Source organism: Phyllobates terribilis, unplaced genomic scaffold (assembly GCF_046119375.1).
Source record: "Phyllobates terribilis strain yellow unplaced genomic scaffold, ASM4611937v1 Scaffold_12__6_contigs__length_324123572, whole genome shotgun sequence".
In the NCBI taxonomy this organism is placed as follows: Eukaryota; Metazoa; Chordata; class Amphibia; order Anura; family Dendrobatidae; genus Phyllobates; species Phyllobates terribilis.
The window spans coordinates 98,661,397-98,726,231 of record NW_027362772.1 but is presented as its reverse complement, the minus strand read 5'-3'; the positions used below and the strand labels follow the sequence as shown (position 1 = coordinate 98,726,231).

Sequence of the window (64,835 nt, the reverse complement as noted above, 5' to 3'; positions counted from 1 at the left end):
TTTTATATTATTTGCTGTAAAAACTTTAACAAACACAAAATGAAGATGCAAAATACCAACAAGATACTAATTATCAGTGCCACATTTTAAAGCTACCTTCACACTTGGCGAGTTCGCTGTGGGCTGTCTGCTGCAAACAGTCTGCAGAAAAACTGCAGTGTGAACTGTGGCATCTGCATCCAGGCGGATTTAGATAAGGAATTTGCTGCGGAATTCACCGTCCATTGACTGCAATGAATTTCGCATATCGGATATTCGGCACATATTCACATGCTGCTGCTGAAGCCAATTTCACACCTCATGTCAGATTCTGAATTTTTCCACGAAGTGAGAATGTGTTTTGGATAAATACCATTGCCACTGTTGGCTTCTGTAAATGCCATGGAATTTCCACGCTGATGATCTGCAGGGAAACTCCGCTGCAAATCCACAAAGTGTGAAGGCAGCCTAAAATTGTCTTTAGGGCCCATTGGATAGATAAACTAAGTGCCATAGCTTGGATGGACTGATTCAGTTTATTTCCTCTGTTATTATCTGTTTTGGAAAAGACTGTTTTTTTGGTGTCCCATCAAGGACCAATGTCTTTTGCCATCACTAATATAATGTCATTAAAGGGGTTGGATCACATGGGCATTAGTGCCATTAATTGAAGAGAACTTTTTAAAATAGGTATATTCTACATATACTTATTTTAAAAATTCTGCTTCAATCCTGCTGGTATTCCATAAAAACCTATGTAACTGTTTACATGGGTTTCCATGGAAGTTGTCCTGTGCCGGAGCCCTATTCAACAAAAGACACACAGGATGCGACCATGTTGTCGGCCAGCGCTCGCTGACTGACCGCATGGACCATGCAGCACCCGAGCCTGCGATCCAGTGATGCTCAATCCAGCCATGGTATGTTTGCAGAGGAGATCCTTATCTGCCCTGCCCATATGCATCGCTGGATCATTTGTTCTCTTCCATTCAAGTGAATGAGAGAGAACAAGGGACGCACATTTACATCCGCTGTTTCTCCCTCGCTCAGCGAGGATTTACAAGCTGGCGGTAAATAACTATAATCAGGCTAAATCCAGATGTCAGTGTTCCTTTAATAAAGTGCCTGACTGCCTGACTGCTGCTTGCTTGTCACAGATTGGAGGGGGGCGGGGCTGTGAGTCAGTGCTATGTGCGGCAGCAGGAGGAGCAGGCATTCTCAGTCTCCTGGATAAGATCAGAGTGACTACTGCCGGGAGGGGAGGGGCCGGGAGGGGCGTGGCCAGAGGGGAGGGAGGGGCGGGGCCAGAGGGGAGGGAGGGATGGGGCGGGGCCAGAGGGGAGGGCGGGGCGGGGCCAGAGGGGAGGGAGGGGCGGGGCGGGGCCAGAGGGGAGGGGAGGGAGGGGTGGGGCAGGGCCAGAGGGGAGGGTGGGGTGGGGCGGGGCCAGAGGGGAGGGGAGGGTGGGGTGGGGCGGGGCCAGAGGGAAGGGGCGGGGCCAGAGGGGAGGGGAGGGTTGGGCGGGGCCGGAGGGGAGGGGAGGGTTGGGCGGGGCCGGAGGGGAGGGGAGGGTTGGGCGGGGCCGGAGGGGAGGGGAGGGTTGGGCGGGGCCGGAGGGGAGGGGAGGGTTGGGCGGGGCCAGAGGGGACTGACTGTGGAACGTGAACTGGCAAAGAGCCGTTTAAATTTCAATTGGCTCCCTGCCAGGAGCCGACTCATATGATTCACTATAAAGAGCCGGCTCTTAGAGCCGGCTCGTTCAGGAGCTACCCATCACTACTCAGTGGATGCAGGACTCTGCTGTGCTGGTTGTCATGGTGCTGGATGAGCTGAAATTTATGTGTGGGGTCAGGAGGGGTTTACAGTGTTGATGTAGCAGAGCCGCGTGTACGAGGCGTACGGAGCAGAGCCGTGTGTGTACGAGGTGTACGGAGCAGAGCCGCATGTGTACGAGGTGTACGGAGCAGAGCCGTGTGTACGAGGTGTACGGAGCAGAACCGCACGTGTACACGGGGTACGGAGCAGAGCCACGTGTACGAGGTGTACGGAGCGGAGCCGCATGTATGAGGTGTACGGAGCGGAGCCGCGCGTGTACGAGGTGTACGGAGCGGAGCCGCGCGTATACGAGGCGTACGGAGCGGAGCCTCACGTGTACGAGGCGTACGGAGCAGAGCCGCGCGTGTACGAGGCGTAGAGAGCGGAGCCTCACGTGTACGAGGCGTACGGAGCGGATCCGCGCGTGTACGAGGCGTGCGGAGCCGCGCGTGTACGAGGTGTGCGGAGCGGAGCCTCACGTGTACGAGGCGTACGGAGCGGAGCCTCACGTGTACGAGGCGTACGGAGCGGAGCCTCACGTGTACGAGGCGTACGGAGCGGATCCGCGCGTGTACGAGGCGTGCGGAGCCGCGCGTGTACGAGGTGTGCGGAGCCGCGCGTGTACGAGGCGTACGGAGCGGAGCCGCGCGTGTACGAGGCGTGCGGAGCCGCGCGTGTACGAGGCGTGCAGAGCCGCGCGTGTACGAGGCGTGCAGAGCCGCGCGGGTATGAGGCGTGCGGAGCTGCGCATGTACGAGGCGTACGGAGCGGAGCCGTGCGTGTACGAGGCATACGGAGCTGAGCCGCGCGTGTACGAGGCGTACGGAGCGGAGCCGCGCATGTACGAGGCGTACGGAGCGGAGCCGGGTGTGTACGAGGTGTGCGGAGCCGCGCGTGTACGGGGTGTACGTAGCGGAGCCACGCATGTACGAGGTGTACGGAGCGGAGCCGCGAATGTACGAGGTGTACGAAGCAGAGCCGCGTGTGTACAAGGTGTACGGAGCGGAGCCGCGTGTGTACAAGGTGTACTGAGTGTAGCCACACGTATATGAGGCGTATAGAATGGAACCACCCGTGTACGAAGTGTACGGAGCATAGCAGTGCGTGTACGAGGTGTACGGAGCGGACCCGTGTGTGTATGAGGTGTACCGAGCTATCTGTCTATCACCCTACACATGCCCTCCGTTCCTCCATAATCCAAATCTGGCACAGCAGTCTTAAATACTTCTCCCGTGCTGCACCTGTTCTCTGGAATGCACTTCTCCAGACAATCTGATACCTAGCCCCCACGTTTTTAGGCAAGCTTTAACCCCTTTCTGATGTGGGGCGTAATAATATGTACCTGGGCGTTATTTATCAGGTACGTATTACTACGCCCCGGCGATCGCCCGCTGTGTGGGAGCGATTGCCGCCGGGTGTCAGCTGATTGTGACAGCTGACTCCCGTTACTATGTTTCAGGAGCTGTCCCGCATAGCTCCCGCAACATTAACCTGGAAATGCTGCGATTGAAGTAGATTGCAGCATTTCCGGAGTAGGCTGAGGTAAGAGCGCCCCTCTTACCTTGGATCGGAGACCCGGTGCCATGATGACCCGATGTCATCATGACAACATCCGGGTCACGAGGCATCAGGAAGTTAGATAGATCATCTAAATCCTGTATTTTTTTTTTCCTCAGTCAGACTGTCCAAATATGCGTCTTATTAACCTTTTGGTATTTCCTTCCCCCCCCAAAAAAATATAATTGAGTGTGTCTGTGACTGTTCAGACACCAATATATCTGTTTAAAAGAGTCTGGTGTAGGCCAGAAAACTAGAACTGTGGTTTTGCAGTTCCACGGGTCAAATTTCTGTATTATCCTGTTTTTGACATTTTTTTGCCGTAAAAAAAAACAGTAATAGTGTCTCCCTGACTGGTCAGACACCAATGTATCTGTTTAAAAGAGTCTAGTGGAGGCCAGAAAAATATAACTGTGGTTTTGCAGTTCCACGGGTCAAATCTCTGTATTATCCTGTTTTTGGCATTTTTTGCCGTAAAAAAAACTGTAATAGTGTCTCCCTGACTGGTCAGACACCAATATATCTTTTATTTAAAAGAGTCTAGTGTAGGTCAGAAAAATATAACTATGAATTAACACATGTGGAATTATATACTTAACAAAAAAGTGTGAAACAACTGAAAATATGTCTTATATTCTAGGTTCTTCAAAGTAGCCACCTTTTGCTTTGATGACTGCTTTGCACACTCTTGGCATTCTCTTGATGAGCTTCAAGAGGTAGTCACCGGAAATGGCTTTCACTTCACAGGTGTGCCTTGTCAGGTTTAATAAGTGGGATTTCTTGCCTTATAAATGGAGTTGGGACCATCAGTTGTGTTGTGCAGAAGTCAGGTGGATACACAGCTGATAGTCTTACTGAATAGACTGTTAGAATTTGTATTATGGCAAGAAAAAAGCAGCTAAGTAAAGAAAAACGAGTGGTCATCATTACTTTAAGAAATGAAGGTCAGTCAGTCCGAAAAATTGGAAAAACTTTGAAAGTGTCCCCAAGTGCAGTTGCAAAAACCATCAAGCGCTACAAAGAAACTGGCTCACATGAGGACCGCCCCAGGAAAGGAAGACCAAGAGTTACCTCTGCTTCTGAGGATAAGTTTATCTGAGTCACCAGCCTCAGAAATTGCAGGTTAACAGCAGCTCAGATTAGAGACCAGGTCAATGCCACACAGAGTTCTGGCAGCAGACACATCTCTTCAACAACTGTTAAGAGGAGACTTTGTGCAGCAGGCCTTCATGGTAAAATAGCTGCTAGGAAACCACTGCTAAGGACAGGCAACAAGCAGAAGAGACTTGTTTGGGCTAAAGAACACACGGAATGGACATTAGACCAGTGGAAATCTGTGCTTTGGTCTGATGAGTCCAAATTTGAGATCTTTGGTTTCAACCACGGTGTCTTTGTGAGACGCAGAAAAGGTGACCGGATGGACTCTACATGCCTGGTTCCCACAGTGAAGCATGGAGGAGGAGGTGTGATGGTGTGGGGATGCTTTGCTGGTGACACTGTTGGGGATTTATTCAAAACTGAAGGCATACTGAACCAGCATGGCTACCACAGCATCTTGCAGTGGCATACTATTCCATCCGGTTTGCGTTTAGTGGGACCATCATTTATTTTTCAACAGGACAATGACCCCAAACACACCTCCAGGCTGTGTAAGGACTATTTGACCAAGAAGGAGAGTGAAGGGGTGCTACGCCAGATGACCTGGCCTCCACAGTCACCGGACCTGGACCCAATCAAGATTGTTTGGGGTGAGCTGGACCGCAGAGTGAAGGAAAAAGAACCAAGTGCTAAGCATCTCTGGGAACTCCTTCAAGATTGTTGGAAGACCATTTCCAGTGACTACCTCTTGAATGCCAAGAGTGTGCAAGCAGTCATCAAAGCAAAAGGTGGCTACTTTGAAGAACCTCGAATATAAGACATATATGTGCGTGCAAGGCAATCCCCTGTCCATACTGCATGCAAAGATGCCCCCTCCACTCAGTCTTCACTTGTTATGGCAGTTTCTCAAGAAACAGCATCAACGTCCACGTCCCACCGCAGCGTTAAATTGTCCATATCCCAGAGCTTTGAACGAAAGCGCAAATTCGCAGCCGACGCCCCACAGACCACAGTCCTAAATTCGCACATTTCACGACTGCTTGCGTTGGAAATGCTACCTTTTAGGCTGGTGGAGATGGAATCCTTCCGCAACCTTATGGCGGTGGCCGTCCCTCGGTACTCGGTCCCCAGCCGACACTATTTTGCCCGGTGTGCCGTCCCCGCACTACACAAGCACATGTCCCAAAACATCTGCCGTGCCCTCAACAACGCAGTCACTGGGAGAGTCAACCTGACAACGGACACGTGGACAAGTGCTTGTGGCCAGGGATGGTACATCTCCCTGACGGCATACTGGGTAAACATAGTGGAAGCTGGGACCCAGTCGGACCTTGGACGGAACACATCCTCCCCACACCGAGGATTGCGGGCCCTATGTCAGTCAGAGTTGCCCCCACAGTGTGCAACTGCTGCGCATCATCCTCCTCCTCCTCCTCATGTTCAGCCTCCATCTCAGATATCACCACATCAATTACAAGCTGGAAGCACTGCAGTACTGCCTCAGCCAAGCGGCAACAGGCTGTGCTGAAACTCATAAGCTTAGGTGATAAACCTTACACTGCTTGTGAGTTGTGGACAGCTGTGAAAGAGCAGGCAGATCTGTGGCTGAGACCGCTGAACATACATCCAGGCATGGTCGTGTGTGACAATGGCCGTAACCTGGTGGCGGCTCTGAGGCGAAGCGAGATCACACACGTACCATGCCTGGCTCATGTGGTTAACCTCGTGGTTCAGCAGTTTCTTAAATCGTACCCCGAGTTGCCAGATCTGCTCGTCAAAGTACGCCGCCTGTCAGCTCATTTTCGCAAGTCGACTACAGCTTCCGCCGCCCTTGCTGTGTTGCAGCAGCGTTTGCAGCTTCCGTCACACCAACTGGTGTGTGATGTCCCCACATGTTGGAACTCTACCCTCCACATGTTGCAAAGGATTTGTGAGCAGAAGAGAGCAGTTGTGGAGTACCAGCTGCAACAAGGCCGTAGATATTCAGGTCAGACTCCACACATAAGACCTCAGGAGTAGACCTGGATGTCTGACTTGTGTACCATCTTGACAAACATCATTAGCGTCAGCATCCCACTTGTCTGTCTTTTGCAATGCTTTCTGCAGAGAATTAAAGAGGAGGCATTGCAGCCAGAGTATGATGAGATGGATCAAGAAGCCGTAGCGGGCGATTACACACAACCCAGCCTCATCTCATCCCAACGTGCATAGGGGGACAATGAGGGAGAGGAGGAGGAGGAGGAAGAACAGGAGCTGGTATCATGCGCTGTAGACGGTAGTACCTGTACAACTGTCATACAGTCGGTTCAGCGTGGGTGGCCTGAGGACAGGGGGGAAGAGGAGAGCAGGGTCAGTCGTCATCTTGGTGAGGACATGGAAGTCTTGCCCGTTACCAGTCTGGCACGCATGGCTGACTTTATGCTACGCTGCCTTAACCGTGACCCTCGCATTGTCAAAATGTTGAGTGACAGTCATTACTGGTTGGTGACACTTTTAGACCCCCGCTACAAGGAGAACTTTCACTCTCTTATTCCTGAGGTGGATAGGTCTACAAAAATGGGGCAGTACCAGAAGGCCCTTACTGCAGAACTGTTAAAAAAAATTCCCATCTGAACACGCTAGCGGCAGAGGTCACAGTTCGTTGCCCAACCAAGACGTACAGGTGAAAGAGACTCAACTCCAGTCCAGCAGAGGCAGGGGAACACTGTCAACATTCTGGGACAGTTTTCTGAGACCCGCCCAGCATACAGGCCCTGAGGTGCGGGGTACTCTCACCAGGAGTGGAAACTTTCTAAAGATGGTGAGGGAGTACCTTGCCGACCGTACCAGCGTCCTCCGTGATTCCTCTGTGCCCTTTAATTATTGGGTATCCAAGCTGGACACTTGGAATGAACTCGCTCGGTACGCCTTGGAGGTTGACCGTGGTCCGTGTTGCCAGCATTGCAAGTTCCTCCATCCTAATTTTTGGCAGCTTTTGCTTGGAAGGCATAGGCAAAGACTATGGGAGACCCACTCCCCAATAATGGGAATAATGTTTTCAATATGCTGTACTGCATGGCTCTTGTAAGAGGCATTGCAAGTTCCTCCGTCCTAATTTTTGGCAGCTTTTGCTTGGAAGGCATAGGCAAAGACTATGGGACACCCACTCCCCAATAATGGGAATAATGTTTGTAATATGCTGTACTGTATGGCTCTTGTAAGGGGCATTGCAAGTTCCTCCATCCTAATTTTTGGCAGCTTTTGCTTGGAAGGCATAGGCAAAGACTATGGGAGACCCACTCCCCAATAATGGGAATAATGTTTTTAATATGCTGTACTGCATGGCTCTTGTTAAGCTACTGTGACCTCCACGTCTCTTCCAAGGGGCATTGATATTGTCATTATATTCCACTGCGACCTCCACCACTCTTCCAAGGGGCATTAAAACCATCTTGTTAAGCTACTGTGACCTCCACGTCTCTTCCACGGGGCATTGATATTGTCTTTTTATTCCACTGTAACCTCCACCACTCTTCCAAGGGGCATTAAAACTGTCTTGTTAAGCTACTGTGACCTCCACATCTCTTCCAAGGGGCATTAAAACCGTCTTGTTAAACCACTCTGAACTCCACAGCTCTTCCAAGGGGCATTAAAACCGTCTTGTTAAGCTACTGTGACCTCCGCGTCTCTTCCAAGGGGCATTAAAACCGTCTTGTTAAACCACTCTGAACTCCACAGCTCTTCCGTGGGGCATTGAAATGTTGTTTTTAATTACCTCTAACCTCTGACCTCCATGTCACTACCAAGGGGCATTGGAGTGCCTCGAAATTTTTGGCAGGCATTGCACTCACTGTATGCCCTATAACCGTGTAGCTGAACCGCTCCTTTTGGTACAGAAACATATCCTACCAAACATGTGTGGTTGACTGGCCTGATATTGATGTGAATGGTCCCTGTTCCTCCTGCTCTTTCTCCTTTGCCACCACCTCATCCATCATTTATCACCTGAAGCTTTGTTTTAACGGGAGTCATAGATCTGGGATAGTAGCAGGAAAACATCCAGCAATCCTCGGAGGAGGTAGGATATGCGCCAAAACGCTGACCACCTCAGTCCTAGCCGCTATTACATACATGCGCTTGCATTCCAAGGAACAGAGAGTTAAGGAGATGGATGGCCTCATGATCATGAATAATTTACTCTTTGTGTAGGAGGCCGACCACTGCTGCTGTCTATCTTCTGAACTTTGTGTTGAAGCCTGATTGACCCAGGACCCACAATCCTCTATGTCTGGAGGACGTGTTGCATCCCAGTGTCCAACTGTGTCTCGGCTTCCACAATATTAACCCAGTGTGAAGGCGTCAGTGAGATGGACCATCCCTGGCCACATTCACTTGTCCACGTGTTTGTGGTTAGGCTGTCCTTCCCGCTAAATGCACTGGGGAGGGCACAGGTAATGTTTTGGTATGCGCGCTTGTGTATAAGGCGCACTGGGACAAATAAGGGCGGCTGGGGACCATTTATGGACACCCGGCCGCCCCCTGGCGGCTGGGGACCAAGCGTGGACACCCGGCCGCCGGACGGTTGGGGACTGAGTATGGATACCAGGTCGCCGACGCAGCCATGGCGTGGTGGCCAGATTCCGCCTCCACATGCCTAAAAGGCACAATTTCAAGTGCAAGCAAGCAGTATGGTATTGCAGCCTGGGGGTGGGTGGGTGGCAGGCTGCACACTTACGCTTGCATTCTAAGAAAACAAAGCAGATGCTAACTTCTATCATCATCATCATGCTCCTCACCTTGGCACTCTCAACTCCCCTGATGGAGAAGCCAGGACCCACCGGAGGAGTCTGGTTGGCTCGTCCAATGCTGCCCTATGGAGATTCAACAACAGGGATCAGGACTTGAAGCAGAACGACGATCTTAAGGTAATCAACTTATCTGACATAGAATTATCGCCTGAACAGATGTCTGTCTTGTCTTTAGGGCTATCTTTTTGCCCTACGGCAGCTTTTGATACCTTTCTGGCTATCAAGGATGTATTTTTGTTTGCTCGCTAACTTCTAAAAAAATTTCATAATAAAAAATTCATAGACACTCCTTTCTCTACAGAGACAGAACTGGAAGCGCTCCGGGTACTAGAGGAATTATTACTTGAACAAGTTGAATCATCAGGAAGTAAGTTTCCTGATTTTATTAAAAAGAAGTCGATAAGCTTTCCTCCCTTGACACTTAATTCCTCATTGGAAATTGTTGTTAGAATGGTAGTAAATGAACTATATCAGCTCTCTGTTAGAAAACCATATGACAATATTACTGGGCCATAACGACGAGTTTTATTTGAATTAGCTAATATGAAACAAGTGGTGATAAAACCCGCCGATAAAGGTGGTAACTTTGTTTTATGGACTGTGGAAGATTATGAGAAGGAAGCCTTTAAACAATTAAATGATACGGTATGTTATCAGAGGTTAGGCTCTGATCCTACTACCACCTTCCAAAAACAACTTTTTTCTCTATTGGATGTGGCCTTGGATCATGGATGTATTACGAAATCTGTATGGGAAGGTTTACGTACTTTACATCCTGTTGTACCAACGATATATTTTTTGCCTAAGGTACACAAGAATTTAGATAAACCGCCTGGGAGGCCCATAGTCTCTGGCTGTGGTGGCTTATGTGAGGCAACCTGTAGATTTCTTGATTATTATTTGAAACCGTGTGTCTCTGGGGATGTTTTGCAGTGATTACAGGAAATTACATTTGAACGGGACATGTATCTGGTTAGTGGTGATGTGGAGTCTCTTTATACCTGTATAAATCATCATCATGGTCTGGCGGCAGTTAAATTTTTTTTAACTAATAAGGGCATGGATGCTAGACTCCAGAAACTAATTCTGGAATTATTGAAATTTGTATTGACTCATAATTATTTTACATTTAAGGATCGTTACTATCTACAACGTCGAGGGGTGGCGATGGGGGTGACTTGTTCCCCCTCATATGCCAACCTCTTTATGGGTTTGTGGGAACGGAACCACATGTTGTCTTACCTTTCTAGTGTATCTGGTCCGTCTGTAATCAGTTGGATGCGATTTATAGACGACGTCCTTTTCATCTGGCAAGGGGATAGGATTGAATTGGATTGGTTTTTTAAACATTTAAACACCAACGATTGGAATGTTAAGCTAAGTTTTAACGTCACTAGGGATAGGATTGATTTTCTGGACCTATTGATTACTATTGATCAGTTTGGAACTATCCACAGTAGCATTCATCGTAAGGACACTAGTACTAACTCTATATTGCATGCTAACTCGGCACATCCTTTGCACACCATTAGAGCTATCACTAAGGGGCAGTTTATTAGAGCTTGCCGTATTTGTGGTTGTAATAGTGAATTTGAAGCTCAAGCTAGGATTCTGACGTCTAGATTTTTGCGTCGGGATTATAATATATAGGTGTTATTGATCATGTGTACCAACAGGCTAGGGATATGGATCGAAATGTTCTTATCCATAAAAAACCCCTACGCAAAGAGGATTCTAGACTAAGGATCATAACTAACTACCATAGTACGTGGAGGGATATGACGGCTATAATCAATCATTTTTGGCCCATTTTAAAACAGGATCCTGAGCTTTCAAAATTGATTGAGGATAGAGCCCTTATTACTGCGAGAAGGAACACACAGCCACTATGTAGCTCCAGGATCCAAATTTATTTTTGGGTCTAAGGGACCTAGATGAGATTCTCAATCATGTGGTGATTGCAATATTTGTTGCTTTATGGTCAAAACTGATGGATTTTCCAACTCTGCTGGCACCCGGACGTATAAGATTGTCCATTCCATTAATTGTAAAATTACAGCTGTCATTTACCATCTCACATGTCCTTGTGGCCTAGTTTATATTGGATTCACCTCAAGGCAATTACGTGTTCGGATACAGGAACACATAAGGGACATTAAATCAGCAAGGCTTTTGGACCAGGATGGCACCTATAAGGAGGACACTATGAAACTGAAGACATTACCTGCCCATTATCGTAGTCATCATCCACTGGGAATTATAGAAATGCAAGTCTGTGGTATTGACGTTGTCCATATGGGTAAACATGGTGGACATCTTATGAATAGATTGGCACAGAGGGAGTGTCGTTGGATAACGACACTTAGAACCATGAAGCCACATGACCTTAATGACCAGTGGGGTTTTTCTAGTTATTTATAATAAATTGGGTTGATCTCTGGTTGCTGCTTCCCTGCATCTTCTTTTATATACACTATTTATTTTATTCATTATGCCCCATATTTGTATGCGGATTGTAATGCAGCAGCTTGCTAGCATTACTGTAAATGGTCCAGGATGTGTTTACCGGACCATGTACCTTCCCCTTTAACTGACTGGTCACATGACTGTAACATCACACAGGTCCTGTATGCACAGTAAAGCTCTGTACACATGACTGGGACAGCACACAGGTCCTATACACACAGCTGACTGATCACATGACTGTGACATCAGCAAGGTCCTGTCAGTATGTGGCTGTCTGTGCACAGCATATATAAATCCTGCTTAATTTGAGACAGGTGTGTTCGGTGTGAGAGGCGTGAGGCCTGTTCCCCATGTGTGTGGGATACCGTGATACCGTGAAGCCTGGCAGCCTGAAAGGTCGAGACTTGATCCTGTGCGGATGCTAGTGGCCTTGGAAGGCAGCGGCTTTGGAGTGAAGCCTGGTACCTGAAGGGTTGAGCCTGGATCCTGTGTGGATGTCAGTGGCCTTTGAGGGAGAGCCGGCTTGAGTAAGAGTCCTGAAAGGCAGAGCCTGGATCCTGTGTGGATGTCAGTGGCCTTTGAGGGAACGACGGCTGGAGACCCCCACCTGGGAAGCCGCAGAGCCACAGTGGTGGCAGAGTAACGGACTGAGACAGCTATACCCGGCAAAGGTAATACCCTGTGCTATATGGACATTGTGATATGAACATTGCTACTTTATTACCTTGCTGTAAGCTGTAACCTGGAGCAAGTGGGCCGGTGTGCCACTTGGCTCATGAACATTGTGTTTATGTGTGTAAACATGCCGGTGGCGGACTAAGATGAACTGTGTGTGAACAGCGGTTTATGAAGTGCCATAATAAACTGCAACACTGTGTGAAAAAAGTAAAGACATTGCACGTGTGCATTGATTGACGCAGCAAAGCGAGTTACCCCCAGTATGATGACTAGCGCTGTCTTACATATGGTTCGAGAGTGTGGGCAACGGCAGCCCGGTTGCTAGCGGCAACGACACCCCGGTTGCTAGGGGCAACGGCATAGGACGACGAGTGTGGATAAAGCATCTTGCGGCAACTTGGCGGGGTTGCGAAGATTGGCGTCGCACTCAAACCTGGTTTGCTGTGGCTCGGCGGGGCTCACGAAGTATAAAGCATCTTGCGGCAACTCAGCGAGGTTGCGAAGATTCTCATCGCACTCAAATCCGGTTTTGCGGTGGCTTGGTGGGGCCACGGAAATTTTTCCAGGAGAGCGATGGAGTGCTAGTGTGAACAGTGTACCACGATGGCTGTGAGCAAGGCAGCAGACCTGTCTGGAGCTGTTGAGCGGTTGAAGGGCTGGTTGGGACCGGAGCAGGTATTTGGGAAACTTTTACTGGACATGGTGCAGGAACCGCAGGAGCTGTGGGCACCATATGGAATGGCGGCAGTGGACCATTCTATGGACTCTCCGGGGGCGCCAGTGTTATCCCAGAGTGCCCAGGGAGGTGGTAAGAGATGTTGTGAACTGAGTCCTAAGACTACTGCTGATTTTTTGTGTAAAAATTACCCTGCCGGTGTGGTTGTTAAAAAAGGGGTCGGAGTCTAAAAAAGGGGCGGATTTTCACAAGAGTGTGGAGTATAGAAAACTGAAAATTGTTACTGGTGGTGGGTTGGTGCCTCCTAAAAATGACAATGTGACCGTTGATAATGGGGTAACTCCAGTAGAAGGGGGTGACGTCAAAGTGGGAGGTGACCTGTTAGTCCACAACACCATGGGGAGTGACACAGACCCCGTAGCTGACGGTGACACTACGAAAGTAGAAGGAGAGGTCAGTCAGGAGGGGCTAGACGAGGTGAGAGAGTCCCCATCTCGCAGACGGCACAAGGGCCACAAAAAGGTTGCTCCTGTGGACTTGGCTGAAAATAAAAATAAAGAGAGGGTACTACTGTGTGCCTTTGCTTCAAGTGTGGATCCTCCATTAGAGGTAGAAGAGGAGGTGACGTTACCAGTAGCAACCTCCAGTACGGTACCGAGTCAGAAGGATCTGACAGCCCTGAAAGGGGAGGCGGCCAGTCGTGACCAAGAGCTGGAACCTATCGGCCAGCAGGGTCAGAGTGACGGGCAGCAATTATGTGAAAACCTGGGGAACGTGGCCTCAGACCAGCGGAGCCTGGAGTCTGAACAGCAGAAAATACACCAGCTTGTGAAGAACTTACAGCGAGATCTAAAGGGAAGCAACGAGGAAATTAACCAGTGGAAGAAAATGTTCTCCGCAATTAAGGAGGACCGCCGCAAAATCCAGGAAGAGGTTTTGCAGTTGAAGCTTGAGAAGGAGGCGCGGCAGAATGGTGTTTCTGGACGCGAACAAATCCTAGAACGACTGCGCAAACAGCTCAACCAGGAGCTGTGTGACTCCAAGAAGGTGTGTGGTGAACGCAGTAGGGAACTGCAACAGAGTAAGAGAGATTATGAAGATCTCCTCAAGGTGAAGGAAAAACTAGAGGAGGATAAGGCGGGTGCAGAGCAAGTGCGCCAAGTGGTTGAGACTGTTATGATCTGCTACAGAGACTAAGGAAAGGCAGGAGATCTGTCCCTACAATAGAACTAAACTAGATCCCTACGATGTAACGGGGAACCTGATCCTGCGATCAGACCCGCTAAAGTCCTCGGCTAGTCTGAACGCAGACCTATAGATGTGGGGGAGGGATCCCTACAAGATCTAAGGACTGGGATTTAGTTGGACACCTCCTAGCAGAAATAGTAGCAGTCAAAGACAAACACACAACAAACAAGCAAAGAGGTCATAAGACCTAGCAAAACTAACAGAGTACGGCAATAGAGCAACAAGCTAGCTCAACAGTAGTAAATACAAATGAAGTCCAGCAAAGCCAGGAGGGCGGAGCCGGATTAAATAGGCAAAATGGTCATGTGACCAGCAAACTAAAAAAAACCTAACAGGAGAGTTGTAACAGTACCCCCTCTTCTAAGAGGATCCTCCGGATCCCCTAGGCCCAGGCTTACCAGGAAACCTCCTGTGAAACGCTCGGACAAGTCTGGGGGCAGAAACATCATCCGCCCTCACCCATGAGTTATCCTCAGGTCCGAAACCCTTCCAAGCGACGAGATACTGCAAACTCCCTCTATACCGTCTAGAATTTAGGATGCGGGAAATTTCATATTCCCCGTCCTCCACCACCGAAGGAACAGAGGCAGAAGCGTCACCATCCGACACATCAGCTTTTTTCAACAGAGAAACATGAAACACCGGATTAATCCTCCAGGACGTAGGAACCTCCAGCCTAACAGCAGATTGGTTAACTATCTGAAGTACCTTAAAGGGCCCTACGAACTTGGGACCCAATTTTTTAGAAGGAATCCTCAATCGCAGATTCTTAGAGGACAACCAAACCATGTCACCAACAGCAAACAAAACCTCTTGCCGTTTCCTATCAAAGTACCTCTTAGATTTTTTGTTAGCCTCCTGAAGATTACCACGCACATCCGTCCAAACTCTCTCCAAATCACCGGAAAAACTCTCCTCCTCAGGCACAGCCGAAACCAATTTGGAAAATGACCCAAAAGACGGATGTCTCCCAGAACAACAAAAAAAAGGCGAACACCCAGCAGAAGAGGATGTATGGTTGTTAAGAGCAAATTCAGCAAGTGGCAGAAACTCAGACCACCCCTCTTGATTGTCTGCCACAAAACAACGCAAGAACTGCTCAACATCCTGGTTCTTCCTTTCTGTCTGGCCATTAGATTCAGGATGATATCCGGATGAAAACGACAAATGAACTCCCAACCTGTCACAAAAGGCACGCCAAAAACGAGCCACGAACTGAGGTCCCCTATCAGAAACAATGTCAGTAGGAACACCATGTAGTCTGACAATCTCCTTGACAAAGGCCTTAGCGAGTGTCTTAGCGCAAGGCAGTTTGATGAAGGGAACCAAGTGACACATCTTGCTAAAACGGTCCACGACCACCCAGATGACCGTGAAACCTTCAGAGGGAGGAAGGTCAGTAATAAAGTCCATAGCCAGATGTGTCCAAGGTGCACTAGGAACCTCCAGAGGGCAAAGCAACCCCGGAGCAGGAGCATGCGAAGACTTGGATCTTGCACACACAGTACATTGGCGCACCCACTTAATGACTTCCTTCTGCCATCCAGGCCACCAAAAACTGCGACCCACAAGTCTCTTGGTCTCAGAAATTCCTGGATGACCTGCCAACCGAGACTCATGACACTCAACAAACAAATCTCTCCTAAAGGTCCTAGGCACAAACAACCTCCCATGGGGAGTGTTAGATGGGGCATTCTCCTGTGCTTTAAGAATCTCATCCTCCAAAACGGACTCCAAAGCAGCAATCACAACACCTTCTTGTAAAATGGTCTCCTCCTCCTCCTCAACACCGACCATGGGAGAAAAGCTGCGAGACAAAGCATCCGCTTTAACATTCTTGGTACCCGGGATGTAAGTAATGGAAAAATTAAACCGCGAGAAAAAAAGTGCTCACCTAGCCTGACGGGCATTCAAGCGCTTGGCAGCATCAAGATAGATCAGATTTTTATGATCAGTGAAAACCTGAACGAGAAATTCAGCACCTTCCAAGAGGTGACGCCAGTGTTCAAATGCGAGTTTAATCGCCAGCAATTCCCGATTACCAATATCGTAATTAAGTTCAGTCTCGGAAAAATTTTTTGAAAAGCACAGGGATGTACTCCATCCTTGTTTTCCTGAGACAACACCGCACCAACCCCCACCGAAGAAGCATCAACCTCAACCAAAAACGGCTTAGTCACATCAGGCTGCATAAGGATGGGAGCAGAGGTGAACCTCTCCTTTAAAAACACAAAAGCTTCAATGGCCTCAGAAGTCCACTGAACCGCATTAGCGCCTTTCCTGGTGAGATCGGTCAGCGGTTTGACAATAATAGAAATTTTTTTTATGAATTTTCTGTAATAATTGGCGAAACCCAAAAACCTCTGTATCGATTTCAAACCAATAGGCCTAGGCCATTCCTGCACAGCTTGAACTTTAACCGGGTCCATCTCAAAACCTTCACTGGAGATAATGTAGCCCAAAAAACTAATTCTCTGTACAGCGAACTCACATTTCTCCAGCTTAGCAAAAAGTGAATTGTCCATTAATAACTGTAATACCTCACGTACGCTCCGCCAATGAGACTCCAGATCCGGCGAATAAATAAGAATCTCATCCAAATACACAACCACATTTTTGCCGATTAAAGGTCTAAGGATATCATTAATAAGATTCTGAAAAAATACTGGAGCATTGGTGAGACCAAAAGGCATAACCAGATTCTCAAAATGACCCACAGGAGTGTTAAAAGCAGTCTTCCATTCATCACCCTCCTTCATGCGCAACAAATTGTATGCCCCCCGGAGATCAATTTTAGAGAACCACTTGGCACCCACTAACTGGTTAAATAAATCGGGAATCAATGGCAGTGGGTAAGGATTGCGTACAGTAATTTTATTAATCTCACGAAAGTCCAGACAAGGACGTAAACCGCCCTCTTTTTTTTTTATAAAAAAAAAACCAACAGCCACAGGAGACTTGGAAGGCCTAATGTGACCGGCGGCCAAGCTTGTCTGTATGTATTCCTCCAAAGCCTTTCTCTCAGGAATAGTAAGATTAAATAAACGACTCTTAGGAAGAGTCGCTCCAGGGACAAATTCAATGGTACAATCATAGTCTCTATGGGGAGGCAAAACCTGCGACTCCTCCTCAGAAAAAACTCTCCAAAAATCCTGAATAGGTACAGGCAATTCCCCTCTATCCACAGCAGCAATGCGCCCGTTACAACACTTGTCATAACACTTAGGGCTCCAGGACTTAATTTCATTGGTAGACCAATCCAGCACAGGATTGTGCAATTTCAACCAGGGTAACCCCAATATTACTGGAGAAGGCAAATTATCCAATACCACCAAATCCAAATTCTCTTGATGAATACCATTAATAGTGAGGGGAAATTCACAGACCTTGTGAGTAACACTCTTCAAGGGAGAGCCATCGACAGAAACCACAGCAATAGGGGATGACAAAGTTTTAGGTTCTAATTTAAGTTTTTCCAAGAATCCCCCATCAATCACATTCAGAGTAGATCCACAATCCACAAATACCCGAAATTCAATTAATTCATCCTGAGCAGCAGTAGTGGCAGATAGGAATACTCCCTTAGAATTTAAACAGGCAATACGGGCATGACTGATCATTTTTTTTTCTTTCTTCATACGAAGCACACAGCTTTTAATAAAATGACCAGAATTTCCACAATAGAAACACAAGCCTTCAGAAAGTCGGCGGTCTTTTTCCTGAGAGCGGGGTGCCATCGCCCCAATTTCCATCGGCTCACCATTGTCAGCACCGAACCTCTCAGAACTCGAAGCTGACATAGCAGAGGATTTGCTCACATTAACCCTTTCACGCAGTCTCCTGTCCACCCATATAGCTAATTGCATTGCCTCCTGCAAGTTTCCAGGTGTGGGATAAGCAATCAGTAAATCCTTTACCCTTTCACATAGCCCTGCAAGAAACAAGCTTTTCAAAGCAGAATCGTTCCACCCCACCTGGGCAGACCACTGACGGAAGTGAGAACAATATTTTTCCACATTACCTGATCCCTGCCTCAAACGTCTTAATTCAGATTCAGCAGATGAGACACGATCAGGATCATCGTACAACAAACCCAAAGCAGAAAAAAAACTATCCACTGATCTAAAGCACGGATCACTAGGATGGAGAGAGAAGGCCCATCCCTGAGGATCTTTGCGCAAAAGTGACATTATGAACCCTATGCGCTGTGATTCATCACCAGAGGATCTGGGTCTCAAACGAAAATATAATAGACAAGCATTTTTAAAAGAAAAAAAATCTTGTTGTTCGCCAAAAAATAGATCAGGCAGACGTACCTTAGGTTCAACAAAATGCGCTCCAGAACAGCTACTCACGTGTTGTTGGAGAGAGAGTCCCTGCAAGCGTTGAGCCAAATCTTGCACCGAGACCATGATGGAAAACTGGAGGTCTTTCCTTAGAGAAAATTTTTTTTATTTTTTTTTTTTTTTTACGGGCTGGACTTACTGTTATGATCTGCTACAGAGACTAAGGAAAGGCAGGAGATCTGTCCCTACAATAGAACTAAACTAGATCCCTACGATGTAACGGGGAACCTGATCCTGCGATCAGACCCGCTAAAGTCCTCGGCTAGTCTGAACGCAGACCTATAGATGTGGGGGAGGGATCCCTACAAGATCTAAGGACTGGGATTTAGTTGGACACCTCCTAGCAGAAATAGTAGCAGTCAAAGACAAACACACAACAAACAAGCAAAGAGGTCATAAGACCTAGCAAAACTAACAGAGTACGGCAATAGAGCAACAAGCTAGCTCAACAGTAGTAAATACAAATGAAGTCCAGCAAAGCCAGGAGGGCGGAGCCGGATTAAATAGGCAAAATGGTCATGTGACCAGCAAACTAAAAAAAACCTAACAGGAGAGTTGTAACAGAGACCACTCTGCAAGACACCCGTGAGAAGAATGATGATCTCCGGGGAAAGACCCTAGATCTGGAAGCTCAGGTGAAGGAGCTACAGATGTCCTGTGATACTCTCCAGAGGGCGGAGACGTGCCTTAAAGAAACAGTCAGCAAGATGGAAGCTGAGCGGAAAAAGATGGAGGAGTCCGTCGGAGAAGCCACAGACCAGGGCCAGGAGTTGGCCGCTGGTGAGGGGAGGTGTGAAGCAGATACCTCCTCGAGTGATGCGAGCTTGGATGATTCGGTGGAAGTAAGAGCCGAGATCAGGGAGCTCAAGGAGTTGCTACAAACCCAGTGGACGCAAGAGAAGCGTGAGAGACTGGCTATTGAGAGCCGAGTGGGCACATTGGAGACGGAGAGGTCTGAGAGAGCTCTGCTGCTGGAAGAGCAGTTGAAGCAGGGAGAGCTTCAGAGACGGGCCGCTGAGAGGCGAGTAACTGAGCTGGAAGGAGAAGTTTTACAGCTCAAAGGTCGCCTAGCAAAGTGTCACGTGGTGAATGAGGTCTCCTTGGAGAAGGGAAAAGGCAAACAAGTTGCACTTACTCCCTTAGACCATGAGAAGGTGGACCTGAGGAGAGCTAAGAGTATGGTGTTCAAAGATAAAGGTGAAGTGGAGGGGGTCAAGACGAAAAGTTGTGAAGTGGTAGCTGTGAGTCAGCTCAGGGGAAGCATCCAGGGTGAAGAAGCTGGAAGTCAGTTGTCCCTGAAACCTGAGCTGCTTGATCGTCTGGAAACCACTGGTGAGACCTAAACGTCTCGGTACAAGTGCCTCGTAGATGTACCCGAGGACTTGAGAGAAGAGTGCACCCGTGAGTTCGTGCATGAGGAGTTTAAGAAAGCCGTGGGAGCCTATAAGGTGTACTTGACCTCAGAAGCTAAACAGCTGGTGGTCCTGTCCCCGACCGAAGTCACAGTGAAGAGGGTGGCTATCCTAAGTGACATGCACTGGCGATGTATTCGCACGAAGCGGTTTCTCCGGTTGAAGACGGAACAAGCCGTTAGACAACTGGAGCTTAGGAGAAAAGCTCACAGTATGCGTGAAGAGGTCATCTGGGTGCCTCATGTTCTGGTGAGAAAGCTCATTGGGAGAAGCGGTCGAGCCATGCAGATGATGGTCAAGAAGTCTGGTGTGGTGAAAGTAAGCAGTCCATGTGATCAGCAGGACTGGATACCAGACGAAGACGGCATGGTGTCCTTCTCCACTGTAGGAACAGAAGAAAGCCTAGAATGTATACGCATGCTGATTGAGTACCGAGTGACCTACCTGCAGGAGGTAGAACAATTGAATCTTGCTAGACTGCAAGTAGATAGACAGCATCATCTGAGCAGCAGAAGATGGAAGCCGTCTAGAAATAGTGAGACCCGACAGAGAAAGGGCCCCCTAAATAACAGAACAGCTACAGCTGAAGTTAGGGACCTTTCAAGATGTCCTGAGAGTAGTGGGGGTGGGTTTAGAGGTAGTGAGACCTCCAGTAACTCACGTTTGAGCAGCCCATACAAACGACCCAATAGAGGACGGGACAGTACGGAGTCGAACCGGACCTTAGATAACCGGGGCATGTGAGTCGCGCTGCTGCAACTGACCGCTGGGAGCGGGGGAGACCTGACAAAGTTACGACCCGGAAAGGTGACCTGACGAAGTCAGTGACAGTGACAAATGGTAGGTCCCTAAGGAATGGGCTAATGTCATTGACTAAGGTTCCAGGGGCTGAGTAGCACAATTGTAAAGTTCATGGTCTCTGTGAGCTGGGGGTTATAATGTTTTCTGTATATTATGTGTTCAACCCCAAAAGTTTGAACAGAGGGGGGGGATATGTAATGCAGCAGCTTGCTAGCATTACTGTAAATGGTCCAGGATGTGTTTACCGGCCCATGTACCTTCCCCTTTAACTGACTGGTCACATGACTGTAACATCACACAGGTCCTGTATGCACAGTAAAGCTCTGTACACATGACTGGGACAGCACACAGGACCTATACACACAGCTGACTGATCACATGACTGTGACATCAGCAAGGTCCTGTCAGTATGTGGCTGTCTGTGCACAGCATATATAAACCCTGCTTAATTTGAGACAGGTGTGTTCGGTGTGAGAGGCGTGAGCCTTGTTCCCCATGTGTGTGGGATACCGTGATACCGTGAAGCCTGGCAGCCTGAAAGGTCGAGACTTGATCCTGTGCGGATGCTAGTGGCCTTGGAAGGCAGCGGCTTTGGAGTGAAGCCTGGTACCTGAAGGGTCGAGCCTGGATCCTATGTGGATGTCAGTGGCCTTTGAGGGAGAGCCGGCTTGAGTAAGAGTCCTGAAAGGCAGAGCCTGGATCCTGTGTGGATGTCAGTGGCCTTTGAGAAAACGACGGCTGGAGACCCCCACCTGGGAAGCCGCACAGCCACAGTGGTGGCAGAGTAACGGACTGAGACAGCTATACCCGGCAAAGGTAATACCCTGTGCTATATGGACATTGTGATATGAACATTGCTACTTTATTACCTTGCCGTAAGCTGTAACCTGGAGCAAGTGGGCCGGTGTGCCACTTGGCTCATGAACATTGTGTTTATGTGTGTAAACATGCCGGTGGCGGACTAAGATGAACTGTGTGTGAACAGCGGTTTATGAAGTGCCATAATAAACTGCAACACTGTGTGAAAAACGTAAAGACATTGCACGTGTGCATTGATTGACGCAGCGAAGCGAGTTACCCCCAGTATGATGACTAGCGCTGCCTTACAGGATATATATATACGTATGTATGTATGCTCTCTGGTAAGCTTAGATGCATGCTTATATATTGTCCTTAGTCATAGGAATATACATATAGATTTTTAATTGGTTCATTTAGAATTGTGAGTGTGTTTGTCCATATTTGATTTAATGCATTTTTTTCTCTCCAGTAGTGTGGCTAGGATTTATGGTCATATTCCTTTAATGGCTCTCCAACTATATCCATATCCTCTTGTTATGAATTTCCATTGATGATGATATGCTAAAGGAACCACCTATTAGATATTCTATGTTTCCGGCAACATTGGGACAGCCTTGGCCAAGTATTGCTTAATCGTGATTTACATCCTTTTTTATGGATTACAGTACTTTTTGATTTATGTGGACCTGCTATATTGTATACATATCATTGGATGAGGCATTGTTTTTATTATCTTTATGTGTGTAATTAAGATCTTTACTATTCATATATTTATTAGCAATGGACCTGGGATTCGGGTAATTTAGTGCTAATTATTTGTCTGCATTTGATTATTTACCTGCCTTGTCTTGGTTTAAGAGGGCTTGCCATTTTGCTTACCCTCTAGCAATATGGCTCCAGGATACATGCGCATGTCATCGTTCCGGTGTGCCCACGCGTTCCGGCGCGCGCTCGGCAGGTGGCGTCACGGGCGGCGCGACCACGCCTCTCTGTGACGTCGCGGCTGTGCTCGCGGTGGGCGTGCGGTCATCGCGGCAGGATGTAATCATGCACCCGGTAGGAAGCATCTGCTTTGATGGATCACATGATCCTCACAAGGTATTTAAGAACTACACATATCCTATTGAGTATCACTCCCTGAGGAAGCATATCTGTGAAACGCGCATTGGAGTGTGGGCTAGTATCGCACATGGTGCTTGCAGCATGAATCCAGGTATATCATTCAATGTCTAAGATGCAGTCTCTTTGAGTATGAGTCATCCTTATATTTTGTCACTTTATGTGCACTGCACTTTATATTTATGGATGGATTTATAGTCCTTCTTTGAGATTTGAATGCCTGGGTAAGCAGACATTTTTTTGTTTGGCCACAGACCTTTTAGTTTATTGTTATCTAAGGTCTTTAGCTGGGTGAAAAGCATAGCACTGAGTCACTATTTGAATAGTCTTTTTATTTGTATTTTGCACCTTTTAGTGACTTCTAAATATGCTAATGTGCTCTTTGTAATTTATTGGAGTCAGTGCCTTGTGCTTACAATAGAATCTATTCATTTGATATCCTCTATTTGTGTCTTACTTACTTTTGATATCCAATGCTGCATACACCTGTTGCCTTTTTTTTAATTGTCCTTTGTCTATGTGTTCATATGGATATGTTTTGGTTTTTTGGTATCTTGATTAATAAAATTTAATGATTTTACTTAATGATTGAAGTATATTTTGTCTGAGCATTTACTTAGATTTAAAGTTTGTTCTCTCTTGCTTGGATTTTGCCCTATATGGCAGTATAAAATATGAGTTGATGATTTGGGTTTGCAATCCTTCTATATGTTTGGTAATAATCAGGCTAAGAAAAGTGTAGGGAAGGTTCCCAGTACAAATAGTGGCGGCTGGGGACTGAGTATGGAGACCTCGCTGCTGACGTAGCCATGAGGTAGTGGCCAGCTTCGGCCTCCTCCAAACTAAAACGCCCCATTTCAAGTGAAAGCTAGCAGTATAGTATTGCAGCCTGCGGGTGGGTGGGTGGTTGGCTGCATATTTGCGCTTGCATTGCAAGGAATGGGGGAGGTACAATTGAACACTTCCCTGGGACAAGGACTTGCACGGGGATAGTTGCAAGTCTGCATCTTCTGATGCGGCAAGGATCACTTCTGATGGGCACACTTTTAGGCATTGAGCGGGGTGTCAGAGATGCTTCCAGGGGTCTTCCCCATGCTGTTCCCATGTCTTTTCAGTACTGTATGTATGCATGTATCACACAGCACATGGCCAGATAAGGTTGTAAAATGTTAAAATGACATTTCCCGGTGAATGCATTTGTCACGGTTGAAAGCAATAGAAAAGTGCAAAAACGCATTAAAAAATGCTACTTGTGAAGATAGCCCAAGGTGTGGAGGAGTATTTTTGTTTTTGGTTATTTATTTTACCTTATACACAAGTATTCACCCTGGAAAGGATGTTCCTTAACATATTTCACAGGAAAACAGTTTCAGTTTAGTTTTTGAACGTTTTATTGTGAGCCTGTAAAAGTGGCTTAATACCTCTGACCACGTTGTTGACAGCAGTGACCTGGGGGTCAGAAATGCTTCCTGGGGCGAACCCCATGCTGTCCCCATGTCATTTGAGCACTGTCACTATCGTTTTGGGCACTTTTTAGGCTTTCTACAGACTGCCGGGGGTGCCGCCGCAAAAATGCTCGGGTCTCCCATAGACTAACATTGGGCTCGCTGCTCGGGTCGAGCACCCGAGTATCACGGGGAGCCCGGCCCGAGCTTCATGCACCCGAGCATTTTAGTGCTCGCTCAACACTAGTAATTACGTGTTTATCGGTCATCCATGACAGCACCCCTTCGAGAGAATTACAGAGAAGCGTAGAATTAGGGAGGGACCACAGCCTGTAGAACCCTACTTCCAAAGGTGATATCAGCACCAGAAAGATCCAGTCTTTAGTGTTTATAGAATGTAGAAGACTACATTGCCGCTCTACAGATTTGATTAATAGATACTCCTGACCTTTCTGCCCAGGTAGTAGCCACAGCCCTTGTGGAATGAGCTTTGATATTCTTCTCCACTTCTTTGCCGCTTGCAGAAAAGGCCATACTGATAGCCTCCCTAACCCAATGAGCTAGTGTGGCTTTGGAGGCCCTACATCCCTTCATTTGTCCCTGAAAGCAGACAAAAAGGGACCTATCCTTTCTCCAGGAGCTAGTGGATTCTAGGTACCTTTCTAGACAGCGTTTAATATCTAAGGAATGTAATTTTTGTTCCTTATCGTTGGTGGGGCTACTACAGAAAGTGGGCAGGACAATCTCCTGTGACCGGTGAGATGTAGAGACTACCTTAGGGAGGTATGCCGGGTCAGATCTCAAGATTACCCTATCAGCTCGAATCAGGGTAAAGGGATGGTCTGCTGAGAGGGCCTGAATGTCTCCTATCCGCCGAGTGGAGGTCAGGGCTACTAAGAGGACTGTCTTAAGGGAAAGGATTTTGATTTGAACATCCTGTAAGTGTTCAAAGGGGGATTCCATTAATGCTGAGAGTACCAGGTTAAGATCCTAAGGGGCTGAGCTAATGGACTAAACAGGTTTAGAGCTTGCACATGCTTTTATGAAACGGGAAACCCAAGGGTCCCCTGCTAAGTTTAAGTTATAGAGAGCTCCAGGCTGAAACCTGGACTTTGAGAGTGCTTACTGAGATCCCCATCTCCACCACCTTCTGTAGGAATTCCAAAACTAAGTTAATTGGGACTTCCCCTTTCAGATCTGTGAAGTCCTGTGATAAATCCTAGAAGTTACATGCTTTCTAGATTTGGGGAGAGTCAAAGATACCTCAGCAGAGAACCCCCTACTCCTCAGAAGCTCCCTTTCAAATTCCAGGCAGTCAGGTGTAATCTGTTTGTCTGCAGGTGATGGACTGGCCCCTGGGTGAGGAGGTCTGGAAGATCCAGAAGGACCCAGGGATCGGAGACTGACATCTGCTGGAGCCATAAAAAACATGGCCTCCTTGGCCAGAAGGGGGCTATCAAGATTACCCATGCTCTGTCTTCCCGAATTTTGCGGAGGACTGTCGGTATCAGAATTAGTGGGGGGAAGGCATAAGCTAGCCTGAAATCCCAATTGATCAGTAGGGAATCTACTGCAAATGGACGATCCCTGGGATCCAGGGAGCAGAAGCGATCCACTTTTCGGTTGGATCTGGTTCCAAATAGACCTATGGTTGGGACATGTCTGTAATCCGGTGGAATACTGCTTGACTCAAGACCCACTCGCCCTGGTGAAGGTGTACTCGGCTGAGGAAATCTGCTTTGCTGTTGTCCTTCCCTCTTATACAGTGCACTGTGAAAGTATTTGGCCGCCTTGAACTTTTCTACCTTTTGCCACATTTCTGGCTTCAAACATAAAGATACAATATTCTAATCTTTTTGGGAAGAATCATCAACAAGTGGGACACAATCGTGAAGTGGAATGAAATTTATTGGATATTTTAAACTTTTTTAACAAATTAAAAACTGAAAAGTGGGGCGTGCAATATTATTCAGCCCCCTTGAGTTAATACTTTGTAGCGCCACCTTTTGCTGCGATTACAGCTGCAAGTCGCTTGGGGTATGCCTCTATCAGTTTTGAACATCGAGAGGCGGAAATTCTTGCCAATTCTTCCTTTCAAAATAGCTCGAGCTCATTGAGAATGGATGGAGGGCGTTTGTGAACAGCAGTTTTCAGCTCTTTTCACAGATTCTCGATTGGATTCAGGTCTGGACTTTGACTTGGCCATTCTAACACCTGGATATGTTTATTTTTGAACCATTCCATTGTAGATTTTGCTTTATGGTTGGAATCATTGTCTTGTTGGAAGAGAAATCTCCGTCCCAGTCTCAGATGTTTTGCAGACTCCAACAGGTTTTCTTCCAGAATGGTCCTGTATTTGGCTCCGTCCATCTTATCATCAGTTTTAACCATCTTCCCTCTCCCTGCTGAAGAAAAGCAGGCCCAAACCATGATGCTGCCACCACCATGTTTGAGAGTGGGGATGGTGTTTTGAGGGTGATGAGCTGTATTGCTTTTATGCCAAACATATCGTTTTGCATTGTAGCCAAAAAGTTCAATTTTGGTTTCATCTGACCTTATTCCATGTGTTTGGTGTGTCTCCCAGGTGGCTTGTGGCAAACTTCAGAGACTTTTTATGGATATCTTTGAGAAATGGCTTTCTTCTTGCCACTCTTCCATAAAGTCCAGATTTGTGCAGTGTATGACTGATTGTTGTCCTATGGACAGACTCTCCCACCTCAGCTGTAGATCTCTGCAGTTCATCCAGAGTGAGCATGGGCCTTTTGGCTGCATCTCTGATCAGTCTTCTCCTTGTTCGAGATGAAAGTTTAGAGGGACGGCCGGGTCTTGGTAGATTTTCAGTGGTCTCCTTCCATTTTAATATGATCGCTTGCACAGTGCTCCTTGAGATGTTTAAAACTTGGGAAATCTTTTTGTATCCAAATCCGGCTTTAAACTTCACCACAACAGTATCTCATACCTGCCTGGTGTGTTCCTTGGTCTTCATGATGTTCTCTGCACTTGAAACAGAACCCTGAGACTATCACAGAGCAGGTGCATTTATACGGAGACTTGATTACACACAGGTGAATTCTATTTATCATTACCAGTCATTTAGGACAACATTGGATCATTCAGAGATCCTCACTGAACTTCTGGAGTGAGTTTGCTGTACTGAAAGTAAAGGGGCCAAATAATATTGCACGCCCCACTTTTCAGTTTTTAATTTGTTAAAAAAGTTTAAAATATCCAATAAATTTCGTTCTACTTCACGATTGTGTCCCACTTGTTGTTGATTTTTCCCCCAAAAATTAGAATTTTATATCTTTATGTTTGAAGCCAGAAATGTGGCAAAAGGTAGAAAAGTTCAACGGGGCCAAATACTTTCACAATGCACTGTATGTACTGCAGAGATGGAGGCTAAATGTGTCTCTGCTAGAAGAAGGATTCGTTCCGCTACATCCATTAGTGTTTTGGACCGGGTCCCTCCCTGGTGGTTTATATATGCTACCGACACCTGATTGTCAGACAGGATCTTGACGTGTTGGCCCTGTAATGCTGGCAGAAACCCCTATATAGCTTTTTCCACGGCTACCAACTCCATGTTGAAGGAACTGGTTTTTAGAGAACTTGACCAACCCCCCTGAAGCATCTACTGATCTAAGTGGGCTCTCCATCCCGAAGGACTAGCATCTGTTGTGACCACCTTTGTAGCTGGGGACCACCAGGGGACTCCTGTGGACAGTACTGAATCGTCCAACCACCAGCGGAGAGATTGCAGTGTAGCTGGTTGTAGAGTCAGTTTGCCCTTCAGATTCTGACATTGGGACATTCTGGAGAATCAGGAACCCCTTTGTAGAGTCCTGGTATGGGCTTGAGCCCAAGGTACTCCCGGTATGACATGGCCCGCCTCAGAGTCAGTCAGTGATTCTATGGCCTTCAATACGAGAGTCTGGATCTTCTTCACTTTGTCTGGTGGAAGGCAACACTCTTGAATGTCCAATATAGGTCCTAGAAAAATCTGAGACGTTGATGGAGTCAGTCTTGATTTGTCCAGGTTGATAAGCCAACCCAGATTCTGCAACATCTTGAGGACTTGTTGAACCTGGTCCAAACAATGCTGAGCCGGCTTTCCGATTTTCAGGAAATTGTCCAGATATGGCACAATCAGAATTCTGTTTTCCCGAAGATGGGTCGATACCTCTGAAATCACCTTAGTGAAAATTCGAGGGGCGATTGCTATGCCAAACAGAAGGGCCTGATACTGAAAGTACCTGATCTGAGAATCAACCTGAACTGCTACCAGGAGGAACTGCCGGGACTGGACGCATATGGGAATATGATAGTATGCGTCTTTTAAGTCCAGGACTGCCATGTGGCTGCCTGGAAAGAGCAATTTTATTGCAGACCCAATTGACTCCATTTTAAAAGTCAGGATTTCTAGATAATCGTTCAGGTTTTTTAAGTTCAGGATAGTTCTGAAAGAACTGTCTGTTTTTCTTTTACCACTCCAAAGACATACTGATAGGGAATCAGTATTACCCTCATTCCTTACCCACAGTCACAAAGCACTGGACAGTTGCGATGGTGCCTTGTGACTATGGGTAAGGAATGAGGGTAATACCTCTTACTAGCCTTGTATCTCTTGCTGTCAAATACTACTTGCACAGGTCTGATCAGGTATCTATATGCCGGACTGATGGTGATCACTGTTCAATTGACATAGAGATAGGCACTATTGAATGCACCTTAAACCATACAAGTATTAAGCACATTCGCCGCTCCCTGTATTGTCTCACTTGATAATCCTTCCTTGTATCACCTTGTTACGTGCCATTTTTCTGTTTTGGCACAGGGTTTTTAACTAATTTTTGTCTAAATAAAATTATTATTCTTTATTATCTTGCTCTAAAGTGGTTTTCTTGGATAGTCTCTATCCAGATCTAGGTTGTATTAATTATATGGAGCAGTAAAAGGAAAACGCTTTGATTTCATAGAAACAAAAGACAACTAAACATTTTTATTATCAGCTTTGAATGCAGGAGGTCAAAATCATTAAGAAATGGCTCATTTCATTACTAAACCTGACAACTTTTGAAGATATGTAAAACAGTGTTACATGACCTGAAAATTAATTTAGCTAGTCGGGTGGCAGGTTCTTTAGCTGCTCACTCAGTAGGTTCATCCTCTGTGCCGGTCCCGGTACCTTCCTCTACTGCTCTGCACCAATCAGATAAGTGTGGGGCTGGAGAAACAATAGAAATTTTCTCAGTGATTTGGAAGGACAGCGTCTCATTGTTCTCCTCGGTCACAGGAAGCTGCCTAGCGTCTATAAGACGCACTCACTTATTATCAAGATTTTTTCTTGCTAAAAGTGTGGCTTTCCAAGTAAAACATTTCCCACATTAAGAATATAAAAAAGGCTTCTCCCCTGTGTGTCTGCGATGGCGACTAAGAAGAGATAATTTCTTCACAAACCATTTTACATTAAAATGGCTTCTCCCCTGTATGAGTTCTCTGATGTTTGATAAGACTCGACTTCTCTGTAAAACATTTCCCACAGTCTAAACATGAAAAAGGCTTCTCCCCTGTGTGAATTCTCTGATGTTTGATAAGACTCGGCTTCTCTGTAAAACATTTTCCACATTCTGGACAGGAAAATGGCCTCTCCCCTATGTGAGTTCTCTGATGATTGATAACACTTGATTTCTTTGTAAAACGTTTCCCACATTCTGAACATGAAAAAGCCTTCTCCCCTGTGTGAGTTCTCTGATGTGTGATGAGATTTCTTTTATCTGTAAAACATTTCTCACATTCTGAACATGAAAATGGCGTCTCCCCTGTGTGAGTTCTCTGATGTGTAACAAAATCTGATTTCTGGTTAAAACATTTCCCACATTCTAAACATGAAAATGGCTTCTCCCCTGTGTGAGTTCTCTGATGTGTAACAAGAGATGATTTCTCTGTAAAACATTTCCCACATTCTGAACATGAAAAAGGCTTCTCCCCTGTGTGGGTTCTCTGGTGACTAACAAAATGTGATTTCTGTGTAAAACATTTCCTACATTCTGAACATGAAAAAGGCTTCTCCCCAGTGTGAATTCTCTGGTGACTAACAAAATGTGATTTCTGGTTAAATTTTTTTCCACATTCTGAACATGAAAAAGGCTTCTCCCCTGTGTGAATTCTCTGGTGCTTAACAACATCTGATTTCCGGTTAAAACATTTCCCACATTCTGAACATGAAAAACGCTTCTCTCCAGTGTGAATTCTCTGGTGACTAACAAGGTATGATTTCTCTGTAAAACATTTCCCACATTCTGAACATAAAAATGGCTTCTTCCCTGTGTGAGTTCCCTGGTGAATAACAAGATCTGATGTCTGGTTAAAACATTTCCCACACTTGGAACAAAAAAATCTATTATCAGCTGAGTGAATGTCTCGATGTTTAAGAAAAGACTTTTCGACGGGAAAACTATTTTCATATTCTGAACATGAAAATGGCTTCTTTTCATTATGAGCAATTCGTTTTTTAATTCTTATTTTGTGACTTTGACTTTCCTTAGTAGTCGATAATGAATCAGAAGACAGGACTTGTTTCAAAGGATCAGATGATACATCTTTGCTGTGAAGGGATGATGGTAAATCTGGAGTAATGGCATTCACTTCAATTGTATCCTGTGAGATCTCAAGCTCATCTGATTTGAAAATTGAAGATGTCACCTGTCCCTCTGATCTCCTGGTACAGTCATCTGCCAAGAATAAAACCAATTATTTTGAGAAAAATATTCTTGAAATTAATATTTTTGAACATTTCTACTTAAATTGTCGTAAAAATGGCAAATTATGTAAAAATATTTAATTATTCACTAGGACAATGACAGTTCAGTCTAATTTAAGATCTCATACCAGTGTAACGTGGTGTTCAACTGTTTGTTCATTCAGCCTCCCAAATATGGAATAAAAGTCACAATGTTATGTAGGTGAAAAGAATACCAATAAAAACTTCTACTCATCTCACACTAAAACAAGTCCCCACTCAGGTCCATCATCTGTCAGTGGAAAAACAGAGGTTTCCACATTATTAATGGCTCAATGGTTCTTGAAATGCAACATGGCTTCCATAAACCAAGCCTGCAAAATCCACTCTAACAAAGTCAGATCTCCCCTCACTTCTGAGCCTTGCAGTGTGCCCAAACTACATTTATCATCCACGTATTTGGCATTAATATAGTGAGAAGTACCCACTTAATTCACGGTGTGTGTGACCTGGAGCACAATCTGGCCACTATGTGTTGGGCAATAAAATGACATATTTGTAATTTTTACTCTCCAACTCCACTGCGTGCTAATTTCCGGAAAGTGGCTGTGGAGTCAAAATAATCACTACTCCTATAGATTAATTCACGGAGGGTTAAAAATTCCAAAATGGAGTCACTTTATGGAGATTTCTACTGCTCTGGTTTACTGTTATTTTTTCATATTAGGGCTTCTACAAATGGTATGTCTCATCTCCTCTGAGATCTGCTCCAGCAACGTCTGCTTCTGTCATCTGGAGCCGCGTTATTCATTCTGCAGGCGGAGCTGGTGATGGAGGAGACGTCAGAACCAGAAGCCACTAAGATTAGGGTTCCTGGGACCAGTAGTACCATCGAGTCTGGCAGTATGGGTGTGTGTGCTGTCCAGCTGGAGTAATCTGCTCCCTGCTTCAGCCAACTGGAGAGCACCGCACCCTACTAAAGCTGGAAGCATATTGCCGGAAACTGCCAGATACAGCCTTGTTCTCCTCTGGTTCAGTCCTCTGTGCTCAGCTCCTGGCTTGTGTATTTGGTTCCTGTTGTGACCTGGGCCCGTTTACTGACTACTCTTGTGTCTTCTGATTTTGTATTTTCTCTGCCCTCCTGGTTCTGACCCGGCTATCTGACTATTCTTCTTGCCATCTCACACCATAGAACAGCATGTAACACCGTGGCACAAGCCTAGAGGTTTCGGTGTAAGTCCAGATCCATGTTGAGGGGTTATAAGGTGATGACCAAGGCAATCCCTCGGATCTTGACAATGGAGTAGATAGCGCCAAGCCTGTTCGTGGTGGCCATGTTTTGAGCTGCCAGGTGACCACAAACAATAACCCCAATACATTATATCTGCAAACTATTAGACCAAGATCAGCAGTCAAATAGCTAAATGGTGCTCCTTCCCATCTTAACCTGCCATATGCCCAGAAAGTAGCATACAGCCGTATATAGGGTATTGTCGGATTCAAGAGAAGTTAGAAAATAATTTATAAAGTCCATTTATTTCCTGTTATAATTTAAGAAGAATTCCAACGTTTACACCACATAAAGTGACACACGTCAGATTTGCAAAAAAATGGGCCTGATTAGGAACACAAAACTGGCTGCGGGAAGTGGTTAAATCAGAGTATTTTGGGCACCAACTACTGTAGTCAAAAACTGGGAGTATAGACAGTAACACATCTACTGAAATGATCGAACTGAACAGTCTTCATCAGTAAACAATGATTAACTAGTGGAGAAACGTCTCTGGGGTAATTAGAGTCTGGGGCTCGGTAGCTCTTGACAATCTAAACTATCCTGAGAGCCAATATTTTCTGTCAGATGAGTTTCAAGAAGAAATATTAGTTAGTCGATTTTAAAAGATATTGAAAAGTCAGGATAAAGGGAAACTCACACTTGGCCCTCACTGCACTTTTAATGTTGTCGATCATAAATGTGAAGTTTGGCCAGAAAGACTGGACCAGGTCTTGTAGGGACCATATGAGAACATTCAGCAGCACATAAGGGAGAAAAGGCAGGTTCATCCAATTAGATATCAGGTTTATAGGAAGGCAACAGCATCATCACCCTCCACTTTCTCTTACAGGCCCATCATAATAGTGATTTTCTAACTTGTCAGCACATTCTGCGTACTCTGTCATTTGGATTTGTAGTTTACAGATCTGGGCAGGTAAGAGTGAAGATCTTCTAATCCCAGGGAATAGGTGGATCCTCCAGGTTGTAAGTTCTATAGAAAAGGGCTTTCATTACCCAAAGTCATTTGAACAATTTTTGATGGAGGAGAATGTTGTGGTCTAACGGCAAAATGGTGATCACACGATTGTGATACCGCCAGACTACACGACTGATAAAGCCGCCACAGCCGGTGACTGAGAAGAATCTGTGACTTCTCTGCATTTAGTGGTTACTACTCACCTGGGTAGTCATATGAAGGAATCTCCTCTTTACACTGCGCATCACCCATTTCATATGTCTCTGTAGTATCAATATGGATCAGATCTTCAGCCTGAAACAAATATTGTAAAACTCACAGACAGATGGAGAAGTCACATCTATGATCAGGTCTAAACCTGCCATCTCCACAGTTCTCATTACACAAGTATAAAACATATAATACTGGTGGATAAAACAAGACTGAGCACAAGACCTTCACAGCCGTCTACACATCATAGGGGAGATCTCATGACACCTTTTCTCCATCTACCTGATGATCCTGAGGAACATTGGGATCTTCTTGTTTATAGTCCTGTGGAAGAAGTGGATGGGGACATCTCTCTGGTGTTGTCCTCTTACTGGATAGAGCTGGAGGAAACACATACAGGGACTGAATTCATTCTTTACATACAGAGAATTATAGGCCGTGTGTGTTTAGTCCTGTCTATTACCTGGTGGTGTGAGGGGCTGGGGAACCTCTATCATGACGTCCTTGTACAGATCTTTGTGTCCTTCTAAATACTCCCACTCCTCCATGGAGAAATAGACGGCGACATCCTGACACCTTATAGGAACCTGACACATACAATGATACAGTCATCCCCCCGATCCCTCCATAGCATTACTGTATAATGTCCCACCATTCCCAGCAGTGTCACCTCTCCAGTCAGCAGCTCAATCATCTTGAAGGTGAGTTCTATGATCTTCTGGTCATTGATGTCCTCATGTATCAGGGGGCGAGGTGGAGGTCCTGTGATTGGGCTCAGGGATCTTCCCCATCCCTCAGACACAGGGGCCTGATACCGGTCACTAGAGGTCTTCTTCACTACTGTGTAATCCTGGTTATGGAGAGACACATTAATAAATCTCACTACAGACATTTCCAGAGTCCTCACCTCTCCAGTTCTGTCCATCTGTTATTCCCATAGATAAGAATGATGTAATGTGACGTCATCAGAATCTCTCACCTCTCCAGTAAGCCGGAAGAGGATCTCTAGGGTGAGGTGTAATATCCTCTCCACCATCTTGTCCCTGTCCATATCCATCTTTGATGGGTAAATCAGGAAAATTCTCTTCTATAGTAGATCTTCACTGAGAGGATCTGATATTGTAGAGACCTGAATGAGAAGAAGATGAGCCGATGCAACATCATAAAGAATCCTGTGTAATAATACAATTACTGGACATAATAAGGGGAAACATATGAGGAGATTAAATTATTTTACAGTATTTATCTTTGTTCATTACATCTATTAATAAAACCTACATATTTTAAGCCACAGACAACAAGCAGTTTCTTCCTCGGAGTCTGTAGCTGAATACCTTTCTCATAGACTCATCTTCTATAACGCTAATTCTCATCTCATTTACCGACACTGGAATCGGCATTAGCAATACTGCAGGAGATATTCATTACATGTGACATGAGAAATAACTACTTCATGATGAGGACGACATCTTCATCTTCTACTACAGCTCTAGAAACATATTTGGCCAGAGTCCGTCACTGACTACATCATCACCGACCGTCTATATGAATGTTTCCCATCTTCTCTGGACTGTAAAATTCTATCATGTTAGATTCACACACAGAAGTTTGAGGCTTTTATCAAAGATTTTTTTTGTTTGAATAAACAACATGGACAGAAATTATTTGATACCAAAGTCTCCATGTTCAATGTTTTATGGGGTTTACAGTGGGTACGGAAAGTATTCAGACTCCTTTAAGTTTTTCACTCTTTGTTTCATTGCAGCCATTTGATAAATTCTAAAAAGTTCATTTTTTTTCTCAGTAAAGTACACTCTGCACCCCATCTTGACTGAAAAAAAGACAGAAATGTAGAAATTTTTGCAAATTTATTAAAAAAGAAAAACTGAAATATCACATGGTCATAAGTATTCAGACCCTTTGCTCATATTTAAGTCACATGCTCTCCATTTCCTTGTGATCCTCCTTGAGATGGTTCTACTCTTTCATTGGAGTCCAGCTGTGTTTAATTAAACTGATAGGACTTGATTTGGAAAGGCACACACCTGTCTATATAAGACCTCATAGCTCACAGTGCATGTCAGACCAAATGAGAATCATGAGCTCAAAGCAACTGCCCAAGGAGCTCAGAGACAGAATTGTGGCAAAGCACAGATCTGACCAAGGTTACAAAAGAATTTCTGCATTAATATCAGTTTTAGCAACAAGAAATATTTGTCACTATAGGAAAAACAGACTCACAGCACAATGTTAGGTAAATCATGTCTATAACAACTTTTATACTATATTATCCTATACACAGTGGGATAAATAGAAATCACAGGTTCCTAAGCAACAGCTGAAAAGGAAAAAAGAAAATAATTTATTTATTTTATTCACTTATATAGCGCCATTAATTCCACAGCGCTTCAAAGACAATACTGGCACTGTCTCATATATACAGGTGCTTCTCACAAAATTAGAATATCATCAAAAGGTCAATTTATTTCAGTTCTTCAATACAAAAAGTGAAACTCCTATATTATATAGAGTCATTACACACAGAGGGATCTATTATATAGAGTCATTACAAACAGAGTGATCTATTTCACGTGTTTATTTCTGTTAATGTTGATGATTATGGCTTACAGCCAATGAGAACACAAAAGTCATTTTCTCAGTAAATTAGAATAATTAACAAAAACACCTGCAAAGGCTTCCTAAGCATTTAAAAAGGTCCCTTAGTCAGTTTTAGTAGGCTCCACAATCATGGGGAAGACTGCTGACTTGACAGATGTCCAGAAGGCAGTCATTGACACACTCCACAAGGAGAGTAAGCCACAAAAGGTCATTGCTAAAGAAGCTGGCTGTTCACAGAGTGCTGTGTCCAAGCATATTAATGGAAGGTTGAGTGGAAGGAAAAAGTGTGGTAGAAAAGGTGCACAAGCAACCGGGATAACCAAAGCCTTCAAAGGATTGTTAAGATAAGGCCATTCAAAAATTTGGGGGAGATTCACAAGGAGTTGACTGCTGCTGGAGTCATTGCTTCAACACACAGATGTATCCAGGACATGGGCTACAAGTGCCGCATTCCTTGTGTCAAGACAGTCATGACCAATAGAGAACGCCAGAAGCGTCTTACCTGGGCCAAGGAGAAAAACACCTGTACTGTTGCTCAGTGGTCCAAGGTGTTGTTTTCAGATGAAAGTAAATTTTGCATTTCATTCGGAAATCAAGGTCCCAGAGTCTGGAGGAAGAGTGGAGAGGCCACAATCCAAGCTGCTGGAGGTCTAGTGTGAAGTTTCCACAATCAGTGATGGTTTGGGGAGCCATGTCATCTGCTGGTGGAGGTCCACTGTGTTTTATCAAGACCAAAGTCAGCGCAGCCATCTACCAGGAGATTTTAGAGCACTTCATGCTTCCCTCTGCCGACAAGCTTTTTGGAGATGGAAATGTCATTCTCCAGCAGGACTTGGCACCTGTTCACACTGCCAAAAGTACCAATACCTGGTTTACACACAACAGTATCACTGTGCTTGATTGGCAGCAAACTCGCCTGACCTTAACCCCATAGAGAATCTATTATAGAGAATCTATGGGGTATTGTCAAGAGGAAGATGAGAGACACCTGACCCAACAATGCAGACGAGCTGAAGGTGGCTATCAAAGCCAACTGGGCTTCCATAACACCTCAGTAGTGCCACAGGCTGATCCCCTCCATGCCACATTGCCACATTGATACAAAAGGAGCCCCGACCAAGTATTGGAGTCATATCTCCCGACTGTGCAGATCGCTTGCTACCATTGCACTCAGCAGGCTCGGACCAGATGGTATGGAGATGAATGAGGGAGATCAAATTCCAAAAATAAACGTTTCTTTACTTAACAAGAACTTGATGAGAATTATATACATCAGATAGTAGGCACAACACTTTATGAATGCTTCTTCTGCATTATGCAGAATTTTACGGATACATGTGGCAGTACATAACTTTTGAGAACACTGTCAATATATGCAATTCTAAATTGCTCACATGTCCGCCATTAGACTATAATCCTATATATATGACATGGAAGCTTCTATTATTTAAAACATAGCATTTATTAATAGAATCATTAAAATAACATAAAAATTATACAAAAGAAAAGGGAAGAGGACCACATGACAAAAACATCAGTCTCAGGGATATACAACAATAAATACAATCCAGAAATTATCCTAAAAATACTCTGTGTTTGGTTATCTTAGACGTTATAACTAACAATGTATCATTGTACTCCAGAATAAAACATTATATGGTTTTCATAGACAGAGGGGGAGAGAGTATAAATCAGTAAAGTGCATATGCATAAAGTGCTAAGTGCCTAGAATCTCCAGGTCCACTCTCCACCCCTCTCCAAAACCTTCAACATAAGGGACTGTAGTACTTATAAAGGACTTAGTGAGAATATAAGAGTTGTCATCGATTAACCAGTCACCTCAACTCTTGATTATCATAATAACATGACATCCTCGTCAAAGCCAGCGGCGAAACGCGCGTCGGATCCGGTCAGTACTCAGTGGTCAGTATTCACATTGTGTATCCTTATGTCACCCTCTCTATATACTGTATGTTATTATGATAGTGGGCCTGGAGATTCTAGGCACTTAGCACTTTATGCATATGCACTTTACTGATTTATACTCTCTCCCCCTCTGTCTATGAAAACCATATAATGTTTTATTCTGGAGTACAATGATACATTGCTAGTTATAACGTCTAAGATAACCAAACACAGAGTATTTTTAGGATAATTTCTGGATTGTATTTATTGTTGTATATCCCTGAGACTGATGTTTTTGTCATGTGGTCCTCTTCCCTTTTCTTTTGTATAATTTTTATGTTATTTTAATGATTCTATTAATAAATGCTATGTTTTAAATAATAGTACATAACTTTTGTTACAAGCTACAAAAGTCCATAAAACCATTATGGGAACGCGCATTATCCCCTATGGAGACCACTAGGGGGCGAGATGTGTTGCTAAGGCCCCTAGACCTACTTTCAGCTCCCAGTTGATTTAGGAGGACCTTACTTGTTGAGGTGCATCGGTACAACTCCTCACTAGTGCTCTCAAAGTCCATTCGATGAAGGCCACACACTCCTTTCTATGGCACTGTCTCTTCAGCTCTCCGTAGGAGAACTCCTGTCCCAGTTTGGACACACTGTAGCTTTCTCTCTAGTATAGACAATTGTTTGTTTAAATCCTGTTTGTCTAAGATTAGGAATCCTTCTATAAGGCTATGATGCGTTTTTTAAGCGTTTCTGCAGCGGCAAAAACGCTGCAGAAACACTTAAAAAAACGCATGGTGTGCTGTGCACATGCTGCGGAAATTTCCGCTGCGGATTATCATTGCAGAAAAAAACGCAGCACTTCCAATTATTTTGCAGAAGCGCTGCGTTTTTGCCACCATTGAGTTTCATTGGAACGCATGGATTACGCATCACTGCAACTGTACATGCGGAATCCAAGCGTTTCAATTTGCGGATGGTACCCGGGTGTGGAGGAGAGGAGACTCTCCTCCGGACCCGGGTACCACAGAACCTGTAAAAAAAAAATAAAAAAAATAAATAAATATTATATTTACCTTCTGATGGCCCCCGGTCTCCTTGTCTTCACTTGCCGGCAGCTCGCGGTGGACTGAAGGAGCTGCAGTGATGTTATAGTCATGTGATGGCAGATCCTTCAGTGTACCGCGAGCTGCCGGAAAGCCAGGAAGGAGCGAAGCAAGACTCCGGGGGCCATCAGAAGGTAAGTATAGATTTATTTTTTTATTTTTTACCATTCTTTAAGGTCACAGTATATAAATCCATGCCATTTGCATGGATTTATATAGTGTGACCAAGTTGACAAGCAGTTTCCAAGTGATGCTAAAATCGCTTGGAAAGCGCTTGACAACCCGCATGTGGAAATGCATGTGAAGAATGCTTCACATCCGCATGTCCCTGGCAGGAAAAACGCATGTACAATCCGCATGCGTTTTTTCTGCCAGGGAGATGCAGAAACGGTCAGGAAAAAATCCGAAGCATTTCTGCATCGTGGGCACAGCACATGCGGATTTTCATTGGGGAACATGGCAGACCTTCTACCAAGCGGTTTTTAAGCGTTTCTGCAGCGTTTTTGCCGCTGCGGAAACGCTTAAAAAACGCATTGTGGGCACACAGCCTTAACGTAATCCCCTTTAATTAGACCTTCTGACCCCAAGGGCAAAGTTCTGTACTTTTTAAGTTGGTCTCCTGGCCAGAGTCAAGTGACTCATCATGCTGCTCACCTTAGCAAAGTTTTATCCCTGTAATTAAGTCTCCAGACCTTCTGCTGCCTTTGGGCAAAGTTCTGTACCGGTTAAGTAGGCCTACCAGCTGAGCTAAGGACCTCACCCTGCTCTTTATCTCCGCTATGCTCCCTGCCTAGAATCCGCATTCTCATTGCCATTATATCTTTGCTTTCATTCAGAATGGACTGATTTCTCCCTTTTGGTACACAACACCATATCAATTCAAGTCTGTAACCAGATATACCAAAGGTCTGTATTTCTCGCTTGCTTACTGTGACCATGTAGCTTAGAATAAGGGCTCCCACATGATGCCCCCCTAGACACAATAGAGTATGATGGCCCCCACAGTCTACACAAAATGAAGATCCCCACTCAGTATGGAGGCTTTTACAGTCCACCACAGTTCCCCACTTAGTACTCAGTATACTGGCCCCCCACCAATCATCCACTCAGTATGAGAGCCCCCACAGCCCTTCACTTAATATGATTCCCTCACAGTCCTTCAATTAAAGTGCACCTGTGAGCAGGATTGTGCTCAGTAATCTACACACACTGTCAGGTGGGTGACATTACACTGATTAAAATGATACCTTGGTTGATGAAATCCGTCCTGTGGTTCTTGTGCAATCTTCACTTTCAGTTTGGAGATAATGATATGCTTGTGCTCCAGGAAGGTGGGGGGGTGGGGCTCTATCTGGTGCTCTGATTACTTATTCATCTGCATGCTCTTATGACAGCTAACTGTGCCTTCACTGACCTGACTCCTATTTTACATAATGCATCTAATAATAAAGGGCTAGGTAAAATAGTAGGTACATCAGTGAATGATCAGTGATCTGTCATAAGGGCATATAGATGAATATGTAAGCAGAGCACCAGATAAAGCCCACCCCACAAGCTGCCCCAAAGCACGAGCATATCATTATCTCCAAACTGAAAGTAAAGATTACACAAGAACCATAGCACGGATTTAATCAACCTAGGCATCATTTTAATCAGTGTAATGTCACCCACCTGACAGTGTATGTAGTTTACTGAGCACAATCCTGCTGACAGGTGGGCTTTAATATGATGCCCCCACAATTCCTGATATTTAAAAAAATAATACACACACTACTCCACCAACCCTGTTCCCAAGGTGCTCTGCTCTGGTCTGTGCAGTTTGAGTACTGAGGCTCCATACGACAGGTGTGATGTTGTGATACCATTGTGCCAGCAGTGCATGGAGTATCAGACTCACAGGAGAAGGCTGAATGGTGGGTCAGGGACCTATTGGCTCCCTCATTTACTAGTCTATTCAATGGTATTGTCATCATGGAAATGTGGATATTGCTGAAATTGTGATGATGGGGAAGGAAAGGGTCCTGGTGCTGAGCCACATGAGCCCTTTCAATTCACAGGCACCATAGTGGCTATGGATGATATGCCTCTGCCTATCTGTCAGGGATTAGATCCACCAATACCACAAATTTACACGCCGGGGAGGTCACAAAAACCACCTGCTGTGATCCTAGGAGCGAACAGCTCTCTGCTGCCCCCTATCGTCCGGTCAATTACACAATTGGCCGAAGATCAAAGGAGAAGGCCGCAGGCTGTTCGCACTAACAGGCCACTTATCGGGAAACTAACAGTGAGCATATGGTATGTACACCTCCGGATTCCAACCCATGGAATATTTGTATATACCAGCGCACTATCACAACTAACTCCACGATAACCCAACAAAGAGGTAGGGTTATTAGCTGCCACCACCAATCGTTTTCCGGCTGACTGGATGCCGTTTCAGGTAGCGTATGGCTTCGGGGACGCAATTTACAGAACAAAAGGAACAGAACTATTAAATTTTATATTTAATTCAAAAGGGAGGCAGTGTTTATGAAAAATATACAAAAGATTTTACAAAAGGGGACAAAACAATACAGCATATACAGTTACAGAAAATAAAAGGGACAGAAGAATTTATTATACCGATCGCAGAGACGATTCAGTTTAGCCGAAGGAGAGCACTTCAATTGGCTGTTTCAGTGAACTGGGTCCCTGCATACACGATATGTATCTCTCTGCACGAACACAGATCATAATTCGGCTTGATCTTTTATCAACTCCTGAGTCCCACCCACACACTCCCCCGTGATAACCTCACATGGACCATGTTGTGGGCTGGTCTCAGCCCTTCATGATGTTATGAAATATCCAACCTATGAGATAAATCCTCTCCAGTGCCTTAGAAGTTGGAGATTAACGCCATATTTTTTAATCAGGATTTTTTACTTAGAGACCAAGCATAGCATAGCAGTTGTCAGTTATCTTTTCACTGTTGATTAACGGCTCATCGGCAGGTGTCAGATATGAAAAAATATGCATATTGTTTCCCAATTAGCCCTGCTGCTAAAATATATGTCTATCACAATCAAATTTATAGAAATTCCCATATTCTATATTTTCTTTTGGTGCCTTAGTGTCCAGCAATTATGTGTGGATAAAAGGAATGTGCACCTGTGAAGGACAATGCTATTTCTGAAGAGTGTAAGATATTCCCTTTGTTCTTTAAGGCTGAGTTCACACGATGCGTTTTTAATGCGTTTCCGTGGCGGTTTTGCAGTTGCGTAAACGCCGCGGAAACGCATTAAAAACGCATGGTAGAAGGGCAGCAATGTTCCCCAATTGAAATCCGCATGTGCTGTGCCCATGATGCGGATTTTTCCGCAGCGTTTACACTGCGCTCAAAAATCCGCAGCATGTCAATTAATTTTGCGGAAACGCTGCTTTTTTGCCGCCATTGACTTGCATTAGACCGCATGGAATCCGCATCACTGTATATGTAGATGCGCTTTTCATGCGGTCTAATGTGCGGATGGTACCTGGGTGTGGATGAGAGGACTCTCCTCCAGACCCAGGTACCATTAAGAAAAAAAGAATAAAATAAAAAAATATATATATACTTACCTTCTGACGGCCCGCGCAGCGCTCCTGCTTGGTTCCCGGCACTTCGGGGTTGAATGAAGAAGGACCTTCGCTGACGTCAGAGTCATGTGACGGGTCACGTGACGCTGACGTCGGCAGGTCCTAAAGTCTTCACAGCCGGCAGCCAGGACCGAGCGAAGCAGGACACCGGGGGCCATCAGAGGGCAAAGTATATATTTATTTTTTATTTTTTGACATTCACACACTATATAAATCCATGCCGGTTGCATGGATTTATATAATGTGAAGTTGACAAGCACTTTCCAAGTGATGCTAAAATAGCTTGGGAAGCGCTTGTGAACCCGCATGCGGAAATGAAAGTGAAGAACTCTTCATTTCCGCATGTCCCTGGCAGGAAACCGCATGTACAATCCGCATGCGTTTTTTCCTGCCAGGGAGATGCAGAAATGCTCAGGAAAAAATCCTGAGCATTTCTGCATCGTGTGCACATACCCTAACAAGCCATTTCCTATCTATTCAATCAATACTCTTAATCTATAAGCAATACACATCCTCATTCAGTCACCTGGCCCATGTACTAAACTGTGTCTATGCGTCAACACATCTCTCTATGGTTTTCCAAAGCTGCTGCGACTTTTGGGCTTACAGGGCCAAATACCCCCACCAGTGGCATCCCGCTTTTGGCAGGCACCCACAGAGAGGAGGTAATGACAAGCTTAGGAAGCTGACAGACCATTGAGATACGTGATCAGATAACCAGAGGGTCTGAAACTGGCTTCTACGAAGATATCCATGGGTTCCAGGTGACCAGAGGGTCTCAACCTGGCTATCCCAAACATCTCTATAGGAACAGTTGACAGGAGGGTCCCAACCTGGTTTCCCCAAATATATCCCTGGGGATCAGGTGACCAGAGCGGCACAATTCTTGCTTCCCCAAACATATCCATGGGTTCAGTGATATTCAATGTAGCAGATCTGTGTTCTTCCAGCTGGGGTCGTGGTTCCCTAAGCTAACATCCTGTAGAAAGTCAAATCTGTGTCCCTCATGATGGAGCCATGTTGTCCTAGCTGTTGCTCTGGTAGTTGTCTCTGATTCTTCTTGCAGAACGATAGAAATCCCATTTTATACTTACATCTGTGACTCGAGTCATCATCCACAGATTAGAGGGAGGTAGGATGCGGTTAACTCTCACTGTTTGTGCATTTAATCAATCTGCATAGTTCACCCTTCTCTGTTTTGCTGGTCAACAAGTCACAGGGCCCACACAATGGTCAATCCACATATTTAGCAAACATTCATTGTTCACTGACCCTGCGTCATCTTCTTGAATAGCAGACAATAAGTTGCAGTAAATATCACCTCAAGTGTCAACATCTGGGCTCATACAAACAATAGTCTATGCTTCTTGACCAAAAAAAACCCATCAATTTGAAAGTCAACATAAAGATAATAGCTTATGTCTCCTGGCCTACTGAATTTACATCTGGGTAATTAAGATTAAATGCTGTCGTCACATACCATATTGTGTGTTTAGGGGGCAGTACTGTGGGAAAAGCCCTCTAAAGTAAAATCTTAAACCTTTAATAAATATATGTATTAAAAACTGAACAACCTACATATATTCTTAAAGGGGTAATATTAAGTTCTGTTTTTCTATTGTATTAAATATTTATTTCATGCAATAAAATGCAAATTAATTACGTAAAAATCATACAATGTGATTTTCTGTTTTTCATTTTTAGATTCCGTCTCTCACAGGTGAAGTGACCTACGATAAAAATTACAGACCTCTCCATTCTTTGTAGGTGGGGAAGCATGCAAAATCATCAGTGTATCAAATACTAAGTTTCCCCACTGTATAAAGGAAAGGGTATGGTACTCAGAATGTTTCACTAATCCGCCTCAACGAGTTTCCCCACCAACTTCATCAGGAGGCTTGATACAGGGATAATGACACAGGATGCTCAGCATAGTGTGCCTAATAGCCAGGTGTCCATGTATAAAAATCCCTCTTCATCCAAACCCCTCCCCAGACTAGGAGACCCATTCCCATTCCCATAGGTGAATTGTCATAGGACATATAGAATCGAGTCTGTCTACAATAATGTACTGCGCTACTTCTCATGAGCTAGAGGTCCGATAATGTCCATCCCCTAGTGTGCATGTCCGGAAGTGACGCGCTTTACACTGAAACGACAGGTAAACTGATTGCCGCCTCTCCACTCGTACCCGTGACTGCTCATGCCGGTAGTTACGTGTTCCACGACGGAGAGCATAATGGCCTATATGTGTCGGGACCAGCACCCCCCTGTCAGTAGATAAAGTAACATACGTTTAGAGTTGGCTATTACAGATAGAGTGAGCAGGAGAATTCATTGTATATCTGATATTGTAGATTTCACCTTGTAATTTCCCTGCTCTGCATTATTCACTGTTCCTATAGTTATTACAATTCCCCCATATCAGGGACATAAATAATTATATTGGTTACATTGGCCTTGTGTTTGTCTGTGCTTTGTATCCGGTCACCTGATTATAGGGGCATAATGGGGGAATTACACTGTGTGGGGGGCATCATACATACTGCATAAGGGGCATAATGGGGGCATTACACTGTGGGGGGCATCATACATACTGCATAAGGGGCATAATGGGGGCATTACACTGTGTGGGGGCATCATACATCCTGCATAAGGGGCATAATGGGGGCATTACACTGTGTGGGGGCATCATACATCCTGCATAAGGGGCATAATGGGGGCATTACACTGCGTGGGGGGCATCATACATACTGCATAAGGGGCATAATGGGGGCATTACACTGTGTGGGGGCATCATACATCCTGCATAAGGGGCATAATGGGGGCATTACACTGTGTGGGGGCATCATACATCCTGCATAAGGGGCATAATGGGGGCATTACACTGTGTGGGGGCATCATACATACTGCATAAGGGGCATAATGGGGGCATTACACTGCGTGGGGGGTATCATACATACTGCATAAGGGGCATAATGGGAGCATTACACTGTGTGGGGCCATCATACATCCTGCATAAGGGGCATAATGGGGGCATTACACTGTGTGGGGGCATCATACATCCTGCATAAGGGGCATAATGGGGGAATTACACTGTGTGGGGGCATCATACATCCTGCATAAGGTGCATAATGGGGGCATTACACTGTGTGGGGGCATCATACATCCTGCATAAGGGGCATAATGGGGGCATTACACTGTGTGGGGGCATCATACATCCTGCATAAGGGGCATAATGGGGGCATTACACTGTGTGGGGGCATCATACATCCTGCATAAGGGGCATAATGGGGGAATTACACTGTGTGGGGGCATCATACATCCTGCATAAGGGGCATAATGGGGGCATTACACTGTGTGGGGGCATCATACATCCTGCATAAGGGGCATAATGGAGGCATTACACTGTGTGGGGGCATCATACATCCTGCATAAGGGGCATAATGGGGGCATTACACTGTGTGGGGGCATCATACATCCTGCATAAGGGGCATAATGGGGGCATTACACTGTGTGGGGGGTATCATACATACTGCATAAGGGGCATAATGGGGGCATTACACTGTGTGGGGCCATCATACATCCAGCATAAGGGGCATAATGGGGGCATTACACTGTGTGGGGGGCATCATACACACTGCATAAGGGGCATAATGGGGGCATTACACTGTGTGGGGGCATCATACATACTGTATAAGGGGCATAATGGGGGCATTACACATCCTGCATAAGGGGCATTACACTGTGTGAGGGCATCATACATACTGCATAAGGGGCATAATGGGGGCATTACACTGCGTGGGGGGAATCATACATACTGCATAAGGGGCATAATGGGGGCATTACACTGTGTGGGGGGCATCATACATACTGCATAAGGGGCATAATGGGGGCATTACACTGTGTGGGGGCATCATACATCCTGCATAAGGGGCATAATGGGGCATTACACTGTGTGGGGGCATCATACATACTGCATAAGGGGCATAATGGGGGGGCATCATACATCCTGCATAAGGGGCATAATGGGGCATTACACTGTGTGGGGGCATCATACATCCTGCATAAGGGGCATAATGGGGGCATTACACTGTGTGGGGGCATCATACATCCTGCATAAGGGGCATAATGGGGGCATTACACTGTGTGGGGGCATCATACATCCTGCATAAGGGGCATAATGGGAGCATTACACTGTGTGGGGCCATCATACATACTGCATAAGGGGCATAATGGGGGCATTACACTGTGTGGGGCCATCATACATACTGCATAAGGGGCATAATGGGGGCATTACACTGTGTGGGGTCATCATACATCCTGTATAAGGGGCATAATGGGGGCATTACACTGTGTGGGGGCATCATACATACTGCATAAGGGGCATAATGGGGGCATTACACTGCGTGGGGGGCATCATACATAATGCATAAGGGGCATAATGGGGGTATTACACTGTGTGGGGGCATCATAGATACTACATAAGGGGCATTACACTGTGTGGGGGCAACATACATCCTACATAAGGGGCATAATGGGAGCATTACACTGTGTGGGGGCATCATAGATACTACATAAGGGGCATTACACTGTGTGGGGCCATCATACATACTGCATAAGGGGCATAATGGGAGCATTACACTGTGTGGGGCCATCATACATCCTGCATAAGGGGCATAATGGGGGCATTACACTGTGTGGGGGGCATCATACATACTGCATAAGGGGCATAATGGGGGCATTACACTGTGTGGGGGTATCATACATACTGGATAAGGGGCATAATGGGGGCATTACAATGTGTGGGGGCATTATACATACTGCATAAGGGGCATAATGGGGGCATTATACATACTACATAAGGGGCATAATGGGGGCATTATATATACTACATAAGGGGCATCATGAATACTGCATAAGGGGCATAATGGGGGCATTACACTGTGTGGGGGCATCATACATACTGCATAAGGGGCATAATGGGGGCATTACACTGTGGGGGGGGCATCATACATCCTGCATAAGGGGCATAATGGGGGCATTACACTGTGTGGGGGCATCATACATACTGCATAAGGGGCATAATGGGAGCATTACACTGTGTGGGGGCATCATACATCCTGCATAAGGGGCATAATGGGGGCATTACACTGTGTGGGGGCATCATACATCCTGCACAAGGAGCATAATGGGGGCATTACACTGTGTGGGGGCATCATACATACTGCATAAGGGGCATAATGGGGGCATTACACTGTGTGGGGCCATCATACATACTGCATAAGGGGCATAATGGGGGCATTACACTGTGTGGGGCCATCATACATACTGCATAAGGGGCATAATGGGGGCATTACACTGTGTGGGGGCATCATACATCCTGCATAAGGGGCATAATGGGGGCATTACACTGTGTGGGGGCATCATACATACTGCATAAGGGGCATAATGGGAGCATTACACTGTGTGGGGGCATCATACATCCTGCATAAGGGGCATAATGGGGGCATTACACTGTGTGGGGGCATCATACATCCTGCACAAGGAGCATAATGGGGGCATTACACTGTGTGGGGGCATCATACATCCTGCATAAGGGGCATAATGGGGGCATTACACTGTGTGGGGCCATCATACATACTGCATAAGGGGCATAATGGGGGCATTACACTGTGTGGGGCCATCATACATACTGCATAAGGGGCATAATGGGGGCATTACACTGTGTGGGGTCATCATACATCCTGCATAAGGGGCATAATGGGGGCATCATACATCCTGCATAAGGGGCATAATGGGAGCATTACACTGTGTGGGGCCATCATACATACTGCATAAGGGGCATAATGGGGGCATTACACTGTGTGGGGCCATCATACATACTGCATAAGGGGCATAATGGGGGCATTACACTGTGTGGGGTCATCATACATCCTGCATAAGGGGCATAATGGGGGCATCATACATCCTGCATAAGGGGCATAATGGGAGCATTACACTGTGTGGGGCCATCATACATACTGCATAAGGGGCATAATGGGGGCATTACACTGTGTGGGGGCATCATACATGTGCTGTTAGCTAATTGTTTGCAGAGACTTCAGCCATTACAGGAACATTTTCCTAATGTTACATGGTTTTACAATATATTGTATTTGTTGTACTTTGCTGCCATCTACTGGCCATTGTTATAATACGTTGCTTATGTATCACCGCTATTTTACCCATAAGACCTTTCTGTCTGCAATTCCTCCTATCTCCCTTCCTCCACTTTCTTCTTATCTCAGTGCCATCTTGGACAACACATGTTACAGGTCTGGAGAAAGGATTCTCTCATTACCTCTGATGCTTCTAACATCAATTCTAACTTCTACTGCATCTTCATCCATTCACCTTCCCTGGCCTCACCTCATCAAGGTACTGTGAATAAAACCTGTTGAAATTCATAACTGCATCATCCTTCTGGATTACCACAATGAGTTCATAAAAATAGAAGCACAGGTTAGTGAGTAACGCTATCTGCCATTGCTTATACAGAGATCCACGTTCATATCCCTCAGACACATCTCACCAACGTACATCGGTGGCAGAATAGTAATGAGAGACCTAAGTCTACAGTGTCTGTGTGCATGTGCATTGTCTGCTAGCAAGTCTATGACCATCCACCATCTTAGCTAAAGCATGTCCACAAAAGGCACCATGGATCCCTCTGTGGGAGAAGCACATCATGTTCCTGACATCACAGATGATCCAGGAGCAGAGTCCACATTTACTGCAGAGCAGGATGTACGACCCAAACGTGTAACCAAACTGACACAAAAGGTCAGAGAACCTGGAGACAACCAGGAATGAGTTCCATGATATCACAGTATGGGGTAGAGCTGATCATTATTTAGCAGCTCTTCCATGTACTAACAATGACACAGCAGATTTAACCGCCAAATTGAATAGTTTATCTGCCGCCTATGATCGCTACCAGAGACTGTCTGCAAAGTACATCACATTCCTGAGTAACTGTGACATGGAAGATGCCCCAGCAGAGCTGACTGAAAGGGAGACTACTCCAAGAAAAGACTTCATTAGTGCGAGATGGCCAGGATAAGGCAGAACTCCGCATTGCACACCTCCAAGAGGTTAAGTCACATTGTACAACGTCGACCAAAATCACATCTCGGTCTTCCAGATCATCTCACTCCAGGAAGTCAACATTGTCTGACAAGATACTGGAAATCCGTGAGCCTGCAGAGGAAGCTAGAGTCAGAAGCTCCTTTGCTAGGAAGGAGGCTGAAGTAGAAGCCCAATTAAAAAAGCAGGAATCTGAGATGTAAACCCAATTAAAAATACTCCAAGCAGAAAGGGAAGAAGCAGCAGCCCTCGCTAAACTGAAAGTCTTTGAACAAGCACTAGGTCAAGATGCTGATATGGACTGCTTTATTCCAGAAGAAATGGAGGACCCAGCTGATCGCAGTACAGACTATGTGCTAAAACACTTACCATCTGTACCAGCGCCACCTCCAATCTACCACACCGATGCATCCGCAACGCAAAAGATGTTACCACATACTGCCGACAAGGTAAGTTGCAGCACTAAACTACAATTTAGGCTGCAGCCAGCAGACCCTATAGAGGCTAAACCACAACTTAACCCTCATGCCGCATCATTTCGTCCTGATCCGTCTCAGACATATAAGCCAGAGAATTTACATTCCCCAGGGATGCCACAAGTTAATCCTGCAACTATGACAGGGAGATCGGACATGTCTGAATTCGCCAGGTACATGATTCGCAGGGAGTTAATAAACATCAGTCTCTCAAAGTTTGATGATCGTGCTGAAAATTATAGAGCCTGGAAATCGACCTTTCAAGCAGTAATGCAAGACCTCAACCTCACCGGCAAGGAACAACTGGATTTGCTGTTAACTGGTTAGGCCCTGAATCAATGGAGCGTATCAAGACAATAAGGGCAGTTCATGTGGACTATTCAGATGCAGGTCTTATTGCAGCTTGGGAGAGACTGGAGCAAACCTACGGCAGCTCAGAAGCCATAGAGTCAACCTTATTTAAGAGAATGCAAACTTTCCCAAAGATAACTAACAAGGACAATCAAAAATTTCAAGACCTGAGAGTGACCTGCTAAAGGAAATAGAATTGGCAAAATTAGACCCACGTCTTTCAGGACTGAGTTACCTTGATACTGCTCATGGCGTGAATCCAGTAGTGATAAAGTTGCCACACAGCATGCAGGGTAAATGGGCAGACCACGGCTCACGGTATAAAAGACTACATAATGTCTTTTCCTCCCTTTTCATATTTTTCCAGGTTTGTCAGTGATCAAGCTCAGAAGAAGAATGATCCCAGCTTCAACTTCACTGAACCTACTCCACCAGATTCATTGACAAGGTAAGATAGCATTACCACCAAACGTAGAGCGTTAAGGGGCACAGTATTTGTGAGAGACTGACGTTCCACTTACAGCATCCTCCTTCACTAAAACAAATACTGTTGCTCCTAAAGTTATGGACAGTAACCGTATGTGCCCTATCCGCAAACGACCTCACCCACTTAAGGAATGTAGTGGACTCAGGGCAAAGACTTTGCAGTAACACAGAGATACTCTCAAGGAGCTTGGGATATGTTATAAGTGTGGCACCTCCTCAGACTACCTCGCTAAACACTGTAAGGCCGTCATTAAGTGCACTGAATGCAGTAGTGACAAACACGTTACATCCATGCATCCCACACCAGCTCCACACAATTCACAACCTTCTGCAGCATCCAACCCTGCTCAAAAGCATGGCGGAGAGCCACAAGTTCCAGCTGCAACTGCTGTTTCCTCCTCATGTATTGAAGTACAGTATGTGAAGAAGGGACTGGTCCTAAATGCTGTGCCAAAGTATGTCTGGTAAAATTATATCCAGAAGGACAACCTGACAAGGTCTCCAAAATATATGCCATAATAGATGAGCAAAGTAACAGGTCTCTAGCAAAGCCCAAACTGTTTGAGATCTTCAATATAAAGGGACACCTGGTTCCATACACCCTCAACACTTGTTTGGTCGTATTGAGACTTCTGGTAGGAGTGCCTCTGGGTACATTATCTCTTCAATCAAGGGAAACGTGCACATACCCTTGCCAACTTTAATTGAATGTGACCAGATACCCGATAAAAGGGAAGAAATTCCCACTCCGGAAGCCACGCTTCATCACCTCCACTTGAGGCACCTAACGAAATTCCTCCTGTGGACATGAATGCTGATATTCTAATCCTACAAGGGAGGGACATTCCGAAGGTCCACAAGGTGCGCTAACAATGCAATGGCCCAGATGATGCTCCATACGCCCAAAGACTTGATCTAGGCTGGGTAATCGTCGGCAATGTATGTCTGGATAAGAGTCACAAGGCATCCGAAGTCAACTCCTTTAAAACGTATGTACTCCAAAATGGTTGCACAACTCACTTTAAACCATGCTCTCATCACTACAAAGTGAAAGAAAGGTTCTCCACCTTCATTAAAGAGCCTGACATAATTCCTACTCCCTATGGTGATGACTTAGGGAAAACAGTGTTTCCCACAACACAAGTTGACAAAAGGGTCGCCGTATCCATAGAAGACAATTATTAAAATAATGGACAGTGGATTCTTCAAGAACGAATCTGACCGGTGGGTTGCTCCCTTACCCTTCAAAGTTACAATGGCCAAGCTTCTTAACAACCGAGAACAGGCCTTATCCAGGTTCATCCCACTGCAGAGAACATTGAGAAACAAATGAAGGACCATTTCGTAGCCTTTATGGACAAGATATTTTGCAATGATCACGCAGAGCCAGCTGCACTCTTGCAAGCCAATGAATAATGCTGGCATCTTCCTTCCTTTGGAGTATATCATCCAAGAAAACCTAAACAAATCAGAGTGGTGTTTGATTCAAGTGCCAAACATGATGGTGTATCTCTGAACGATGTTCTCCTCACTGGCCCCAACTTGACAAATAACCTGGTGGGAGTGCTCATGAGATTCAGAAAAGAGACAGTCGCCATTACTGCTGACATCGAACAAATGTTTCTATGTTTCATCGTGCGACAAGATCACGGAAATCTTCTCCATTTTCTATGGCACTGAGACAATGACTCCGACAAGGAAATGGTTGAAAACCATATGAAGATGCACGTGGTGGGAAACAGTGCTTCTCCTGCAGTTGCTACATACAGCCTACGTAGGACTGCCTCAGATTGCGAATCAGAGTTTGGGAAGGCGGCCCACAGTTCATTGAAAGGGATTTCTATGTGGACAGTGGTCTCAAATCCCTGCCCACAGCAGAAGAAGCCATGGATCTGCTCAAACGGACACAAGGTATGCTTTCAAAAGCTCATTTAAGATTGCATAAAATTGCCTCCAATAGTGCTGTTGTCATGAAGGCCTTTCACCCTAATGATCATGCTGCAGAATTCAGAGACTTGAATCTAGACTCTGATAATCCACCAGTACAGAGAAGCCTGGACTTGAGATAGAACTTGTTAAAGGACTCCTTCAGCTTTCAGGTTAGTGGTGCTGAAAAAACATTTACTAAGCGTGGGGTTCTGTCAGTGGTGAACAGTCTATACAATCCACTAGGATTTGTTGCATCCCTGACTATACAAGGCAAGCTTCTGTTAAGACAACTCTCAGCGTCTATTAAGGACTGGGATGTACCACTCTCTGCTGACAAACAACTAAAGTGGAAGACATGGAGGGAATCTCTTTGTGCCTTGGATAAAATCCACATACCACGTTGTAACACTCCAGCATCCCGTTCTACGAGTCAAAGGAAAGAGATTCATATATTCTCTGATGCCTCTACTGAAGCTATTGCAGCTGTTGCCTATTTGAAGGTTATAGACTCTAACAATGAAGCCCATGTTGGATTTCTATTTGGAAAGGCTAAATTGGCTCCTAAACCAGAGCACACCATACCTAGACTTGAGCTCTGTGGGGTTGTACTAGCCGTTGAGATTGCAGACTCCATAAAGAGTGAACTAGCTTTTCACATGGATGACAAGATTCTACACAGACAGCAAGGTTGTTCTGGGCTACATATACAACCAGACAAAACGCTTCTATGTCTATGTCACTAACCACGTTGAAAGGATCAGGAAATCCTCCAAACCTAAACAATGGCAGTATGTTCCATCCCATCTTAACCCTGCTGACCTTGCTACTGGGCCAGTGTCTGTTGGTGCTTTTTCAAATTCTTCTTGGTTAACAGGACTGGAGTTCCTTCTCAGTCAGTGTGAAGAGACTGCCGTTGAAGACAGCTTCAGCCTTCAGGATCCAGACGTTGACCCAGAGATCCGTCCTGATGTCAACACCCTCATCACCACTTCCAAGGAGAAGGTTGGCTGGGACTATCGGCGATTTGGTCGCTTCTCCAGATGGACAAGGATTGTTCGTGTCATTGCAAGAAACTTGGAACCGTTCCTAGCCCACCTGGAGACTCTGTGTCTGGCAACAAATATCAGAGACATTGGAAACACATACAACATCTGGCTGTTTCTGGAGTAGATGGAAGATGGAGTACCTTACTCTCCTACAAACACGAAGAAAATGGCAACAAGTAAAACCAAGCTTACAAGTAGGAGATCTTGTCCTCATGAAAGACCAGAAGGCGGAAAGAAGCGCATGGCCTATGCGACTTATATCAAAAACCAGTCAAAGCAAAGATGGCAAGGTACGCAAAGTGGAAGTGACAGTCATGAAGCAAGATGACCCCAAATCTTATCAGAGGTTATCTTACTTATGTCGGTTGAGAATTAACAACTATCCATTCAACCAGATGGAACTTTCAAGGAACTTTCGGACCACTTAAGACACTCATTTGATTGCAACCAGGAACTTAAACCATTGGATTACAATTGGGTTGGAGACAGTTTGGCCTAGTGTGGCTTCTCCAATCCGAAGATGGGTTATCTTCTGGATTACTTCAGGAACTGTTCTAGACATTTGTCTATCTCGTTTATAGGTTATTGTTGCATTGCATGCAATGTTTTTATCTTTCAGATTGAGGTATCCCTCAGGGTACTTCAGGAAAGCACCTCCACCTCAAAACTGTTAAAATAGTAAAATTCAGGGATTTCAGACGGGGAGTGTGCTGTTAGCTAATTGTTTGCAGAGACTTTCAGCCATTACAGGAACATTTTCCTAATGTTACATGGTTTTACCATATATTGCATTTGTTGTACTTTGCTGCCATCTACTGGCCGTTGTTATAATACTTTGCTTATGTATCACCACTATTTTACCCATAAGACCTTTCTGTCTGCAACTCCTATCGTCCTTCCTCCACTTCCTTCTTCTCTCAGTGCCATCTTGGACAACACATGCTACAGGTCTGGATAAGGATTCTCTCTTTACCTCTACCTGGCGCTTCTAATATCAATACTAACTTCTATGGCATCTTCATCCATTTACCGTCCCTGACCTCTCACCTCATCTCATCAAGGTACTGTGAATAAAACCTGTTGAAATTCATAATTGCATCATCCTTCTGGACTAACACAAGGAGTTCATAAAAATAGAAGCACAGGTTAGTGAGTAACGCTATCTGCCATTGCTTATACAGAGATCCATGTTCACATCCCTAAGACATATCTCACCCACGTACGTCGGTGGCAGAATAATACATACTGCATAAGGGGCATTACACTGTGTGGGGGGCATCATACATCCTGCATAAGGGGAATAATGGGGGCATTACACTGTGTGGGGGCATCATACATCCTGCATAAGGGGCATAATGGGGGCATTACACTGTGTGGGGGCATCATACATCCTGCATAAGGGGCATAATGGGGGCATTACACTGTGTGGGGGCATCATACATCCTGCATAAGGGGCATAATGGGGGCATTACACTGTGTGGGGGCATCATACATCCTGCATAAGGGGCATAATGGGGGCGTTACACTGTGTGGGAGGCATCATACATACTGCATAAGAGGCATAATGGGGGCATTACACTGTGTGGGGGCATCATACATCCTGCATAAGGGGCATAATGGGGGCATTACACTGTGTGGGGGCATCATACATACTGGATAAGGGGCATAATGGGGACATCGAACATACTGCATAAGGGGCATAATGGGGGCATTACAATGTGTGGGGGCATTATACATACTGCATAAGGGGCATAATGGGGGCATTATACATACTACATAAGGGGCATAATGGGGGCATTATACATACTACATAAGGGGCATCATACATACTGCATAAGGGGCATAATGGGGGCATTACACTGTGTGGGGTCATCATACATACTGCATAAGGGGCATAATGGGGGCATTACACTGTGGGGGGGGGCATCATACATCCTGCATAAGGGGCATAATGGGGGCATTACACTGTGTGAGGGCATCATACATCCTGCATAAGGGGCATAATGGGGGCATTACAGTGTGTGGAGGCATCATACATCCTGCATAAGGGGCATAATGGGGGCATTACACTGTGTGGGGGCATCATACATACTGCATAAGGGGCATGATGAGGGCATTACACTGTGTGGGGGCATCATACATACTGCATAAGGGGCATAATGGGGGCATTACACTGTATGGGGGCATCATACATCCAGCATAAGGGGTATAATGGGGGCATTACACTGTGTGGGGGCATCATACATCCTGCATAAGGGGCATAATGGGGGCATTACACTGTGTGGGGGCATCATACATCCTGCATAAGGGGCATAATGGGGGCATTACACTGTGTGGGGGCATCATACATACTGCATAAGGGGCATGATGAGGGCATTACACTGTGTGGGGGCATCATACATACTGCATAAGGGGCATAATGGGGGCATTACACTGTATGGGGGCATCATACATCCAGCATAAGGGGTATAATGGGGGCATTACACTGTGTGGGGGCATCATACATCCTGCATAAGGGGCATAATGGGGGCATTACACTGTGGGGGGCATCATACATCCTGCATAAGGGGCATTACACTGTGTGGGGGCATCATACATCCTGCATAAGGGGTGTAATGGGGGCATTACACTGTGGGGGCATCATACATACGGCATAAGGGGCATAATGGGGGCATTACACTGTGTGGGAGCATCATACATACGGCATAAGGGGCATAATGGGGGCATTACACTGTATGGGGGCATCATACATCCTGCATAAGGGGCATAATGGGGGCATTACACTGTGGGGGTCCTGTACTCTGAGAACAATACGTTTACTCCCTTCCTGTCTCCATAGTTGGATCGTATGTATCTATTACAGGAAACAGAACAGAAACCTTATGATTCTTATAAAGGGGCAGCACAAGACCCCAAAAGAGCCTCCGTGCTGAAGGGGTTAATGCCCCCTGCGCCCAGTAATGGGGTCTCCACATACCTCCACCTGCAGAGCCGCCACCACATATATGGCTGTTGTGTGCGCACAGGACCTGTGATGAGGTCACAGGAGGGAGGAGTCAGGGGTCACATGATCAGGGGCCTCAGTGGATGCAGGACTCTGCTGTGCTGGTTGTCATGGTGCTGGATGAGCTGAAGTTTATGTGTGGGGTCAGGAGGGGTTTACAGTGTGGATGTAGCAGAGCCGCGCGTGTACGAGGTGTACGGAGCGGAGCCGCGGAGCGGAGGGTGTGTATGAGGTGTACGGAGCGGAGCCGCGCGTGTACGAGGTGTACGGAGCGGAGCCGCGCGTGTACGAGGTGTACGGAGCGGAGCCGCGCGTGTACGAGGTGTACGGAGCGGAGCCGCGCGTGTACGAGGTGTACGGAGCGGAGCCGCGCGTGTACGAGGTGTACGGAGCGGAGCCGCGCGTGTACGAGGTGTACGGAGCGGAGCCGCGCGTGTACGAGGTGTACGGAGCGGAGCCGCGCGTGTACGAGGTGTACGGAGCGGAGCCGCGCGTGTACGAGGTGTACGGTGCGGAGCCGCGCGTGTACGAGGTGTACGGAGCGGAGCCGCGCGTGTACGAGGTGTACGGAGCGGAGCCGCGCGTGTACGAGGTGTACGGAGCGGAGCCGCGCGTGTACGAGGTGTACGGAGCGGAGCCGCGCGTGTACGAGGTGTACGGAGCGGAGCCGCGCGTGTACGAGGTGTACGGAGCGGAGCCGCGCGTGTACGAGGTGTACGGAGCGGAGCCGCGCGTGTACGAGGTGTACGGAGCGGAGCCGCGCGTGTACGAGGTGTACGGAGCGGAGCCGCGCGTGTACGAGGTGTACGGAGCGGAGCCGCGCGTGTAAGGAGCAGAGCCGCGCGTGTACGAGGTGTACGGAGCGGAGCCGCGCGTGTAAGGAGCAGAGCCGCGCGTGTACGAGGTGTACGGAGCGGAGCCGCGCGTGTAAGGAGCAGAGCCGCGCGTGTACGAGGTGTACGGAGCGGAGCCGCGCGTGTAAGGAGCAGAGCCGCGCGTGTACGAGGTGTACGGAGCGGAGCCGCGCGTGTAAGGAGCAGAGCCGCGCGTGTACGAGGTGTACGGAGCGGAGCCGCGCGTGTACGAGGTGTACGGAGCGGAGCCGCGCGTGTACGAGGTGTACGGAGCGGAGCCGCGCGTGTACGAGGCGTACGGAGCGGAGCCGCGCGTGTACGAGGCGTACGGAGCGGAGCCGCGCGTGTACGAGGCGTACGGAGCGGAGCCGCGCGTGTACGAGGCGTACGGAGCGGAGCCGCGCGTGTACGAGGCGTACGGAGCGGAGCCGCACGTGTAAGGAGCGGAGCCGCGCGTGTACGAGGTGTACGGAGCGGAGCCGCGCGTGTACGAGGTGTACGGAGCGGAGCCGCGCGTGTACGAGGTGTACGGAGCGTTGCCGCGCGTGTACGAGGTGTACGGAGCGGAGCCGCGCGTGTACGAGGTGTACGGAGCGGAGCCGCGCGTGTACGAGGTGTACGGAGCGGAGCCGCGCGTGTACGAGGTGTACGGAGCGGAGCCGCGCGTGTACGAGGTGTACGGAGCGGAGCCGCGCGTGTACGAGGTGTACGGAGCGGAGCCGCGCGTGTACGAGGCGTACGGAGCGGAGCCGCGCGTGTACGAGGCGTACGGAGCGGAGCCGCGCGTGTAAGGAGCAGAGCCGCGCGTGTACGAGGTGTACGGAGCGGAGCCGCGCGTGTACGAGGTGTACGGAGCGGAGCCGCGCGTGTACGAGGTGTACGGAGCGGAGCCGCGCGTGTACGAGGTGTACGGAGCGGAGCCGCGCGTGTACGAGGTGTACGGAGCGGAGCCGCGCGTGTACGAGGTGTACGGAGCGGAGCCGCGCGTGTACGAGGTGTACGGAGCGGAGCCGCGCGTGTACGAGGTGTACGGAGCGGAGCCGCGCGTGTACGAGGTGTACGGAGCGGAGCCGCGCGTGTACGGAGCAGAGCCGCGCGTGTACGGAGCAGAGCCGCGCGTGTACGAGGTGTACGGAGCGGAGCCGCGCGTGTACGAGGTGTACGGAGCGGAGCCGCGCGTGTACGAGGTGTACGGAGCGGAGCCGCGCGTGTACGAGGTGTACGGAGCGGAGCCGCGCGTGTAAGGAGCAGAGCCGCGCGTGTACGAGGTGTACGGAGCGGAGCCGCGCGTGTAAGGAGCAGAGCCGCGCGTGTACGAGGTGTACGGAGCGGAGCCGCGCGTGTAAGGAGCAGAGCCGCGCGTGTACGAGGTGTACGGAGCGGAGCCGCGCGTGTAAGGAGCAGAGCCGCGCGTGTACGAGGTGTACGGAGCGGAGCCGCGCGTGTAAGGAGCAGAGCCGCGCGTGTACGAGGTGTACGGAGCGGAGCCGCGCGTGTACGAGGTGTACGGAGCGGAGCCGCGCGTGTACGAGGTGTACGGAGCGGAGCCGCGCGTGTACGAGGCGTACGGAGCGGAGCCGCGCGTGTACGAGGCGTACGGAGCGGAGCCGCGCGTGTACGAGGCGTACGGAGCGGAGCCGCGCGTGTACGAGGTGTATGGAGCGGAGCCACGCGTGTAAGGAGCGGAGCCACGCGTGTAAGGAGCGGAGCCGCGCGTGTAAGGAGCGGAGCCGCGCGTGTACGAGGTGTACGGAGCGGAGCCGCGCGTGTACGAGGTGTACGGAGCGTTGCCGCGCGTGTACGAGGTGTACGGAGCGTTGCCGCGCGTGTACGAGGTGTACGGAGCGGAGCCGCGCGTGTACGAGGTGTACGGAGCGGAGCCGCGCGTGTACGAGGTGTACGGAGCGGAGCCGCGCGTGTAAGGAGCAGAGCCGCGCGTGTACGAGGCGTCCGGAGCGGAGCCGCGCGTGTACGAGGCGTCCGGAGCGGAGCCGCGCGTGTACGAGGCGTCCGGAGCGGAGCCGCGCGTGTACGGGGCGGAGCCGCGCGCGTACGGGGCGGAGCCGCGCGCGTACGGGGCGGAGCCGCGCGCGTACGGGGCGGAGCCGCGCGCGTACGAGGCGTGCGGAGCGGAGCCGCGCGCGTACGAGGCGTGCGGAGCGGAGCCGCGCGCGTACGAGGCGTGCGGAGCGGAGCCGCGCGCGTACGAGGCGTGCGGAGCGGAGCCGCGCGCGTACGAGGCGTGCGGAGCGGAGCCGCGCGCGTACGAGGCGTGCGGAGCGGAGCCGCGCGCGTACGGAGCGGAGCCGCGCGCGTACGAGGCGTACGGAGCGGAGCCGCGCGCGTACGGAGCGGAGCCGCGCGCGTACGGAGCGGAGCCGCGCGCGTACGGAGCGGAGCCGCGCGCGTGCGAGGCGTACGGAGCGGAGCCGCGCGCGTGCGAGGCGTACGGAGCGGAGCCGCGCGCGTGCGAGGCGTACGGAGCGGAGCCGCGCGCGTGCGAGGCGTACGGAGCGGAGCCGCGCGCGTGCGAGGCGTACGGAGCGGAGCCGCGCGCGTGCGAGGCGTACGGAGCGGAGCCGCGCGCGTGCGAGGCGTACGGAGCGGAGCCGCGCGCGTGCGAGGCGTACGGAGCGGAGCCGCGCGCGTGCGAGGCCTGCACTGCTGCAACGGAGAAGTCAGAGCAGGCAGGAGGAATGGAGCCGGGGGATGGTGAGTGTGTGTGTGTGTGTGTGTGTGTGTGTGTGTGTGTGTGTGTGTGTGTGTGTGTGTGTGTGTGTGTGTGTGTGTATGTGTGTATGTGTGTATGTGTATGTATGTACAGTATGTGTGTGCAGGCAGATATCATTGTGTGATGTCTGTTTATATGTATTTTTGTGTTTCAAATGTGTTTATGAATGTATGTATATGTCTGTGTGCTTGACTGCGTGCGGCCTCCTGCTGAGTATAGATGGTGCTGTGCGGCCTCCTGCTGTCTCCGGGGGGGGGTCGTGCGGCCTCCCACTGTGTATAGATGGTGCCGTGCGGCCCCCTGCTGTGTATAGATGGCGCCGTGCGGCCCCCTGCTGTGTACAGATGGCGCCGTGCGGCCCCCTGCTGTGTACAGATGGCGCCGTGCGGCCCCCTGCTGTGTATAGATGGCGCCGTGCGGCCTCCCGCTGTGTATAGATGGCTACGTGCGGCCTCCCGCTGTGTATAGATGGCGCCGTGCGGCCTCCCGCTGTGTATAGATGGCGCCGTGCGGCCTCCCGCTGTGTATAGATGGCGCCGTGCGGCCTCCCGCTGTGTATAGATGGCGCCGTGCGGCCTCCCGCTGTGTATAGATGGCTACGTGCGGCCTCCCGTTGTGTATAGATGGCACCGTGCGGCCCCCTGCTGTGTATAGATGGCAGCGTGCTGCCTCCCGCTGTGTATAGATGGCACCGTGCTGCCTCCCGCTGTGTATAGATGGCTACGTGCGGCCTCCCGCTGTGTATAGATGGCGCCTTGCGGCCTCCCGCTGTGTATAGATGGCGCCTTGCGGCCTCCCGCTGTGTATAGATGGCGCCGTGCGGCCTCCCGCTGTGAATAGATGGCGCCGTGCGGCCTCCCGCTGTGTATAGATGGCGCCGTGCGGCCTCCTGCTGTGTATAGATGGCGCCGTGCGGCCTCCTGCTGTGTATAGATGGCGCGGTGCGGCCTTCCGCTGTGTATAGATGGCGCAGTGCGGCCTCCCGCTGTGTATAGATGGCTACGTGTGCTCAATATTGAGTCATACAATTAATGTAAGGCTAGGTGCCCACGATACAGAAATGTTCCGGATTTTTTTTGAGCGTTTCTGCATCTCCCCGGCAGAAAAAACGCATGCGGATTGTACATGCGGATTGTACATTCGTTTTTCCTGCCAGGGACATGCGGAAGTGAAGCGTTCTTCACATGCATTTCCGCATGCGGGTTGTCAAGCGCTTTCCAAGCGATTTTAGCATCACTTGCAAAGTGCTTGACAACTTGGTCACACTATATAAATCCATGCAAACAGCATGGATTTATATAGTGAGACCGTAAAAGAATGGTAAAAAATAAAAAATATATACTTACCTTCTGATGGCCTGCCGACGTCAGCGGTCGCGTGACCCGTCACATGACTAAATTATGTCACGGCAGGTCCTTTTCAGACCATCGCGAGCAGCCGGCAAGCCAGGACGCATCGGATAAAGACACCGGGGGCCATCAGAAGGTAAATATAATATTTATTTTTTATTTTATTCTTTTTTTTACAGGTACTATGGTACCCCGGTCCGGAGGAGAGTCTCCTGTCCTCCACACCCGGGTACCATCCGCACATTGAAACGCATGGATTCTGCATGTACAGATGCAGTGATGCGGATTCCATGCGTTCTAATGCAAGTCAATGGCGGCGAAAACGCAGCGCTTCCACAAAGTAATTGGTAGTGCTGCGGATTTTTCCGCAATGATAATACGCACCGGAAATTTCCGCAGCATGTGCGGATTATCATTGGGGAACATGGCAGACCTTCTACCAAGCGTTTTTTAAGCGTTTCTGCAGCGGAATTGCCGCTGCGGAAACGCTTAAAAAACGCATAGTGGGCACACAGCCTAAAAAAAATATTATAATTAATATTGTGCCAAATTAATTTCACGTGAACTATGACATGATCTATCACAGGGGATCATGTGACATGTCACGTGATAAATCAGGTGTGTGTGTGTGTGTGTGTGGGGGGGCGCCTTCTAAACTGCCCGGTGCCCTTGCTACTCTTACTCCACCCCTGCGTGTGTGTACGAGGTGTACGGAGCGGAGCGGAGCCGCGCGTGTACGAGGCGTACGGAGCAGAGCCGCGCGTGTACGAGGCGTACGGAGCAGAGCCGCGCGTGTACGAGGCGTACGGAGCAGAGCCGCGCGTGTACGAGGCGTACGGAGCAGAGCCGCGCGTGTACGAGGCGTACGGAGCAGAGCCGCGCGTGTACGAGGCGTACGGAGCAGAGCCGCGCGTGTACGAGGCGTACGGAGCAGAGCCGCGCGTGTACGAGGCGTACGGAGAGGAGCCGCGCGTGTACGAGGCGTACGGAGAGGAGCCGCGCGTGTACGAGGCGTACGGAGAGGAGCCGCGCGTGTACGAGGCGTACGGAGAGGAGCCGCGCGTGTACGAGGTGTACGGAGAGGAGCCGCGCGTGTACGAGGTGTACGGAGAGGAGCCGCGCGTGTACGAGATGTACGGAGAGGAGCCGTGTGTACGAGGTGTACGGAGCGGAGCCGCGCGTGTACGAGGTGTACGGGGCGGAGCTGCGCGTGTACGAGGTGTACGGAGCAGAGCCGTGTGTACGAGGTGTACGGAGCGGAGTCGTGTGTACGAGTTGGCCATGGAGTGGCCATGGAGTAAACGAATACAGTATAAAAGACCACATAACCTGTTCCAGTAAAGGTGTAGTGTATAGCCTCAAATGTCCATGCAACAAGTTATACACAGGACAAACTATTTGCCAGATGAGCACGAGGATAGGCGAACATTTAAGGAATATTAAGAATAAATTTGATGGTCATCAGCTATATTGAAAAATATGGAGGCTCCTCCGAAAATATCCAAGTTATGGGTATTGAAGTGGTACAGAAATACTGGCGAAAGGGTGACTTCATTAAACAGATGTCCAGAGCAGAAAGACACTGGATATTTACACTGGACACTGAGACCAAAGGGCCTCAATAGTGAAATCAAACTATTTGCCTGCAACTAAATCTAACGAGGAAAGGGGATTATCATGCGACTGATTGATACATGACATTTGTATCCAACTTACCAGCATGGATATAAAAGTCCACAAACCCTGAAGGACCATCCCTGATGAAGGAAACCACTAGATTTCTGAAACGGGTAGAAACTGGTCCTCTGTGGCCTCCGTATGGATCCGAACCACGTGACCACGTGTCTCGCAGGTTCTCAAGCGTTGAAGCGCCAAGCGCGCCAACCTCCAGAGGCGACCCTCCCACTTAGTCACCAGCCGGGATTAAGTGTATCCAGTGTGCCGCCCGCCGTGCCTACTCCTAACCTCTGGAGAGATCCATCGCCCTCCACCTATCAGTGGTATAAAGGTCCTACCTCCAAACAGTCCACCAATGTCGGCATCTACGGGACACAAGCACCCAGCTGCGCTGCCATCGCAGAACTCCTGGTCTTCACATACTTCCTCTTCTAGATGGTTCAACCACATTGGCAAGCCTTTTACTAGCTATCACATACCAGTCACAGACTCCATAGACCAGATAAGGTCACCAGGTATTTTGCCAGATAGCATATTTCATCAAATCTATTACTTATTCTTTATACTTACTCAATAGCACTTATCTAATCCCATTGTCTATTTGCAGAATCTAATAGAAAGAAAAATCATCCACCATATCTATCCCTATCCGGCACGTCCAGATCTGCACCAAGGAACATCAGGTACTTCCCACCCAATTGTGTACCCAGTCAACAACACCCATACGAATTCTCTACCTCATCTCTAATCTATCTTCTTTGGATTCCCCCACCGGAGCCTCCTGCCTACTTATACATTCTTGCAGACAAAGCCTCGCGGAAGTGAACAAGAAGAACCTACATGATCTCTTTTTTTAACGGATTTTAATTCTCTACCTTCGTTTAAATAAACCATATATTTTTAATATCCGCTTGGCATCTTAGTCCATTTTCTATTTTATCTTACTCCTGTACTCACTCGATCCAGCGCAGAGATATATATCTTTTATTTATAATTAATTACCCTTCCCAGCTTGTGGGAACATATTCCGCAGCACTTTACAATTTTAGGGGTAAGGGTATTATTCGGCCATCCACCTCCATCTACCTCTCCAGTCACAGTGGGGGGGGTTTGTTAAAAAA

At 47.3% G+C, this 64,835-nt stretch overlaps 1 protein-coding gene and 1 long non-coding RNA gene across 2 annotated transcripts; one reads left to right on the top strand and one right to left on the bottom strand.

Annotated features, from left to right (window-relative positions):
- Nucleotides 1–29,217: 29,217 nt before the first annotated feature.
- Nucleotides 29,218–57,161, bottom strand: LOC141172236 (uncharacterized). The gene is made up of 7 exons (XM_073656224.1): nucleotides 57,077–57,161; nucleotides 34,404–34,553; nucleotides 34,095–34,274; nucleotides 33,888–34,011; nucleotides 33,707–33,804; nucleotides 33,418–33,508; nucleotides 29,218–30,957 (listed from the first exon to the last, which is right to left on the bottom strand). Exons 2-7 carry the CDS (start codon nucleotides 34,479–34,481, stop codon nucleotides 29,693–29,695), a joined length of 1,836 nt encoding a protein of 611 aa, XP_073512325.1. The 5' UTR covers nucleotides 34,482–34,553; nucleotides 57,077–57,161; the 3' UTR covers nucleotides 29,218–29,692.
- LOC141172237 (uncharacterized) lies at nucleotides 54,598–64,622 on the top strand. The gene is made up of 2 exons (XR_012252443.1): nucleotides 54,598–55,160; nucleotides 64,322–64,622. It is a non-coding gene; the product is annotated as an uncharacterized lncRNA (long non-coding RNA).
- Nucleotides 64,623–64,835: the final 213 nt, after the last annotated feature.

Excerpts from the sequence above, each read along its gene's own strand:
- LOC141172236 (XM_073656224.1), bottom strand. The coding sequence starts at position 34,481 with ATGGATATGGACAGGGACAAGATGGTGGAGAGGATATTACACCTCACC. Across the intron at positions 34,012-34,094 it reads TTGAGCTGCTGACTGGAGAG|GTTCCTATAAGGTGTCAGGA; the intron begins GTGACACTGCTG and ends TGTATGTGTCAG. Across the intron at positions 30,958-33,417 it reads TCCTTCATATGACTACCCAG|ATGACTGTACCAGGAGATCA; the intron begins GTGAGTAGTAAC and ends TATTCTTGGCAG.